Below are 72,089 nucleotides of genomic sequence, written 5' to 3'. Positions count from 1 at the left end.
GATGTATACAACGAATTTACTCTCACAGTTCATGTAATCCTTTATTTTAATGGCTTTTCCACTGTGTGGATGGACAAAGCTTTTCCCCAATATCATGTGTTAACAGTTTATACAGCCATGACATTTGTGTACACCGGGAGTTTTGGAGAGCCAATTCGTAGGGCTGGCATACTTGGATACCGGATCTGCCTGTGTCAATAGGTCACCTATGTTTCGGCCCCTGCGGTAACAGAATAATGGTGGTTTGGTGAAGGTTTTCCCAATTCTTTTGTCGTTTTCCAAGATGTGCCAGTGTTTCGTGATACTTCTACGAATAGTACATGATGAAGTACTAAAAGTGGTATTAATCCCAAAACGATCTGAAGTGCTGGTTTGGATGGTTGGTTTGAGGAGTTGATCACGGGAAAACCTTCTTGCCTTGGCTAAGGCCTCTTTGACCTCTTTGTGGTTATAACCTCTTGCAAGGAACCTGTGTGTCATACACTGTAGCGCTTCCTCACACTCGTCACTCCTACTGGTGATCCTCAAGACCCTAAGAAATTGAGAATACGGCAACCCCTTCTTCAGAGCATCAGGGTGGTGACTACTGGCCAGAAGTAGGGTATTTCTGTCCGTTGCTTTATGATGAATCTTCGTCAGCAGCCGGGTAGGTCCCTTGTAAACAACAGTGTCAAGAAAAACGATCTGCTCATTGCTGTAGTTGAGGGTAAATCTTATGTTTGACGGAATAGAATTCAGGTATTCCAAAAATTGCAACAGGTCTGCTTCAGAGCCATCCCATATCAGGAACAGATCGTCAATATATCTCATATATGTCCTGATATTATTAGCATATGGGGAATCATACAGGATATGGGTTTGTTCATATTGGGACATAAACAGATTGGCATACGATGGGGCCATGTTAGACCCCATCGCTGTGCCCATACATTGTAGAAAGAATTTTTTCTCGAATTTGAAAAAATTCTTATGGAGCACAATGTCTATAAGCAGAAGTAAAAATTCTATTGGCGGACCAGTATAGCCAATGAATTTGTCTAGATGATCCTTTACTGCTTCCATACCCTCAGCACGCCCAATATTCGTATAAAGGCTCGAAACGTCCAATGTGACCAGGAGGCAGTTAGTAAGGTCAAAATCCAAGGCATCCAATTTATTGATAAAGTCAGTGGTGTCTTTTATATAGCTTGGCGTACTGACCACAATCGGCTGTAGATGAAAGTCAATATACTGAGAGAGGGGGTGACATAGGGAGCCCATCGCCGCAATGATGGGTCTCCCTGGTGGAGAGGTCAAAGATTTATGCACTTTGGGTAAAATGTATATCACTGGAGTGATCGGGAATTCCTGTGTTAAGAATTTCCCTGTTTCCTCCGATATCCACCTATTGTTAATGCCAAGTTGTATAATGGTATCAATCTCTTTTTTATAAATGTGGGTGGGATCACCTTTCAGTGCTTTTTAATGCAAGCATACATTAAGTTTCCGCATTATTTCTGCTCTATATTGTTCATAGTCCATCACAACTATGCCCCCCCCTTTTGTCCGCTGACTTGATAATGATAGCTGTATTATCCTTAAGTGACTTGATTGCAAGGTGCTCCTCTTTGGTGAGGTTAAAATAGCTTCTTTTTTGATTTTTAACAGCATCCCTGGTATCCGCTTCCACCAGACTAATGAATGTCATGATGTTGGGATTATGAACCTGGGGGTCAAAAGAGCTCACCTGTTTGAAAGGTTGTGTTGTCCGATTTTCTTCATTAAGCGTAGAGTCGTCTCGCTGATATCTGCAGAAGAAGTCCTTCAAGCGAAGGCGTCTATTGAGCCTGTATAGATCTACCTCCCAGTCAAATGGGTCCAGTGTATGTGTTGGCACAAATGATAAGCCCTTTTCAAGGACACTCTTTTCCGATGGTGTTAACATGTAGGATGAGATGTTATACACTACGTCCTTCTGGACCCCTCTGTCCTTTGATTGCCTTGGAAGAAATCTTGTTGCTGCGGCCGCCGCCCCTGCGGGTCTTTCGCCAGCGTCTGGGTCGTGGGGTGGGGGTTTCTGATGTATTACACCCCCTTGTCCTAAAAAAGGATCCGTGCGAGCAGTATCTTGGTTGTCCGAGTGATCAGTATCACTAGTGTTATACGCACTCCCCGTGGTGCCTGCGCGTCTTCCCCTTGTGTTCTTCCGTCTTTGGCCTGGTCTCCCTGGAATTGTCTCACTGATGCCCAACAACCATTTATAGACGTGCCGTTCCTTATAGTCTGTGGTAACTTGTTTCAGTTTCTCACGTTTGTATGTGATGAGGCTTTCTCTATAGGCGTCGACTGCTACTTGTAGTTTGTCAGTCCAATTAACCTCTTTGTCAGCGGTCAGGGCACGATCATTTTTTGTTTTAATGGTGGCAATCTCAGCTCTAATGCGGTTCAATTCTTTAGTAGATTGTTCAATGACCAATATTATCAGATCCAATGAACATTTATTGAGAATACTGATCCAGCGTTTACAAAATTCTGGATCAGAACGTCCAATAGTTGGCTGATTCTTAATGCGGAACCCTCTTGGTAACAGTTTCTCACGGTGATAGTGAGAGAGGGTTGCACCATGAAGGAAAAAATCAACTTCCCTCTTGCTCAGTTTAAGCAAATCATTAAAAATATCAGAAACTTTTTCTGTGCCAAAAATTTCCTCTATCGAATCTGTATACCTGATCCTAGAAATATCAGTCTCACTATAACACAAAGTATCTGATATAGATGAAAACAGACCCCCCACATCTGGAAATTCTTCCATAACATTCAATCTCTATGATATCTATCTAGAAATATATTAAGCAGTAAGAACCACAATATAGTCACTGAGTCAGACTGCACCACAACTCAGTGAGCAAAACACAAATCAGGGTGCTCAGCTCATATATATATGTACAACAAAAAGCAGCAGCCAGCACTCCAAGCAACAAATGTAAAGTCAAGGTGCATGCTCCATAGAAATCAATATAGAAACCCTGTCTTCCCATAAGAAAAGGCACAAAAGCAGCAACACTCAGATAAAGCAAAAAGACATGTATTAGCAGTTACAAAACAGCACACTATAAACCCAACGTTTCGGTCCTAGGCAGGACCTTCCTCAGGGGGGTGCTACCAGACAATGACACCCAGAGAACATATATACCCCATAGTTCACCATGTGAGGACAATTAGAGGCAGCTAATTGTACAATCCTGGAGCTCCACGAGTGCAATCAGTGTATGAGGTAGTACGGCGGCCATCTTGGAAATCAGGAGACAGAGCAATGTATGCTATCTCACATGGGCAGATGAGTACAGGCTCCCCCGGTGGACAAAAAAAATCCTAGCGTCCAATGTTGCTAGGAAACGCATGTGTGGCGTCATAAAGTCCTGGGAAGTCAGCTCAAAGTAAAGTTGCGCATGTGCAAGGCTCTGTGACAGCACCAGAGTGTCACGCCGATCTGGTACCCCATTCAGTGTCAATTGCATCAGTGTGGCAGCTCCCTAAAGAAAATGACAGTGAAGGAACAAGTGAATCAACACATAAGGGGAATAAAAACAATTTCCAGAGTTGAGGGTGACTGTTTAGATGGCAAGGGGAGGGAGAGCAAGGGGAGGGAGGGATAACAAGGGAAAGGAGGAGGTAGAGCAAAAACATCCATAAGAATTTTTTCAAATTCGAGAAAAAATTCTTTCTACAATGTATGGGCACAGCGATGGGGTCTAACATGGCCCCATCGTATGCCAATCTGTTTATGTCCCAATATGAACAAACCCATATCCTGTATGATTCCCCATATGCTAATAATATCAGGACATATATGAGATATATTGACGATCTGTTCCTGATATGGGATGGCTCTGAAGCAGACCTGTTGCAATTTTTGGAATACCTGAATTCTATTCCGTCAAACATAAGATTTACCCTCAACTACAGCAATGAGCAGATCGTTTTTCTTGACACTGTTGTTTACAAGGGACCTACCCGGCTGCTGACGAAGATTCATCATAAAGCAACGGACAGAAATACCCTACTTCTGGCCAGTAGTCACCACCCTGATGCTCTGAAGAAGGGGTTGCCGTATTCTCAATTTCTTAGGGTCTTGAGGATCACCAGTAGGAGTGACGAGTGTGAGGAAGCGCTACAGTGTATGACACACAGGTTCCTTGCAAGAGGTTATAACCACAAAGAGGTCAAAGAGGCCTTAGCCAAGGCAAGAAGGTTTTCCCGTGATCAACTCCTCAAACCAACCATCCAAACCAGCACTTCAGATCGTTTTGGGATTAATACCACTTTTAGTACTTCATCATGTACTATTCGTAGAAGTATCACGAAACACTGGCACATCTTGGAAAACGACAAAAGAATTGGGAAAACCTTCACCAAACCACCATTATTCTGTTACCGCAGGGGCCGAAACATAGGTGACCTATTGACACAGGCAGATCCGGTATCCAAGTATGCCAGCCCTACGAATTGGCTCTCCAAAACTCCCGGTGTACACAAATGTCATGGCTGTATAAACTGTCAACACATGATATTGGGGAAAAGCTTTGTCCATCCACACAGTGGAAAAGCCATTAAAATAAAGGATTACATGAACTGTGAGAGTAAATTCGTTGTATACATCATCCGGTGTCCATGTGACCTGTATTATATTGGTAAAACCACACGTATGTTGAAGGAGTGTATGAGCTTGCACCGCTCCTCCATCAGGAAGGCATTACTTGACAGTACGAATAATGAGGATCTCAAACTGCAACCGGTAGCGAGACATTTTAAAGATCACAAGCATAGCTTGGCAACGCTACGATGCATGCCCATCATGCAAGCACATGCTGGCCCCCGTGGAGGAGACAGGGGCAAATTGCTGTTACAACTTGAAACTCGCATGATTTTTGAACTGAACACAATGGCTCCGCGAGGACTAAATGAAGATTTCAAATTAGGATGTTTTTTGTGATTGCATCTTTTGAATTATTGTTCTGTGTCCTTTTCTCTTCATTAATGCATAGATGCTCATAATTAGGTTTCCATTGCCGGGACTTTGCATTATTGTTCCCCAATGGTGCAGTACTGAATATTAATATTTAACCAGTATGCCATTTACAATTGCCTAATTTATATGCATGTTTTTGCTCTACCTCCTCCTTTCCCTTGTTATCCCTCCCTCCCCTTGCCCTCCCTCCCCTTGCCATCTAAACAGTCACCCTCAACTCTGGAAATTGTTTTTATTCCCCTTATGTGTTGATTCACTTGTTCCTTCACTGTCATTTTCTTTAGGGAGCTGCCACACTGATGCAATTGACACTGAATGGGGTACCAGATCGGCGTGACACTCTGGTGCTGTCACAGAGCCTTGCACATGCGCAACTTTACTTTGAGCTGACTTCCCAGGACTTTATGACGCCACACATGCGTTTCCTAGCAACATTGGACGCTAGGATTTTTTTGTCCACCGGGGGAGCCTGTACTCATCTGCCCATGTGAGATAGCATACATTGCTCTGTCTCCTGATTTCCAAGATGGCCGCCGTACTACCTCATACACTGATTGCACTCGTGGAGCTCCAGGATTGTACAATTAGCTGCCTCTAATTGTCCTCACATGGTGAACTATGGGGTATATATGTTCTCTGGGTGTCATTGTCTGGTAGCACCCCCCTGAGGAAGGTCCTGCCTAGGACCGAAACGTTGGGTTTATAGTGTGCTGTTTTGTAACTGCTAATACATGTCTTTTTGCTTTATCTGAGTGTTGCTGCTTTTGTGCCTTTTCTTATGGGAAGACAGGGTTTCTATATTGATTTCTATGGAGCATGCACCTTGACTTTACATTTGTTGCTTGGAGTGCTGGCTGCTGCTTTTTGTTATATATATATATATATATATATATATATATATATATATATATATATATATCTGCCACTGTTGTCAGCAAACAGGCCTTGTGTTAATGAGATATAAATGTTAGGCCACTTGTATCAGTATGATTGAGCCCCTAATTCACTCAGCTGTATTAAACTTTGAATATGATTATAACAAGGCCTACTTACACACATCAATGACTTTAGTTTTGCACTCTATATATAATATATATATATAATCTGAATGAAGAGTACAGGCCTTCATGGCTGCAAAGAGGCCTTGTTTGCTGTTAAATACAACTTCTACACATCTGACTCAATTAGGCCCCTGTAGACGGACGTTCACAGTGGTACACAATTTTGGAGACGTTTATAATGTGAAATTAAATAAGGCTTTATTGTGCTTTTTCCTTTTCATCAGGAAATTATCCAAACACAGGGGGGGAACAAAGCTTCCATTCATTTGGGAGTATTTCTAGTGAAATCCTTGCAATTAGTTCACATCTCCATTAGTTAAGCTTCTCCCACCCCAAACACATAACATGAAAATAAGCAGATATAAGCAGTCTCTTAATAATGAAAGTCTTATCTGTTTAGTTGCTGTAGAGTAAGCTTCTCTGCTCTCCTGGAACCGCACCCGTGCGTGCACAGAAAAATATCAGCATCCAGGTTTAGAAGTCTTATTTGGTGTCTTGCAATCAGCTCTGCTGTGTGGCTGGAAGAGCTCAAGACTGGTCAGCTCCAGAGGTCTGGGTTTCTTTTGGTCAGTCTCTCCTGGGTCTCAAGAACCTCCTCTCTGGCTCTCCAAAGGTCAGCTCTCAGTCAGAGCTAAAGAGAGTCACTTCCTGTCTCAAAGGCAGGCTTTTTGTAAACAATCTAATCAGGCAGGTGGTGTTTAGTAATTATCTACCACACTGCTAGATTAAAGGAACATTACTGAACAGGGATAAGTCCCCTGTTACATACCTCCCCTGTTTGTGGGAAGCTCGGGCTTACCACGGCCAAAGCCCATCCTTCCACTCTCATTCTAGATATCTCTGTGACTTGAATGAGAGTGGATGGAGGAAGAGAACCCTCTGTCCCGCTGGGATTGGAGCCCTTTCTCCAGTTTATTTTTGTCTCCTCCCAAAGATGCTTGAGATCAGCACTCCTCAGTTGCTCGAGGAGGACTTTTTCCACGTAAAGTCTTTTTATCGCGTGCGCGGTCTTGAGATTTCTGTTGCGTCGGGCACTCCTCCTTTTGTAGACAAAGTGTATGGCAACCATGGTAGAGCAGTTAGGACTAGCCCTTAGAGTTTTCTGCTCTTGAAGTGGTCTTTCTGCAGCTTCTCCACACCATGGAGTCGCCAGTTCAGCTTCTTCAGCTAAGAATTCTTCTGGCTTTGATTCTGCACTCCTACCTCTGTTTGTTGCCTGTTGGGCAGCTGTAGGTTTGCTAGTGCTTTCTTTGGTGGCTCAAACTTCATAATTTTGTTTTGAAATTGCGTGGAGTCCCCAACTCTCACTGTACCCTTGTCCTTACGGGCATTAGTTACTGTGGGATACTGGTGCTTGGGCAGAGCCAATACCTTTTTCCATATTGGAGGAATCTGTATCAGAGTCTCCTTCATATTCTGGAGCTCTGTAATTTTTGTCGTCAAGGTTGCCGCTGCTTCTGTTTTCTCCTTGGTGTACTGACTCAAGGGAATGGAACAGTCTCTCTGTCTCTCCAGCTCTGAGCCTTCTCACGCTCCCTCTCATACAGAGTCACCTGGTATTGAAGCTCCGCTTCCAACGATGCTCTGAAGACATGCAGCGTGGCCTTTAGCTCCTCATACTGCTCTGTGGGGACGTACTGGGTATTCATACGTTCCTGCAGCGCTTGTACCTCTTTAGCAGCCTGCAGTTTTTCTTCCTGTAGCGTTTGCTGCTTCTCCTCAGCATACTGAAGGTGTGTACGCAGACCTTGCAGTTGGTTCTGCAGCCGGTGCTCTGCGTCAAACTTTTCCTTGACTTCTTCTGTTAACTGAAAATTTTCTTCTTTCAGTTTTAAGTTTTCTCTTTTTAATCTTGAACTTTCTCCTTTTCCAGTCTCTGTATTCTTCAGGGCTTCTTTGCAGTCCTCCTTCCATTTATGCACATCTGCTTTGAGAATGACAATCTCCTGGCGTGAGACTTCTTCTCTAGGTTGAGGGTCTGAAGCTCCTTCTGAGAGACTTTGAGAACTGTACCAAGATTACCAATAGTTTCTTTAGCAATGTCCAGCTCCTCAGTGAGACTGTGTAGTTCCTTTCTGGAAACTTCCAGGTCTGTGCGGCAGCTGTTGGTCTCATGATGTGAGGCATCAAGCTCTATACGAAGAGTGTGAACCTCTTGCTGGAAGACTGTCATCTGCTTCAGTGCCTCCTCATACTTCCGCTTTAGCGTAGCCACCATTTTATCAGATTGGCTCTGCTTTTCATCCATGGCGGAGATAGTAGCCTTTGCAGTATCTAGCTCAGTCTTGAAATCCTCCAATTCGGTCTTGGCCGCAGAGTAAATTGCGAGCACAGTCTTCTGTAGCTCAGCATTATTTTTTCTCTCTCTTCCTAATTCTTCACAGAGCAGATCACAGTCATGCCTGGCAATTTTCAAGGCATTTTCAGGGCTGGTCAACGGATCGTCACTCACTGGTTCCGGCTCCGCTTCCCTGGGATGACTAGTTGAGGGTTCCTCACTGTTGGCACCGGACAGACACTTCTTTGGGGTACACAACTTCTGCCTTGGGCCCTCTGGATATTCGGTTAACCGTGGGATGAATTCTCAATTTTCTCTAGGCTGCAGGGCAACTCGGTCCCCCTTTTCCTCCACAGGATCTGCGGACGTGTCTGTTCCATCCACGGTAAGTGAAGAACTGCTTTTCTTTTTCTTTTTCCGCCTTTTTGATTTGGATGACACCGTCCCTTCAGGGATATTGGGGTCTCCATCTTCATTTGAAATTTTAGCAGTTTCATTATATACGCCAGGCTTTTCTTGCAGTTGCTTTAGCTGACAGAAATATTGTGTGATCTGCTGCTCCCGCTCTGTCTCCTGTTGATCATATTCGTCATCAAAGGGAGCGGTCTTTTCTGTTCGTGCCGAGTTCAGGCACCCCCATCATTCTTGGGGTGTTTTGTGGGTGTGACTCGGTTCGGGTTCCCCGTAAGAGATGTCTTCCTCTTTATTGGACTGGAAGGGCCACTCTTCCGTAGGGTAGGGTTCATTACAGGAATGCTGCATCTTGTCCTCCATTTTTAGGCTATCAGGTGTAATTTTCTTCCTGACCTCAGGCGGCGCTATTGCAGCTGTTGCCACTGTATTTGCTAGAACCCCCAATTGTGGAAGTCCTACAGATGGGCATATTTTGCTTGTAGAGGTCGTAGCTCTCACAGGCATCTCTGTAGACTTTTCTTTCTTGGATAATTTTTTTTTTTTCAATATCAGCAGTACTGTGCATGCATTTTCTTTTATCAGGTATACAAGATGTGCAGTTGCTAGGTAAAAAAAGTCTATTTGCTTTACACCATTTTCTTGCAGGGTGCAATCTCCCCGCTTCAGCAACAGAATTTGTTTTTCTGCCTGAGTTCTGTAATTTTCAGTCTCATCTTTGGGTATTATTGCATTCACACTTCACACTTTGGGTGTCTGTTTTTGCTCCCAAGATATATATAGGCAAACTTTTTTTTACTTGCAGAAAAAAAAATCTTTGCAGTGCACTATTTCTTTCATTCCCAGCAGGGTGACTCAACATTCAGCAATTGTTTTTTTTTAAATTCACCTGCTTCAGCACAGTCTTGTATCAATTTTCACACTTTTCTGCATATACTCCATTCACAGCTGGTAGTCCTATGCGCTGTGGCAACCTTTATCTGCAAAATCAGTACCACTCGTGGGTCACCATCTGTATTCACTGCTTCAGCGAAACTTTTGAAAACAACAAACACCTATCCCTTTCCAAGGGCTGACTCACTTCTTGAACCCTGACTATGGCTGAAAGGCAAAGACCCCTATTTCAATGACCATATTACACTTTGTGATAGGCAAAATAAGGTTTAGATACTTCAGCAATCTCTTCTGGGTTTTTGTAAGTTTCAGTGGTGTGTATCCCTTTAATTCCGATCTCTGCTGCATGAGGTTTTTTTTTTTTCAGACTGTTTGTAGGCAAAAAGCATAAAAAAAAATTTCACATAAAAATCTCCGGTCCTTTTTAACTACAAGGACGCCTCTTATCCCACCTCTGACACCAAATGTAGACGGACGTTCACAGAGGTTCACAATTTTGGAGACGTTTATAATGTGAAATTATAATAGGCTTTATTGTGCCTTTTCCTTTTCATCAGGAAATTATCCAAAGACAGGGGGGAACAGAGCTTCCATTCACTTGGGAGTATTTCTAGTGAAATCCTTGCAATTAGTTCACATCTCCATTAGTTAAGCTTCTCCCACCCCAAACACATAACATGAAAATAAGCAGATATAAGCAGTCTCTTAATAATGAAAGTCTTATCTGTTTAGTTGCTGTAGAGTAAGCTTCTCTGCTCTCCTGGAACCGCACCCGTGCGTGCACAGAAAAATATCAGCATCCAGGTTTAGAAGTCTTATTTGGTGTCTTGCAATCAGCTCTGCTGTGTGGCTGGAAGAGCTCAAGACTGGTCAGCTCCAGAGGTCTGGGTTTCTTTTGGTCAGTCTCTCCTGGGACTCAAGAACCTCCTCTCTGGCTCTCCAAAGGTCAGCTCTCAGTCAGAGCTAAAGAGAGTCACTTCCTGTCTCAAAGGCAGGCTTTTTGTAAACAATCTAATCAGGCAGGTGGTGTTTAGTAATTAACTACCACACTGCTAGATTAAAGGAACATTACTGAACAGGGATAAGTCCCCTGTTACATACCTCCCCTGTTTGTGGGAAGCTCGGGCTTACCACGGCCAAAGCCCATCCTTCCACTCTCATTCTAGATATCTCTGTGACTTGAATGAGAGTGGATGGAGGAAGAGAACCCTCTGTCCCGCTGGGATTGGAGCCCTTTCTCCAGTTTTTTTTTGTCTCCTCCCAAAGATGCTTGAGATCAGCACATTACTGAACAGGGATAAGTCCCCTGTAACAGCCCACAAACATACTCACCCAGTAATGTTATAAACTGTAATGAAGTGTTAAGACAATTAAAACAAGGCCTGTTTGCACACAAGGCTTTCAATGTAGCAAGATAGATAATATATATATATATTAACGGTAAATATTACTGTATGTTCATTTGCATGTCTTATATACACACACACACACAGACAGACATATATATATATATATATAAACATACCAAATATATATATATATATATATACACACACACAATATATAGTTAATTATATAGAGATATATATAAATATATATCAACATATATATTTATCTAATTATATATAAATTTATATAGATATGTATATCTATGTATATATCAAGAGAGACAAACAGAGACAGTCAAAGAGAGAGAGAAACAGAGAGAGAAAGAGAGAGAGAGAGAGTAAAACAGAAAAAGAGACAAAGAGAGAGATGTGTGTGTATGGTTAAATCTAGCTAAGTGTAACCAGAAATCTGTTCATTATAGCACTGTAGATGATTTCACACACATTGTTATTCTAATTAAAAGAGTCAAGTTGTTTTGCACATGTTGATTGCTTAAGCCAAAAGTAAAGTTTCGATTCCTGTGAAAAGAGTATCTTACACAAAGAATTTCAGCCAATTATTGTAACAAATTTCTTGTGGGAGAAAACCTAGGCGTATAACTGCTAGGTTGTATTATAACCTTGGTACAAACCGCGAAGATAACATGTAACTATTCACACATTCAACAGACATCCGTATGCGTTCAACTTAGACACTGTACACTTGAAGAGAGAAGAAATGGCAGAAGCTTCCACATTGCACAGCCATCCACGTAAATCATACAAATTTATGATTTATGAAGCAATCGAATCAACGCAAGAGAAAATGGCAACCGTGGGCAAAATCTATGACTTGATCCAAAAGAAATATCCATACTACCAAGAACCTGAAAACAACTAATTTTTTTAACTTCTGTGCGATTCACTTTATCTGCAAATGAATGTTTTGAGCGTGTCCATGATCGGCTAGATCAAAGATATGGATGCTGGCATGTTGCGCCATCATTTAAACTTACCATGGAACATGGAACATATCTTCTGTTAAATAGCATATTTTTGCCTAATACCAGTTACACTGAAGCCGCACCGACTGTCGAGTCTGCTGATATACCTGCACCCTCCATTCATCAAGACCAGATGCAAGATGGACATGATTACTATGATATGTATCCAAACTTATATGGGCAATACCAATGTGGATGTGAAAACAACCAACAACTGTACGTACCTCCGTACATCTTGTTTGAAGAAGCCACTGCAGATCCATATGATGCCCTCATGGAGATGTGTGTGATTCAGGATTCAACGATTGTCTCAACCATGGATGATACTGTTGTGCCTTCCTGGAACGAGCAGTTGCAGCCAAATCAGTTTTGACTTCTACAAGAATGGTATATACAAATTTCGTTATGCCTTTACTCAAATTATATATGTGTACATTAATAATATACACCATTTGTTAGCCAAATTAGTGTATACAGCTTAACATTGCAGACAGCCTTACATGTAGCGTGCACAAAGACATTATTTCCCATAACAATATACTACATGACGAACCATTAGTACACATTGGTGACGGAGTCCTAAATCATAGATGCTTATCGCTTTTAAAGTATCATTTCAACATGTTACACTAACTGTAACACATACACACACCTCATTGTTTAGCATTCAACATATAAAAACAAAGTATCGCCCACATATGATGTGGGAACGTGGTCATGTCTTAAGGCGTCCTTAAAAAGGTTACTGATGCAAGCCCCACTCCCAACCGACGTGCGCGCGTGAAACAGTATTGGCTGTGCTTGTAGCTTATTGTTACGGTCAGAGCCGTGTGTCATGCGTGCACGTCGGTGGGGCGGTGCGTGCACAGCGCTGGAGGCCAATGTTCATTCAGTGGGAGAGGTGTTTGCGTGCATTTCACAGTGCCTTAACATGACGTCACACGTATTTTGTTCGCTCATTGGCTGATTGTCCGTTTTTGCCGTGGGCACATGTCCGTTTACAAAGTTTAGATATGTACATGTGTTGAAGTGAATTTGTTTTGCTTCCATATCATAACTTTCAGCCATGATATGCGTAATGCTAGCAGTGCCATGGAGGGACATGAATTGAACGCACAGTGTACACATTGTTTTGCGCATGCGCTAAGACTTAATCCACACATTCGTGACGTGCGTGCGCAACAGACGTTGTGCGCGCACATTATTATGTATACAGGCACCGGAACAAACATATCAGTTGAAAAATGAGACAGTTCTGTATCTGTAGTTTTATCCTTGCAGTTTAAACATAGACGTAACTTATGCGTGAATATCCACAATCATATAGAGATGTGTTAAGCGTTGTCATGCTGAGACATAGATAAATGTGCCATCTTTGAACATCATGTGTTTGCTGTATTTCACAGATGTCGAGGATGAATACATGGGACCAATGTATGATTTCAGTTGGGCCAATCGTTATATTAGATGATTGTGAGACGACTAGCGAACAACTATTATAATAAATATGTAACAATGCTTTCAATGATTGTTGCGCAGATTAACAATCACTACATAATGTTATCCTATTGTGCAAATATTTACTATGCACTTAATTATCATAATGATGTTGCTAAGCACTGAAGTTAGAACTTCTATTGATATTTTTTCTTTTCTACTAACATTATATGTATTGCCATGTGATATATGCAACCAACATTATCACTCAGCAAACACATTAATCTACTATATATTATAATCTCACGTGTGACTTGTCAAAGAATATAAATACTACATAACAACTCGTCGACATTGTATCTGAACGTACACAATAACAATAGGGAGGTGATAGAAACTGTTTAGTCGTGTGAATGTTATATTATCACCTAAGTTGTAGTGGTAACCTAACATGCATGAGCTAATGAATGTTAGGTACAGATCATTAAACCATGAACATTTGTGTGTACATTTAATTCACACGAGTAACTATAGTTTAGTGTTATTAGTAAACGTTCAACACATACATAGCTAAGTGAGGCCGATGATAAAAGCAACATTATTATGTAGGTTTATATTATTTCTGTTAGAAATACATGCATCACACAAAAAATACAACACACACAGACACACACTATGTAGCTGAAATGTGTGGGTATGCAAATGTCCACTTCATTTATGTTCATATGTTGACAGTAGTTATAAAGGATCATGATCATTATGAATAACTAACGTGAATGAAATAAAACTTTGATTAACTACATTGTCATTGTGTTGAATGATTTAGGAACAGTTGAGAATACAAAGAACTATACTTTGGAATGGTGTTAACATTTTGACAAATGTTAGATGAACGTCAAATCAACACACATTTTTGACTTATACATACACATGTGACAATGTAGTAATCAACATGAAGATGAAGTGAGAGAAGTACTAATCACATACATTGCAATGTTAATGATGTTTAACACATTTGGGTCTTTTCATACAAACATGCATTGAGTGTTAACAGCGCTCATGTGCATGAATGTATGTTGTTAGGTTGCCAAAATTACATGTTATGTAATGTATGTAATGATTTGAAAACACAATGCACAATAACCTCCAAGTGTAGATAAATGCACGGACACAATACAGAAACGACATGTTTCAATTGTCACATCTTTTTCAATACGTTATGTCTATACATCCTGTAACTATACCTGTATCGAGGTTAGCACATCTTATGACATATGTGAATTCAAATACATACCATGAGCAGTCCTTGGAGTGATATACCTTGAAAAAGAAAACATGAATAAATATAAATCATTGTCATGACATGTTCATTAAGGTAAGCAACACACAGAAGTGACAATTTTGTATGTGATATGAAACAAAATCTACAATACGTCAAATATGATCTTAAATAGACAATAGTCTACACATCATTGTGACACACATGTCACACTCCTAAAGAAAAATTGTATGTAACCATACTGCACTAGCTATTGGCTATCGACATAGTAGGTTTATTGTATATGCATAACCAAAAAGAGCATGTTCTGAAAATCTAGATTTAGTACACATTATTTCCTGACGTACACACAACACCTTTTAGTGGTAAGAAGTATAATACAACCTGTTGATGAATGACATACCGGTGCCACATGCAATTGTCCACACAGCAGAGAAGAGAAAGGTGTGAGAACCATATTCATCTGTTTCCTAAGTGAATGGTATTTGGACACATGTATTTATCATTACAATGAATTAATACATCTATGTAGTACTATGAACATATATGTATTTGCTTACATGAGAAAAAGGTGTTTATGACATTCTGACGTGTCTCCACACCACTGGCTGTTTGCTCAGTGTTAGCTGGTAAATGTACGGGATGCTCCTCCTCCAAGGCCTGACGTATGTCGGTTTCTAAATTATTGCGGAGTGCCAGATTGTGCAAAATGCAACATGCAATTATAATATCTGACACTTTAGCAGGCTTATATTGAAGTGCCCCATCAGTTCTATCTAAACACCTAAATCGTGTCTTGAGAAGCCCAAATGTTCTCTCCATGATGGATCGTGTAGATATATGTGCCACGTTATACCTCTCCTCTGCTTCACATTGAGGGTTTGCCACCGGGGTCAACAGCCACGGCCTAATTCCTTATCCTGAGTCACCTATAATCCATCGTGCAAAAATATGATACAATTTGTGTTAACATTATTACATTCAACGTTCATAGAAAAACTAGAGTTGTTTGTTAACACATCATAATATGTACTCACCCACCAGCCAACCAGGTAAAAATAGCCTTCTTTGAAAGCATGGAAGACTGATGAGTTTCTCAGGATAGAGGAATCGTGACTGGAACCAGGGAATTTGGCTACCACATGCATAATCTTCATCGTGGCATCGCATACCACCTGTACATTCAGGGAATGGTAGTGCTTACGGTTGCGATAAGCATGCTCACTCTGACTAGGCGGGATCAAAGCAACATGGGTGCAATCTATTGCACCCATCACACATGGTATCCCGGCTAGGTATAAAAGCCATTCCTGACTTCCAGCCACTCTGTGTGCTCTGTAGGAAAATGAATATAATTCCTAGCGCGTCTATTCAGTGCACATAGAAACTGGGTAAAGGCCCGCGAGAATGTAGATTGCGAGACCCTGCACACTATGCCCACAGTTGTCTGGAATGACGCGGAAGCAAGATAATGTAATGAACACAGCATTTTAACAAGTCCAGGGACTGCACGACCTCTGGCTGTCACAAAATCTAAATCTCCCCGTATCTCTTCATAAAGAGCTAAGATTGCTGCTGAACTCAAACGATAGTGACTTATAATCTCCTCCTCACTCATCCCATCTAACATGGTTCTCTCCCTGTACAAACAAGGACGAGGTACAACTTGTCTCCTCTCTCTTCTCCTCTCATCTCCTTGCCCTCTCCCTCGACCTCTCCCTCTCCTCTCCGTGTCCCTGTCCCTGTCTCTATCCCTGTCTCTGTCCCTTCCTTGGCCTGTGACATCCTCTCCATCAGCAAGCCTCTCCTCCAATAGAATCTTCCTCCGTCTCATAAACATTTGCATCATTTTCAGGTCTGTAGCTGTCAATGCGCAGGTAATTGGCCTCCTTTGAATACCTATATAATGATGTCAGGTGACTTGTTGAAGTGCAAGGTGTTACATTAACATATCCAAGTTGTTAACTCCCAACGTGTATCCAGTACCAATTAAAAGGATTATTTATGTGTGTTCACCAGGCAATCATGATATTTGACACTGATGTAATGTTAAGCTTTGTACAAGAATTTATTTGCAAGTATTTATGGAATGTGTAATGCATGTACCACTTCTGAACGCAACACTCAGTCATCTCATTAGGATACAACCATGACATTGACGTTGAAAAAGTACGTTGCAACATGTCTAATTTGGCATGTTATTGTCACATGTTCACATGAACTAATTGTAATGTGCATATGCATAATTTAATGCCATCAGGATACTTGCTATTGATTATGTTTCAATCGTGTAAAAATGAGTAACTATTATAGATGTGTGTATAACGTAGCATGAAGTGATTCTAATGCATGGTGTACAATGTAAACATGCAATGTTATTATGTGTCCAATTGCGGACGTCATCAAAAGAGGGAGGTCACAAAGTACATGTAAATGAAAACAAACAGCTACATTTACATTTGATCATGCATTACACATTCAAAGCATTCTCTAATGTATACCAACATTAGTATACGCTGGATCTGTTAGATGTGTGAAATGTGTTACATCATATAATAAATTGAAGCACACTTAAGTAACATGTTTCATATTATGTGACCTGTTCCTTTAATAGTTTACTATAGGAGTTTCCCTTGACACATCATAACATAAAGACTAATGTGACACGCAAATCATCATAACATTGAAAAGTACAATGTTGTGCCAATAATAAACATAAGCGTTGACACGATGAAGTGATTGACATCGACACCGTAATGCCAAACACATTTTTATTATGAGCAATAGAACGTAAACACTCCTATAATGTTATAAGTCCCCGCTCCATTGACTCCATTGATGTAGAGATGAGCTATTTTTTCTAAGTGCCGTCCCGGCAACCTTGCCGATCCTTCTCCCCTAAAACTTGCCAACTTTAGTTGGCGGGACCAATTGCAGATGAAATCTCCATTTTTGAGTGCCGATCAGCACAGATAAGCTGATCGGGGCTACTAGAATACAGCCGATTTTAAAAAGTGCCGATAAGTGCCGATAAGTGGGTTATCGGCAGCCGCATGCCGATAAATTTTTATCGGGAAGAAAAAATGTCGATTTTGACCACTTATCAGCGCTTACTGAATCTCAAATCCAATTTTGGCGGTAAAATGCAGATAAAAGCCTTATCGGCGCTTACTGCATGAGGCCCTTAGATAGAAAAAAGGACACTCACGAAAATGATTTGTCCATCCACCATGGGCACTCAGAAACATTGTAGACAGTTTATAGTTGAATGATGAGTGCGTCAACATGGTCTCGCAAATGATCAGGAAAATGTATTATTTTATAGGATTAACGTTTTGGTCCTTTTCCAAGCTGGGTTTTAAAGTCAACATGTAATAGCACAATGGGATCTGTAGTACCACTACTTTTTTTATTTACAAAACTAACCATACCACCTCTTATATAAAGATCTACTTTCTTCTTAGGACATAATGACTATTGATACAGCAATGACATCACAGTGATCTCAATAATCTTTCCAATTGGTGTCAAGCGAACTTTGCCCTCTTTTTTACAAGGATTGTGCTCTACTCATTTTAAGCACAGTGCCACAACTTTTTAATGACGCCGTAATCTCTAGTAATAGGTATTTAAGCAATATAACACACTATTACCCTATTGGAGTTCAAGTTTGTAGTAAGTGACACTGAAATAGACTAGAAATGTATTTATTCATCAAAATAACGACGTTTCGGCTGCAAAATGCTGTCTTTCTCTAGGACATGGCCTTGTGTTTTCAGATATTGATCAAGTAGCATTTTATAGCAACATGGCCACATCTTTGAAAATGGCACCGATTTTCCGATGGCTAAATCCATTTCCATGATATGAAATCCGATGTGCCCACTCCGTCTCTCACTTTTGTTGTACTTTGGAGGATATCAGCTGGTGTTCCCAAGTGGAGCAGCGGTGACAACCTACAGATGTAGTAAGACTTCCCGTCCTCGGAGCCGCGGATGAACAAGCAAAAGACTGCGGCGCCCTGGACAGTGTCTGCCGCGATGGATTAATCCTTCAATGCTGTGACCGCGCGTCTTTTTTGTGGAGTGCAGCCTTAACCCCTTTTACAGTGTGACCGCGCGTGACAGCAGCACTGATGACAATAAGTCTTGCTATATCTGTATATGTAACTATAAGGTTAATGGGAGTCTCTGTACATTCTTCCTACTTACCAATTAGATTGTAAGCTCTACAGAGCAGGGACTCCTCTTCCGAAATGTTACTTTTATGTATGAAGCACTTATTCCCATGATCTATTATTTGTATTATTTATTATATAGCCTGGGTCCCCTGGTTTTCCCCGTTCCCCACTCACCTCTGCTATAGCAGGGGGGGGGGGGGGACTTGCAGGTGTCGGCAGCATCAGGCAGGCGACTCGATCGCCGGAGATTCCCAGGGTTATGGTCGCGCATGCGCAGTGCAGTTGCACATGCGCCGAGAGTAGCTGCAGGGTGAACAGGAGGGAGAAGGGCTCCACGGGGAACTACAGTTCCCAGCAGTCCCCAGGGCTGTTGATCACATGCCACGAGGCGGCAATCACGCAGCCTGGTTCCCCTGCTCAGGGGATTGATACATTTCAGTTGAAGCTGGGACACCAGTAGGGTAGGTTGTATATGTGCAGGTGTCTGTGGCACCTGCACTAGGCCAGAGACCCATGTTAGGCACCCCAGCTAGACTCCAACTACCCTCAGCTTGTGGTTGCTGCAGGGACAGGCCCATAGAGGCATCCTGGCCTCAGGTGATCTGGGACCAGACACCTGCAACCAAGAGACACTATACGGTGGTACACTCCCTGCGGGACCCACCCAACGCAGAGGCGGAGGTTTCGCGGTTTATCACTTTGGATCCGTGGATCCCATTTTCATCTGCGCACCCGGATGTGGACACCCCCAGCAGGTACCCAACGCATCACGTGCACCAACTCAACACTTTAGTGGGGCAGCGCTGTCTCACACATTTGGGTGGGTTGGCTCTTGGGGGATACTGGGATGGTCCGGTGCCCAGAGCACCTCAGCACATTGGGGTAAACCCCACAGGGGTATGGACAAGTGGGGTGTTGGGGAGGCACGGTGATGGGTTATGGCCCTGCGAGGTCTGTGACTGTGTATCTTATTCTTATTATTGGTTCTATGAGGTGTATAGTAAAACTGTTATGCTTTACACCTGTGTATTCTTTATTGTCCTGTAACGGGGTCATTCCACTCAGTAGAGTCCCATTACAGGTGGAGGCGCAACCGAACGATCACTCAGGTATACCCTAGGTTCCCAGCAATGGAGGCTCAGGTCTCCTGTGAGCCACAGGTATTGCACCGCACCACACACACTGTAGCTACACATCTCCCAGTGGGTGGGGGAAAGTGTGCTACAGTTATTTATATGATTGTCATGTGTATTACTACTGTGAAGCGCTTTGCACATTAATGGCGCTATATAAATAAAGACACACATACAGTACATACTAACACCTCCTTTTATTTTTTACAGGATGGGACCCAGGTTATGCACCTATTGTGGGACTGAATAGAGTAATCTCAGTGGCTATGTTCACATCAGCTCTGGTTCTTAATGCAATGTATTGTACCCCATCTGTGTGAGCAGTGCGGATGTATGTCTGGCTTACTGTACTCTGCACTTCAATAAAAACAAACAGGTCATTTTTGTATTGCTTATCTACTCATTACGTTTTCCTATTTAAACCCCACGAGGAAATTATGTGCTATGCTTTGACATTGCAGACCTGTCACAGATTACGAATCATGTTCAGGAATTCTTGTGCGCATAGAAATTGAACATGCAGCATTTGATAGCAATATTTATTATGTGTTGTCACTTCCAGCTTTGTAAAGATTCCACTGCTGAGCAAAGAAAGACCCAAAATAACATTCTTGGAGCTTCTCAACAGCTGCTAACCCCACTGTCTGAACCTAACTCCCACCTCACCGCCCCCAGAAAGAAACATAGAAAACACTACTGTAAGTAGTTCTCTGTTGGATATTAGACTGTGGGAAAGAGCGAGCAGATGTAAATGCTACAATACATAAAATCAACATAGACAAGTAGGCATGTGTCTCTGTGATGGATATACTGTACTGTACTTTATAGGGTTAGTCTCTCCTTGGACTAAAGTGAACTTATTGCAGAGGCATAAACACTAGAAGGTGGGAACCTGCACTCAAAAAGATCAAAAATTAACCTCAGAATATGAATAATAGTGAAAGTCTAAAGAATGACATTCCCTGTGGAACATGTGGAACACCAGAACAGGTATAACAGTCAGAGCTCAGAGACAAAGTGCATAAGTGGCATAATGAAATGTAACAATGAAACATGATAAGCAATACTTACCTCAGCTTTATGTCTCTGCTCTGATGAACGCTCCACAGAAAGTAGGACACAAACAGGAAAAGGGAGGGGCTGGTGAATAAATGGGTAACACTGGGGTAGGCAGACAAAGGCAGAAAAAGGGGGCAGGGGGTAAATGACAAAACTGAAAAAGACGGGGAAAATAAGGATAATACACGACACTTATAAAAAAAAAATTTTTTTAATTATTATTATTTATTTTTATTATAATTCATAAATTATCATCAACCAAAACCCATACAATATTAGGTTCACTTCAAGTAGTGATCCAACAGTTATTAATTTCCTTGATCTCACCTTGTACGTAGAAGATGGGGTGGTGCATACTAAAACATATTACAAAGAGGTTGACGCCAATACGTACCTATTGGCGTCTAGCCATCACCACCCCAAGTGGATTGACAATATCCCACAAGGTCAGGCATTACGAATAAAAAGGAACTGTTCCCAGAAGCATATTTATGACCAACAAATATGTGAATTAAAAGACAAATTTAGGGAGCGTGATTATAATCCGTTTAAGGTCAATAAAGCTATTGCAAGGGTTAATAATGTAGATAGAACTGCACTAGTTAGTATAGATAAGAAAAATAAAAAAGATAAAGAGGGAGAATTTATACCCTTTATCACTAGGTATAATAGTATGGCTCCTGAGATAATGAAAACTTTTAAAAAGCATTGGGGAATTGTCCAGCGAGATCCCATTTTAAAATCTGTACTACCATCTCACCCGCAAATTGTGTATAAGAAGGCTAGGAACCTAAAAGAATCTCTAGCACCTAGTTGTCCCTTAGGTGGACCCAAACAGGGTAACAGTACATGGTTGGGTGATTTGAAAAGATACTTTACATGCAGCAAGTGTATTGGGTGTAATTACAGCAAAAAAGGTGACAAGTTTCATTCTACAGTCACCAACAAAACTTATGTAATTAACACCTTCATTAGCTGTAGAAGTACGTATTGTGTCTACTTATTACAATGTCCCTGCGGTCTCCAATACGTGGGGAGAACAGGGAGACCCCTCAAACGTAGGCTAGCCGAGCACGTGTACAATATTAAAAGAGGGTTTGAGAATCACAGTGTCTCTAACCATTTTAAAATAGTTCACGGCCAAAACCCTGAAGGATTAACATGTAAAGGGATAGAGTGCCCTAAAATTAACTGGAGGGGAGGTGACAGACTTAGGAATTTGTCCAGAAGGGAAAGCTTCTGGATATATACACTAAGGACACTGACACCTAAAGGCTTAAATATAGAGTTTGATCTAGCCTCCTTCCTAAGGGATTAGAAATCACTCTTTATCCACTATGCATTTAATATCTTTATTAAATATCTGTTTCCATTATACAAGCCATTGAATCCCAGAGTTAATCTCTTTTGACTTGTAGTAATGTATAGCGTCTGTATTAATGAATGTTATTGTGTTTTAATACGGTTCTCTCATATGTATATGCAATGTAATTTGACACCAAGGGGTTAATTACTTCTTGGAGGTATAAATAGGGCTTATTGGCAGTAGCTCCTTATCCTTTGAAAAAGTGACGGCCCCACGTCACGAAACGCGTTAGGGGGGAGGAGTTCTAGAGGCACCGTCTGCAGAGGAGGTTCCCAGTTGTTTGAACGGCGCTCAGGCAGTGACGTCAGCGGGACCAGCGCCGGAACACACCAGGGAGGGCAGAGAGAGTCCTGGGCACTGAGTTGCTGCTGAGAGGAGCCATACAGCTGTACTTGATTTGTAACAAGCTAAAGGGACACCTTAGCAAGCTGCGGACGGCATCCTAGTATTGCACGTGTTACTGCATCCATATGTGAGTTTGCATTTGGCTGATTTTATATATTTTAATAAATTGTGTTGTACTTTCCACACTATCTTGCTGTATTCTCTCCTTATCATGCCTTCCGAATATCTACTTGGGAGAGGCTAAAGAAGAGGAGGATTGAGAAGATTCGCAATCACAGCAAGGAAGAGGTTAAAGCACAGATCCATGCAATATTTATCTTGTAAGTAGTCTCACTGTGGTCGTACTGTCCTGTATGTATCTGTCCAGATATACTGCGCAATTTGTGTTTTTTCTTTAACCCTTTATTAGGGGGGACTAACGAATCCAACTGCAATCGTCATTTTGGTAAAGGACTGCACTGTATGGACACTTTCTACTGTATTAAGCGCCAGGTATCCCATATGGTTTTTGCATACATACAGGAATCGAACCCAGGACCTTTCATATACTGGTACCATTGCTCTACCTCTACACCACAGGGACCGTGTGATGTCACAGACTCTAGAAACAAACAAAACATTGTTTTGAAGCCACGCTCAGCCGTGTTATAAGAGGATTCGCATTGTAGCAGATCGCGTTATAACGGGGTTGAGCTGTGTATATATATATATATATACAGCTAAACCCCGTTATAGCGCAACCCATTATAACGCGAATCCGCTTATAACGCGGTTTTCACGTGGCTCCCGTTTAAAAAAAATAATTTTTTGCACACTGCCACACTGCACACACTCTCACTGCACACACTCTCACTGCACACACTCTCACTGCACACACTCTCACTGCACACACTCTCACTGCACACTACACACACTCCCAGCACACACACTGCACACACTTCTCACTGCACACACTCCCAGCACTCACTGCACACTGCTCACAGCACACACTCTCACTGCACACTGCACACACTCTCACTGCACACTGCACACACTCTCACTGCACACTGCACACACTCTTACTGCACACTGCACACACTCTCACTGCACACTGCACACACTCTCACTGCACACTGCACACACTCTCACTGCACACACTCCCACTGCACACTGCACACTGCGCACACGCACACTGCACACTGCACACTGCACACACGCACACTGCACACTGCACACTGCACACACTCACTGCACACACTCTCACTGCACCCACTCTCACTGCACACACTCTCACTGCACACACTCTCACTGCACACACTCTCACTGCACACACTCTCACTGCACACTGCACACACTCCCAGCACACACACTGCACACACTGCTCACTGCACACACTGCTCACTGCACACACTCCCAGCACTCACTGCACACTGCTCACAGCACACACTCTCACTGCACACTGCACACACTCTCACTGCACACTGCACACACTCTCACTGCACACTGCACACACTCTCACTGCACACTGCACACACTCTCACTGCACACACTCCCACTGCACACTGCACACTGCGCACACGCACACTGCACACTGCACACTGCACACACGCACACTGCACACTGCACACTGCACACACTCACTGCACACACTCTCACTGCACCCACTCTCACTGCACACACTCTCACTGCACACACTCTCACTGCACACACTCTCACTGCACACACTCTCACTGCACACTCTCACTATACACTCTCACGGCACACTCTCACAGCACACTCCCACAGCACACTCTCACAGCACACTCAGCACACTCTCACAGCACACTGTTTTGGGCCTGCCGCTGCAACGCTGGGCTCAGGGAGAGCCCCCCCCCCTCTCCCTGCCTGTATCTCTGTTGCTGTGGGAGAGGATTGAAGGGAGCTGATCCCTGGACGAGGAACTCCGAAACAACTGACATCAAAGGCTGCGTGAGCTCTCCTCCCCCTCGCAGCTTCTCTGCACAGATCAACTGTTGCAGATGCTGGGTAAGTGCTGCTGTGGGGTGTGTGTGTGTGTGTGTGGGGTGGGTGCTGTGGTTTGGGAGGGGGGGTGCTGCTGTGGTTTGGTGCGACGCTGGTGCGACGCTGCCCCCCCCCCCCTCTCCCTGCCTGTATCTCTGCTGCTGTGGGGGAGAATTGAAGGGAGCTGATCCCTGGCCAGGAACTCAGAAACAGCTGACATCCCATGAGCTCTCCTCCCCCTCGCAGCTTCTCTGCACAGATCAACTGCTGCAGATGCTGGGTAAGGGTAAGTGCTGCTGGGACTGGGGGTGGGGGGGGTCCGGGGTCTGCCATTGCGATGCTGGGCTCTGGGAGAGTTATCTCAGTTCTCCCCCTTCGGCAACGCGGAGTCCCAGATCACGGCGGCCATTTTTTTTTTGTAATTTTTTTTGCAGTGGCCATTTTTTTTCCGCGACCCCGTTACTAACGCGGTGGTTTTGGGTGGACCCCGAGGACCGTGCTATAATGGGGTTTAGCTGTATATATATATATATATATATATATATATATATATATATATATATATACAGTGTTCGACAAACCTACACATTTGCTCGCCCCGGGCGAGTGGATTTAACCCCTGGGCGAGTATTGGCCCAAGCAGCACATGTTTGGTACTAGGTGGCGAGTAGATTTTTTTGTGTGGCGAGTAGATTTTTGGGTGATTTGTCAACATATATATGTATATTTGTCAATATATATATACAGTGGTTGACAAATCACCCAAAAATCTACTCGTCGAACCAAAAAATCTACTCGCCACCTAGTCCCGCCCCTAATCCCGCCCTGCTTGGTGTCGGCCATGAGGAGGTCGCCACGGGGTCAACTCCAGTCGCCACGAGCCTGTATTTTAATGGATTTGTCGAACACTGTATATATATATATATATATATATATTGAACAAAATAATCATAGTACCAGCAAAGGACACAAAAACGTAGTGATACTAAGGGCATCATGCAGTAAGCAGCGAAAAAATGCATTAGCCAGTTTAGCAATTAGCCATGTTTTTGGCGTGTTAAACTGGCTGTATGCTGTAAGGGGCGAATCCGTGGCGAATGAATTAGCCACCACCATTTGATAAAATGGCTAGTAACCGGTGGCGAGACGGCTGCCTGGCGAGAAGCTGCAGAGAAGCCGTCCCCTGCCGAGATGTGTTTGCAGCAGAGAGAGATCCGCTGCTCTCTCGGTGCAAACATCGGCACATTAAAAATTATTTTTAAAACCATTTTTATTCATAGTGTACATGTGCAGAGGGTCTCCGGAGCTGAACCGCATTGGTTTCAGGTCCGGGGATCCCCTGCTTCCCGAGATACAGGCCCCTTTATCAAGTGCCGGTATCCCTCTGCATTTAAAGGTCCCGATCACGTGACCGTGGAATGTAAACAAAGCAGAGGGATACCGGCACCCCATAAAGGGGCCTGTATCTCGGGAAGCAGGGGTTCCCCGGACCTAAAACCAAAGCGGTTCAGCTCCGGAAACCCTCTGCACATCTACACTATGAGTAAAACACACATATCAATAAAGACTCGTTCCTTACCTTTGCGGCTATGTGCTATGGTAGCGAAGCAGCATGAATATTTTTTTAATAATACTGTACAGTGAGCAGGGGGTCCCCCGAGCTGAACCGCGTTGCTTTGTGGACCAGGGACCCCCTGCTTCCCGAGTTACAGGCCCCGGTATGTGTTATCGGGTGGGCAGTGTCGCCGCCATGTTTATAGCGTCCTATACGCTACGTGCCCGCAATAAACATGGCGTCGACACTGTAACCAATGCCCCAAACCGGGGCCTTTAACTCGGGAAGCAGGGCACAATATTATTAAAATACATTAATGCTGCTTCATTACCATAGCGGATAGCAGCTAAGGCAATGAAGGGGTTAACGCATAATAGTATGTTTAGTGGGGACAAATGCCCCCAATAAACATTGCAATACACAACATACAATACAGTAATGGGCAACATTACTATTATCCACAAATGGATAATAGTGCAGTTGTCCATTTAAAATACATACAGAACAATAAATACATTAAATACATATAGCACTCACCCATGCTGTACTTTAGGTCATGGTGAGGCTTGCTTTAGTATATTGTAATTGTTGGTGTCCTATTTTGTATGATGGTAAATTGTTCTCTGTAACGGTTGCTATAGTTAATTGTGTAATTGGTATGGATGTTATTTTAATTGTTTTGGGATGTAATTCATGTATGTTAATTGATTGATGGTGACTTTATTGGATTACATTATATAGTTCTTTTGATGTAATGCTATTTTATTTGGAATATTGTATTGTTAACATGGATTTGCAGCGTCTACATGTAGCTTACATTTTATGCAGCATGTATACAATGTAAATGCAATGTTTTAAGTGGCATTTGAGGCTTTGGATTGGCATTTGATGCTTTAGATTGGATGATTACATTAGATTTGTTTTGGAAATTGCTTTTGATTTCATTGAGGATGTTATGGATCAGTGGTATTGGCATTGCCAGGATGGCTTAACCCCTTAATTACCTTTGCGGTTAGTACCCGATAAGGTGATTAAGGGGTTCATTGAGATGTGAATGGCATTGCAATGTATTGGCTATGTATTATTTTGGCAGCGGACCACAAGGATGATGCTGGCGACGGGGCCTTCTTATTGAAGAGGTTAGTAGAATTTTCTTTATTTTACTATGCTAGTTAATGTGTTTAATAATGGCCAAAAAATGTATTATCCCTATGTGGATAATAGTTATTTGGCACATTATTGTACTGTATGTGGTGGGGTGGGGGGAGGGGGTATTGGCCCCAAGGGTATGTGGTAGGACTCCCTTGTGGGTAGTGGGTGAGGGTGGTTAGGCCTCAGGGGGTGGGGGGGTAGTGGGGTAGGGAATGTGGGTGATGGTGGGTTAACCCCTTAATGACTGTAGCGGTTAATAACTGCTATGGTGATTAAGGGGATAGGGGACATAACATAGGATGTTTTAATTCTTGTGTCTGTTTTGCAGAAGCGGAGGGGGCATGGGCAGGATGAAGATGAGGATGGCCTTCATCGTGGCTGCCGGACATGGGTGAATGCTATATGTATTTAATGTATTTATTGTTCTGTATGTATTTTAAATGGACAACTGCACTATTATCCATTTGTGGATAATAGTAATGTTGCCATTACTGTATTGTATGTTAGGGGGGTATAGGTGTTGTTGGTGTAATATATATATATATATATTTCTTTATATATATATATATATATATATATATTTCTTTAGTTAGTGTGGGGCTGCTGTGTGTGTTTTCTTTTTATTGTGGGTAGCGGGGGTGGGTGAAGGGGGTATTAGCCCCAACGGTTGTTTGTTTAGGGCTTGCGGGTGGGTAGCGGGAGGTCTTAACCCCTTCATGACCATAGCAGTATTAACTGCTACGGTCGTGAAGGGGTTAAGCGTACCCGCAACCCCCCCCCCCGCAAGCCCTAAACAAACAACAAGGGCCAAATACCCCCTTCACCCACCCCCGCTACCCACAATAAACCTGGCACGGCTGTTTAACCCCTTCATTGCCTTAGCGGTTAGCCGCTAGGGTAATGAAGTGGCCTTTAAATGCATTTTTCCTGCCTCGAATGCATGCCGGGGGGCTCCGGTTCTGGTATTAATGGTATCAGCTCAGGAGACCTCCGGCATCAATCCCAGCCAGGAAAAAGGCCAGAAATTTTTCTAAGTGCCGATCCGCCACTCATCATCAGCCTCTCACCATCAACTTGCCAACTTTTTCTAGCGTGGCTGATTCGCCAGAAAAACGCCATTCTAGAGTGGCGAATAGCTCTGCTAAGCTACTCGCCACTACTAGAATACAGCGTGGCGGAAAATGTTTCAATTTTAGGCGGAAAGTGCCTTCTCGCCTCGCCACCGGCGGGGGAAAAAAACCCGCCAACCAAACTGGCGTTTTTTATTATTCTCGCCACTTTCTCACCCCTTACTGAATAGGGGTAGACATTTTTGGCGGGAAAGTGGCGAGAATTGCCTTTCAGCTGCTTACTGCATGAACCCCTAAGTGTCTATTCACCCATAACACAATACATAACCTGACTTTTGGTCAACCGAGAGACCTTTCCAATTGGCTGGATTCCACGGGAATTTAAAAGACTAAGACGACAACTAAAAGTGAGATGGGAGGATGAAATCAGAAAATTAGTTGGAGCAACGTATAGAAGAGAGACCTGGAATATCATTGAGGAGGCCTTCATCCAGCATTGGATCAACAAGAGCTGATGAAGATATATATATATATATATATATATATATATATCACTTTAATGTATAATCAACTATTTAAAATAATATGAAATTACTCAATAGTAATACCGGCCCTGTATGTTAATTAACAAGAAGGCAGCAAGTCCCCAAATACGATTACAAAACTCAGTAAGTAGATGCATCTACTCCTTCTAAATAACAGTTCTGAACAATTATTAGTAGATAACAGTAATATGTACAGTGCAGCAGTCTGTTGCCACAGCTCTCTATGAACATGTTGATGAGATGGTAATGTGGTCAAGCAAACACGGTGAGAAGAACAGAGGCCATACTCCCGCTTCGTAACAATAAAACAAATTGTAAATGCTTTTATATTGGAAGAAATCCCCTTTGAAACAGCATGGGAGCTATATGTATCAAACACCATTTTTTAGCTTGATCCATACACCCTGTAGGCTAACAGTTAAATTAATTACTTTACTATACTTATAGGATGATTTTATGTCAGCATTTTATCCATTAACAGGGTTTGGGGGAAAGGAGACAGTGGGCTTCAGGCTGCTGAATGGTGGCATTGAAAAACTGGTCCTCTTGGGTGACTTTGGTGGCACATGCCTGGTATCTCTCAGGCAATACAGTTTAGAAGTTTTGTTTGTTTATGAATATTTTATGGAGCCTTTGGTACAGTAGAGTTTGCAAGGCAATTGTTGTTTAAAAAATTGTATTCTGTTTCTTATTAAGTGCTGTGGCCATTTTAAGATCATTCAAACAATGTACATGTATAGCCAAGGATAGTCAGGAAGTGAATCCCAGAAATGCAGTGCTTCAGAGTTAATCCATTCCACAGTATTTGTACATCTCAATGTAAACTTTTAAAACGAATCCATGTAATAAAAGGTCCTTCAGGCGTATTATAAATGGTACGGTCAGAGTATGTTAGTGGTTTGTGTGAGCAATCCTGATTGAAAAGAGTATATATCAACTCATTTTCAAAGCATACTTTACTATAGTCAGTGTAATGTGGACAGGAAACGGAGAGCACAGAGGCAAGATCTATACGCCACAAGACATTCACATCTCCACTGACTCATATATCATCTGATCTAAGCTTAAAGAGTGAAAATATAAAACTCTCATGTGGAAAAAATAGTCACTATTTGTAAATCCACTTGTAAGAATTATTTACTCACGCAACCCAAATGATCCAAACTCCTTGAGCATGCTTCCCACGATGCACTGCAAGCAGAATGTCCATCTGAAAAGCTGTAGATTAGGGGTCACCGCTCCGTAGGATAAGAAGACATGGGCTTGAACACGGTGCTGGTTAAAAACTATTTATTGCCCAATCCAGGTTATGCACAGCAGAAAAAGCAAGGACTCTAACGCGTTTTGTGCAAAAAAAAGGGCTTTGTCAAAGATTAACTGCTGGGAGTAAAGTACAGGGTATTTAAACATGTCTCTACCGGAAGACACGTGGTATGTACTAAAAAAGTACAGGTTTTTGTGTACCACAAAAAAAGGAGAAAATGCGAAAAAAAGTGTCTGCAAAATTCAAGAAATCCCTGTGAAAGTTTACAGTAGTAGTAATCCATACAGAATTATTTCCTATCATTTTATAAATGGTCACGTTTCAGTTTGATTTAGTTTTCTTTGGGCAACTACTTCTATATATTGTATTTAATCTGGAAATATGGTCATTATACACTTTCATCATTGTGTATATCCCTATTTCCTGTCCCGCATTTTGTTGAACGTGTAACAATATTGTGTGTATGTGTATATATATATATATATATATACATACATATATACAGTGTTCGACAAACCTATTCCCCCAGTGTTCGACAAACCTATTCCCCCGCACGCCCTGGGCAAGTGGATTTGACCTCGTGGCGACCTCCTTATGGCTGCCCAAGCAGCGCACGTGTTTTTTTTACATTTTCCCTGCTCGCGCTGAAAAAAATTTTTTTAATCCAGCAGCCTGATTGGCTGACAGGACTTGGCGGGCTGCCAATATTTTTTTTTCCATCCAGGCTAAGGCCACACAGGCGCATCCTCTTCCTGCTGCTTGAAGAGGTTAGTACTCCATTGCATCCCCCCCTCCCAGTCCCCGCTTCCCCTCCCCCCAATCCCCGCTTACCCTCCCTGTCCCTGTGTCTGCCCGCGGGGTGGGTGATGGTAGCGGGAGTGTTCCCCCTTCCCCCCCCCCCAGTCCTTGCTCCTCCCCCCAGTCCTTGCTTCCCCCCAGGTTCCTGTGTCTACCCGCGAGGTGGGAGATGGTAGCGGGGGTGTTACCCCACCCAGGCCCCGCTTCCCCCCTGGTCCCCATGGCTGCCCGCGCGGGGCGGGAGATGGGCGCGGGGGAGGGAGCATGGTGCTGGTCGCGGCCTTTCCTCTCTTCCTTTCTACCCCCCCCTCGCGTCCCATGGGTTCCGCTGGCCGGCCGCACTCACTGCTGCTCCTGGCTTTTCCCCCTCCGCTCTCCTCCTCCTCCCTCCTAGGAGCATGTGTGCAGTCCTCGCTGCCTGTGAGCTGAGAGGGGAGGGGGGAATTCCCTAGTGCAGTGGATTTTAACCTGTATTACATGGTACCATAAAGTGCAACGAAAACAAATCTAGTAATGGTATCCATTTTACTTTGAGACACAATATTCCAATGTTGCCGAACAATTATTGAATGCAATTATCTTTAAAAGAAATTTCAAATAATAATTCATGTTATAAAAAGTAACATCATGTTATTTAAACTGAATATGAAATAGGAAGATCTCTCTCTCTCTCTCTCTCTCTCTCTCTCTCTCTCTCTCTCTCTCTCTCTCTCTCTCTCTCTCTCTCTCTCTCTCGATAAGTAGATTGTGGTTCTGAAGATGTAGAGGAAATTCTGTTTGATATTATAAAGCAGTGATTTCCAATAGGGGTGAGGGAACCCCTAGGGGTTTTTGAGGCGTCTCCATGGGGTTCTCCAAAGAAAATATATAATGGCGGATCCCAGGCAGTATAGTGAGTTCATGAGTCCACGTGGGGATGTGGGGACTGCACACTTAGGTGATAAAATATTAACTACAACACATTTAACTACATATTAACCCCTTAGTAGACCAAGAGGTCAGATAGTCATGAAAATGAACTAAACACATAAAACATAAAACTACTACTATTGTTCTAGTAGATTTACGTTGTGTTTAGTTCATTTGTGGTTGTTTTGTTTTGTTTGTCTTTTTGTGTTGTCTATGTCCTTCTGCTAACAGTACACACTATGATTGTTCCATGTGTTTCTTTTCACATGTTCAGAGACAAGTCTATGTGGGCATCTGAGAACAATCTGAAAATAAATAAATGGCAACAGCTAATTCTCAACTTTATTTGGTGGAACAAAAAACCTAGGGTGTCGAAGGAAATATTAAATAGATCCACAGAGGTTAGCTCTTCCATCGTTAGAAAAATATTATATAGCTGCTCGGTTAAGTCAGATGGTTGACTGGCACTGATTGAATGCGTTAGAATCTGTGTGAACATTGATACACACCTGTTCTCAATATCCACTAGATTGGTGTATGTGGCTACATAAAAAGCAAAGAAAATGGATTAAAGAATGCAATCCTATAGTGACACTTTAATTGAATATTTGGGATTCTTGGACCATAAATACTAGATTCTCTACGTTCCTATCTCTAATGACCTCTATATTTCAAAATTAAGATTTTCACTGGGTAAACAAGAAATAGGTTGAAAACCTTTGGAAGACGAATTAATTAGTCAGATTAAAAGATTTATTCCATAATGGAAAAATACAAACATTCAAAACGATAAAAGATAAATATCATGCTCCCAATACAGAGTCTTTGAAATGTAAGCAACTTAAAGAATTCTTACAGTTTCAGAGTAAAAGCCCTGGAACATATAGGGATCTTAAAACATACCAAGTAATTTTGTGAATCTGGCACTGTGAGAAAAAGGAATGGGTTCTGTGATTTATATCTTATTATCACAATCCTCTGCAGAAACTAAATTACAATATATGATTAAATGGCCCAACAAATTGAGGTCAATCTTGGAGATGGAGGACTGGTTACCCCTTGGTTACCTTAGCGGTAAGAAAAGCATTACTGTACATGACAATACTTTAATAGGCACTAAGGGAGTCAAGGGGGTTAGGTAGTGTATTGTTTTTGTGTATTAACCCCTTTGATGCCTGTGATATACCATGGTAATATTTTGATCATAGGCTTCTGATAATAAACTTAGGGTTAAATATCACACCCACTAAATTATTACCACAATGTTGATGTATTCTGTCTTAACACTGCTGTAATAAGACCCGTTATTTTGTTTTAACCATTTGTGGTATTAACGCACCTTTACCGGTGGCTGCTGCATCAGGACCTATATTTTAAGAAAGTGGTCTGCACTGATAGATAAATAAATGATCATTTTTTTTCTGCCCGAAATGCAACATATTTATTAAGTGTATTTCAACAGCTGTAGAATTTGGCAAAAAAATCTAGTATTCTGCGCTGAAAAAAAAGACTCAAAACACTTTGAGGGTGACGGAGAAACCCGATGCAGGAAACCGTCAAGAATAGTAACGTAAGCCGCACATTCCTTAATACATAGACATTGTGCCAAATATGTAAATATTATTCTGTCCTGACTCCATAAATCCTGCATCTCGTCGCAGGCAGATGCAGATATAACCAAAAATGAAGCAGCTAGGATTACTACATACAGTAGGCGCAGGTATTTTTCCATGTCAAAAGTGAATGAAGCCTTTGCGCTTACATTTGTGCTTTGATACAATGAGCCCAGTGACACCAAGTAGCAAAGAGCAAACCTGTTTTTTGGAGCAATGCTCCAGTTTGAGACACTTTACTCGATACAAATCCCCGCTTGTGCAGAGCATGTGTTAGACCAGGGGTGCACAAACTGGGGGGGCGCAAGATTGTGCATGGGGGGCGCGGCAGTTGCAGAGGCACCGTGCTCTTCCCCCAAGGCATTTAAATTAATGCCGGGGGATCACGTGAGCCCTCGTTAACTTCACTTACTTGGCATCGCCAGAGCCTGCGGCGTCATTTGACGCCAGAGAGCCGGAGAGAAGGTAAGGGAGAGGGGGCATGAGCAGTGAGGGAAGCAGGCAGGGGGGCGCAGCAGGGAAAGTTTGCGCACCCCTGTTTAGACCTCAGTGAACAAATGATACAAATAAATTAACTAAAGCAGAAGCAAAAAGTTAAGTATCATTTTATTCAACAAGGTTGTCTGCAAGAATGTGAGCCGCGGGGATTACATTTGTGCTCACAAAATATATAAATAAATGGGAAACTATGTAGGTGTAAACCTAGATAGGAAATATGTCTACAAAACAACTCTTATTATCTAAAAACCTTAGTAACTAATGTTGTAGCCAATGTAAAGTTCCCCTTAGGTAAGAATTACAGTGAGAAACCCGAATCAGCCATCCCTGCCCGCAGGGAAAAAGCTCTTACCTCCCCCGGGATCGCGAGTAAGTCTTTTTTTTCCACGTGCCTCCAGAGAAGGTGAGTCTGGATACATTTATACGTTCACAAATTTCTACCGCACTAGTAGTCTTGTAACAGAAAAAAAAATAGACACTTTTGGGGGGTCATTTATTGAAGTATCACGTTTGGAAAACCAGGACAAAACTAGCACACAAATATTGCACCAGATTTGTCAAAAAAAAGTAACTGCATGATATAGGGAAGTGAATCTTTTGCTATATAACATTCCGATAGAAATAGGCACACACACACACAGACACACACACAGACACACACACAGACACACACACAGACACACACACAGACACACACACACAGAGCTCAATAGAGAGTGAATACTGTAGAAGGAGAAAAAGAAGCGCATCGCTCAAATTAATCACATACTTGCAGTACAATGACATTGTAACCTTCAAGCTTTCTTCCCCCTCTACTCATACTCCACACCCCAACATACCAGCCCCACATTAACACACCAGATGCAATAACTACACAACACTGAGCTGGAGGTAAAAAGGCTGCCGTTTTTATTAAACCATAAATATATATTCAACATTTTCCAAACCAGCTTTTACCCTGCCAGGGTAACCAACCTGTTACCGTGGCCATATCAAACCAGCCAGGTACCGGTCAGCACTCTGGCTCTTCCCACATTTAACAAGCCCAGCTGAAGAAGCTCCCTATACCCACTGCCCAGCGGATACAGCTCCCACTGCCCAATCGCCAATCATAGGCCCCACATTGTAACTCCACCCACTCTGACAGGGTTTTATCCCACCTAAGGCCTCGTTCAGGGTGGCAGAGACAGGAGGTGGAGGGCGCGCGTCCGCGTGTGCGCGCGTCAGTCTGCTCGGCGATGTGTGCACATCATCCCCAGCAGACCTTTGCTAGTGCTGAGGAGGCGGGGCTACAGACCTCAGTTTAGGGATGGGTGTTGCTCTGTCCAAATCATTTTCAAGAATGATTTGATTGGCTAATGAAGTACCAGTGACGGTGCTGCAGCTTGAAAAAACAACTTGAGTTGTTTATGCAAACTGTAGCAAGCATCAACTCCGTACTTCAGCGACAGGGTAGCTTCTACCCTGACAACCGCTATTGACTTTAAATACTTTGTTTCAAACGTGCGCGCGATGTCTCGAAGCAGGCACCCTGAACGAGGCCTTATGAACCCAACATTGCCGCAGCTGTGACAAACATAATGACAATACTAAAAGCACTATACATACCATTTTTTTTTTTAAATCTTCTAATGTTCCCAAGGGATGTTGGGCGAGAGATTTTCCCCAGCCTGAGTGACTGAGTTCCTGGGCAACTTCCTCCCTCCTTTATGGCAACCACAGCCCCCTCCTCTCCCTCTCTCCTCTGCTAGCTACCCACCCCACCCAGCCTCTCCCTTCATAAAGTTAACCCACTCCTGCCCCCTGATGGCCTGGTGATTATAGCCCCAATGAAGGGAAAGAGCAGAAAAGAGGGGGGGCTATGGCAACCCTGCAGGGAGAAGTGGGAAGGGGGCAACTCGGTACTCTGGTCATGCCGCCCTTCCCCTATGTGTATGTCAGGGCAACATTTCAGGGCCACTGGCCCCTTCCTCAGGCATTACATTTAGCGCCCTTTGCAAAGTTCCATTTTTTCAGGGTGATAAGTGCTTAAGTATTTTTGCCCCAGTTTTGCAGCCGGGAAACTGATAAATAACCCCTTGTGGTGCCTTCTGGCTTGAGCACTGGGGAAAGAAAACTGCACTATAATTATCAGGATAAGTGTATCCTACGGGATCTTTATCTTACATAATTCTGATGCTTTTTATTTATTTTTTTCCCTAGTTGGTAACAGGGAAACTTTGATACAAGTCTGTTTATCAAAATCTCCGGAGGGCAAAACAGGAGCAAAAAAACAGCATTCAATTCATTAAAGAAACACAAGGGTTCTTCAAAGATTAAATTATAGTGTAGCGAGCTTTCCAAGACTCGCAAGTCTCTTTTTCAAGTGAACTCACTACCATCTTATTTACGCATGTAGCCCTCTTTCCCCCTAGGGTAAGGAGTCTACGGGTGCTGACTGTGGCGAAAATGGGGGTAATCAGCGCATTAATAAAGGCAGTGTGCTCAGCTGGGTACCCCTATTTCGTATTGGGGATGAAGGGGTTAATTTTATATGCTGTTCCCATGTACCATTCTCCCCTCTATGCATTGTTGTCCCCTTTTTGCAGGCTTGTCCCTACCTGCAGTGCTGAATAACAGGGGCCGTTCCATTAAGACTGCTAATTTAGGAACGGAGTGAGCCAGCACCCTGATTTTTGGTGTGCAGACTCAGTGTAACCCCCCAAGCACACACATATTAAAAATATAACTTTGTCATAAGGGAAACATATATTTTTGATGAAGTTCCTTTCTGTTGCAGTTTTAAAATGTACAGGCAGGATGCTATTGTTTCTGCCTGCCTTTGTAATGCATTAAGGAACAAATGTTATGCATACAAGAACCAAATGTGTTGACACCTATGAGCTGGGTCACTTGCCTATGCAAGCTTCAAAGCTAGCCTGCTGAGCCCACGCCTGTAAGTCTCTCTGGAAGTTGCATATCAAAAGACCCAGAGTAAGGGGGATGTGAATTGGCCAGATGGATGCTAAATAGGAAGTCCTGGTGACTATCTGTGTTAACTCACACCCTTAGTTTCCCCCTTCCAGCCTGAGAGGGGCCAGGTAGAGAGGGGAGTGCACATATGCTAAGGAACAGGGTGGCATTGTCGCACATGCTTTGTGTGAACAGGAAATCCCTAGTGCCCACTCTCCAAACTGTGGGCAAATAGGTGATTGGGGAATGATTACTTTCCCACGAGGGGGATTGGGTGGGTATGTTGCCAATAGGCTTCCAAACCCTATATACATCCCACCCAGACTATTCCCCATTGTGTTTCATTTTTCATTCTACCACGTGAGCAGAGAAGAGCAGCAGAACATTCCTGGAACGCAAAGAGTCTTATTACATCGGAACCAAGGACAAAACTCAGCGTTAGGACACTGTGAGTGCTGGGGGTTATTTGATTAACCCCAATGGACCAGAAAAGACTTTGCACATTCACAGAAGGATTGGGGCTGGCAATTTGTGCCCTTGCAAAAGGACTACATTTTAAAAGACAATATTCTGGTGCTTTGCAACTTTCTGGACATTATCCCCTGTTCCTATACCCGTAAGTGTAATTATTAAGTGTATTCTGCAGTTGTCGTGTGTTTGCCTATCAAGGGAATAAGGGCCTCATGCACTAAGCGCCGAAAAAATGCTTTCGGCAAGTGTTTCCGATGATTTTGGCGATTTGCCCTCGCAGTATTCAGTAAGGGCCGAATCCATGCCGATCCCTGCCGAATCTCTGTGAAAGCAAAACACAGAGAGCCTGGCTCCCGATAGCCTGGCGATAGGCCGTTTCTGCCGATATGTGTTTGCAGTAGAGAGAGACCCGCCGCTCTCTCTGCGCAAACATCGGCAAAATCAAAACATATCAAAACAACTTTTACTGATAGTGTACATGTGCAGGGGGTCTCAGGAGCTGAACCACATTGGTTTCAGGTCCGGGGACCCCCTGCTTCCCGAGATACAGGCCCCTTTATGAAGTGCCGGTATCCCTCTGCATTTAAAGGCCCCAATCACGTGACCGCGGAATGTAAACAAAGCAGAGGGATACCGGCACCCCCTAAAGGGGCCTGTATCTCGGGAAGCAGACGGTCCCCGGACCTAAAACCAAAGCGATTCAGCTCCGAAGACCCTCTGCACATCTACACTATGAATAAAACACCCATATCAAAATACAATCATTCCTTACCTTTGCGGCTATGTGCTATGGTAACGAAGCAGTATGAATGTATTTTTAATAATAGTGTACTGTGAGCAGGAGGTCCCCTGAGCTGAACCGCATTGATTTGTGGACCTGGGAGCCCCTGCTTCCTGAGTTACAGGCCCCGGTATGTGTCATCGTGTGGCAGTGTCGCTGCCATCTTTATAGCATCCCATTCGCGCCGTGCCGCTATAAATATGGCGGCGACACTGTAACCGATGCCCCAAACCGGGGCCTGTAACTCGGGAAGCAGGGGGTCTCTGAGCCACAAATCAATGCGGTTCAGCTCAGGAGCCCCCTTGCTTCCGCACAATATTATTAAAATACATAAATGCTGCTTCATTACCATAGCGAATAGCCGCTAAGGCAATGAAGGGGTTAAGGCAGAATAGCATGTTTATTGGGGACATTTGCCCCCCAATAAACATTGCAATAAACAACATACACCCCCTGTGTATTTAAAATACATAAACACCAATCAATACATTAAATACATATAGCACTCACCCATTTCCGGCTGCCACGATGAAGGCCATCCTCATCTTCATCCTGGCCATGCCCCCTCCGCTGCTGCAAAACATACACAAGAATCAAAACATCCAATGTAATGTCCCCTAACCCCTTAATCACCATAGCGGTTAATATTCGCTACAGTCATTAAAGGGTTAACCCACTCTCACCCACCACTCGGGAGGCCTACAAACCCTCCCACACTAAGCCCCACCCCGTGTGGCCTAACCACCCTCACCCACTACCCACAATGGAGGCCTACCCACATACCCTTGGGGCCAATACCCCCTCCTCCCACCCCCAGTACCCACAATAAAAACAATACACAGCCCCACATTAAACATCATTCTATTTATTAAATACATTACTCACCCCCTGTGCCCCCCCCCATAAATACATGATTTATCCTTTTACATACAGGGTTCATACCCCAGCCCCACGCGAGTCCCCGGCGGGCTGGCGGGTCACCTGACAGACCTACAGGGTACCAGCAACATGTTTCACACAGGTTCTGGAGGCCTGTTGGTGGGTCCTGCCAAGCGCCATGGCCCCCAGGTGGTCTCCTTGGGTCACCGTGGGCCACAATTGGTCCCCACGGTAGGCCCGTGGATGTCTGGGAGCCCCGGGTCAGACCCACAGGTGTCTGCGGGGCCTCGGGTGGTTCTCACGGGAGTCTGGGGAACTCACGAGTGCTCACTATGGGTCCGCGGTGCCCCCACGGATGTGGGACCACCGGTTCTTCCCCGCAGGTGTCACCCGTGGAACCACCAGCCTGATACCCGTGAGATACCCGATGAGACCGCAGGTGGTCTCCAGAGGTCTCACGTAGAACCAAGGAACAAACCCTGAATGTAAAATAAATAAACCTGGCCTATACATTCAATACATACACCAACACCTACAGTACAATAATGTGCCAAATAACTATTATCCAGATAGGGATAATAGATTATTTGCCCATTATTAAACACATTAACTAGCATATTAAAATAAATAAAGTACTACTGACCTCATCAATAAGAAGCCCCCATCGCCAGCAACATCCTTGTCTTTCGTTGCCCACAAAATACATAGCCAATACATAGCCAATACATTGCAATTACATTCAGATATCAATGAACCCCTTAAACACCTTATCGGATAATAACCGCAAAGGTAATTAAGGGGTTAAGCCACACTGGCCCGATACCCACCCTTCACCCATTCATTTGTACAGTGGCTTCATCATGCAACTATATATATATATATATATATATATATATATATATATATATATATATAAATATATATATAATATATATATATATATATATATATATATATATATATATATATATATATATATATATATACATACAGAGAGAGAGAGAGAGAGATACACACACACATGATGAACCAATATACAAACAAATGTAGAAGGGTTATTAAAAACATGCTGTACTACAAATACCACTTCTCCATACAGACACACTACAATAAAATCATTTTCCTTTAATAATCCAATCTGATCTTCCAATCAAAAACCTCAAATGCCAATTAAAAGTCTCAAATGCCACTCAAAACATTGCATTTACATTCTATACATCATGCTTACAATCTATGCACAATGTACATTCTGCAAATGAATGTTAACAATAACATATTCCAAAAAAAATACCAATACATCCAAACAAGTATACTATTTAAACCAATCCAGTAACCATAAATCAATTAGCATTCATTAATTAAATCCCTAAACAGTTTACATTCCATCCCTAACAATTAAACAATTAACTAATTAAATCGTTGAACAGAACAAGTTATCCTCTGACAAAATATAAGTACCAAAAATGATACAATATACAAAAGCAAGCCTCACCCTGACCTAAAGTACACCATACAATAGCAAAGATTACATCTATCTAATTTTAAAATACATGACACACACATTTATGCATAGCAGCATAGCCAAAATAATTTAAAACACAGCAAATCAAGCTTTTAAAACAACATCATTTCTTACCCTGTATGTATATATCGATCTAGACATACATACATACATACATACAGTGGCAAGAAATTATATACCAAAAATAAATAAATACACATGTAAAAAAGCTTTAAAAAAAAACAAGTTAAATCAAATACATTTCTTTAGTTCACTTACCATTACTTGACCCACTCACCGACTCCCGTTGAACAGCTTACTCTCGAACCAATCCACCACGCACAGGAACCCATAAAATAAAAAACCATAAAATAATAAACATTCAAATAAAAATCCAAAACAATCCACGGGTCTTCTATTTGTAATCCATCTTCATCTGTATTCTTCTTTCTTCTATCTGCGGCTCTCTTCCGGGGTCTTCTTGTCTTGTTCGGCTTGTTGTCTCCTGGCCTTCTTCTTCTGTAGGAGGTCCTTCCTCCTCGGTGTCTGCCTTCAAAATGAGACGACATAGGCTTTTAAAGGCCTATGACGTCACATTTTCGTCATGGTTCCCACGGCCCTGATTGGGCCGTGAAAACCATGTGTTTTGGCCGAGAAAAAAAAATTGCTTACGTCACTTATGGCTTTGCTTCAATTGCCTTTAAGATGAAGTCATTAAAAGAAACATGGCCGGCCTCACATGGTACGGTAGCCAATCAGAGCGTGGGAAGTCTATCCCTACTCTGATTGGCTCTAGTACCATGTGACAGGCTTTCAATGACGTCACATCCGTTCTCCCCCAAGCCTCTGTCACATGGTATACTAGAGCCAATCAGAGTATATTTATTTATTTATTTAGATATATTTATTTATTTATTTAGATATATTTATTTATTTATTTAGATATATTTATTTATTTATTTAGATATATTTATTTATTTAGTGTTGGGCTATTGTGTGTGTTTTTTTTTATTGTGGGTAGCGGGGGTGGGTGAAGGGGGTATTAGCCCCAACGGTGGTTGTTTAGGGCTTGCGGGTGGGTAGCGGGAGGGCTTAAGCCCTTCATGATCGTAGCGGTATTAACCGCTACGATCGTGAAGGGGTTAAGTGCACCCGCAACCCCCCCGCAATTCTAAACAAGCAACAAGGGCCAAATACCTCCTTCACCCACCCCCGCTACCCACAATAAGCCTAGCACGGTGGGTTAGCCCCTTCATTGCCTTAGCGGTTAGCCGCTAAGGTAATGAAGTGGGCTTTAAATGCATTTTTCCTGCTTAGGATGCATGCCAGGGGGCTCCGGTTCTGATATCAGCTCCGGAGACCCCCGGCATCAATCACAGACAGGAAAAAGGCCTGATTTTTTCTAAGTGTCGACTTTGCCGATGCTTCTCCTCCACCAACTTGCCAACTTTAGTTGGCGGGACGGATTGGCGTTAAATTCTCAATTCTGGAGTGCCGATCAGCAACGAAAAGCTGATCGGGGCTACTAGAATACATCCAATTTCAAAAAGTGCCGAAAAGTGGCTTATCGCCACCCGGCTGCCGATAAGTTTTTATCGGCAACCAAAATTGCCGATTTTTCCCACTTATCGGCGCTTACTGAATCGGGAAGCCAATTTTGGCGAAAAAAAGGCGAAAAACGGCTTTTCGGCACTTACTGCATAGAGTCCTAAATCTCAGTTTATTTTGCTCAACTTGTTTTGCTCAATTGGGGTCCACAAAATATAAATGTGTTATTAAGTGCGTCCACCGTGACAAGCATTTAAAACTGGTGGCAGTTGCCACCAGTTTTTTAAAAGCTTGTCACGATGACACCAACTTTTATCAACACATTTATATTTCTGGGTACTTGATTGAACAGAACAAGTTGCAAAATAAATTGTGATTTATTTCCTTAATAGACAAACACACAACATCTGCAGAATACACTTAAAACAACTAGAATGCAACGACCGTGTAAAGCTCTAAGAGCGAAGGTAATGGATGCCAAGCAGGGCAAAGTCAATAATAAATAAATAATAAACGGAGTTGACACCGGGATGTCAAGTGACGGGTTAAAGGACTGTAATGTTGAAAACTCGGTAAAGGGTAGAGCGAGGGAGGGCTATAATGATGGGGAACACGAGGTACTTACTCAGTCCCTAGCCCTGGCCAGATCTTGCCCGGTGTGGAGTCCACACGACTCACTGGAGATCACCGCTCTGCTCTCCCTCCTTCCAGCTCCAGTCCTGACGCTGCAAACGCAGAAGCGTCTCCCTCTGCATCAGCGGCTGCATCCGCTTCCGGTGGTGAACGCTGATCCTCACACATGACAGCAGAGAAGGGGAAGGATCGGTGGTCCATCCGCTCCAAGGAAAAAAGGTAAGAACTCACCAGCATGGAGATTAAAAATTTTACTTTATTAGGCTACTAAAAAACAAAAAACAGACTGCACGAATAGACTCTCCCACGCGTTTCACGCCTGCTATGGCGCTTTTTCAAGGAGTACACTTAAAACAACACTCACGGGAATCAGGGAATGAAAGAAATTGTCCTTTGAAACAAAAGAAATTGTCCTCTGCTTGCAAGCGCAAGAAATGCAGCCTTGGTTTTAAAAGTCCTGTGGTTATGTGGTTATTAACCCCTTCACTCCTGGACTGGTTGCTGCTGTACTGGAACAAAGTCTTGCATCTTTACATCATGGATTAAAATTCAGGAATCACACTGGGAATAATTGGGAAGCTACATTTATAGACTGCCCAAAGCTATCTTTAACATGTGGATCCAATCCCCTCGTGAGAACAAAAAAAACCATGAATAGCCAAGTGACCCACAGTTCCTAAGACCGGTCAAAAGGGCTGTCCGGTGGGCAGGGCGCATGGGTCAGGTTGACGCCCATGCCACTTAGCATTCCTGGGCTACACCCATTTCTTGGGGCCACTGTGTCTGGTCTCTGACTCCAAGGTGTCACTAGCCTGACATCTGCTGTGCATCAGTATGCCAGTATTGTATACATTATGGGTCTCTGGGTCTTGTCATAATTGACACTCTTTTAGACAGGGGGACTCTAAATCTGTGGGAGCCTTTTGAGGCTCTATCATAAAAATAATTACAACCCTTTGAGGCTTGGTCATAAAAATACTGAAGCTCATTCACAGCTGGAGGTCCAAGTAATTCCTGCTTGGACTTACAAAAAAAATACATCCTGCCTTACATTTAAGATCTGCTATCATGTGTTGATTAGAGGGTATGGCAAGCAATGCATCTTGTCTTTTACCCTTGCAAACAGGGAATGGCCTGCAAATGGGGAATAAAAATGGTGGGGATAGGGCAACAACAGTAATGCATGGCAAATCAGGTATTAACCCTTTCCTCCCCGTCACACTGACTTTACCTGTTGGCTCGCAGAGATCCCAAACCTCCGCCATTGGGAGCCCGTGGTGATACAGCAATACAACTTGGTACAGCGCCTCCACCTGGGAGGGATCCCAACGTAGTGGGCGTAGCCCCTCACAGGAACTACAACACTGATATACACACACAGTACACCCAAAATGCCCAGATTACTCTCCTATATGGTATAATCACAATTTATAACAAATCTGCCCTTCCCCAGGATTAACACGGTTACTGGAACGTTGAACTATACATACGGCACACGTGTCTTAAAATGATGCCCAGGAGATTTAATTTTAAAAAATAATTGTGATCTACTGCAACCTACTCATTTCAAAATGGTATGTAATCCACCGGCCACATTACTTTGGTGAAAAACTGTACCCTTGTTGAGGCTCAACACAGTAACAAAAAGCATTTAAAAAAAACACATACACACAAAACTGTAGGTAGCCACAGGAAACTGTCAGGGTGTGTTGTACAAGTCCTGGCAATGAAGGTGGGAGTTTCCTTTGTGCTTGTGTATCCAAACAATTTAGTGAAGAAGCTGCAAACGTAAAAACACGTGATCTACCAGCATGAAAGAGATGCTCGCTTATCAGGAAATACAGCCAGCAACAACTTTGAAACTCAGATAATTTTTTAGACTCACACACACACACAAAAAAGGTTGAAATGCATGTTTGTTTTCTTTTACTTTCTCTCCGAGTTGTCTTAGCTGTGAAGTTTGCAGATCTTCATTTCAGAAATAGGAGGTATCGGATTGCTCTGTAAATACTCAATTAAGGTTTCAGTGTGATTATAATATAAAATTAAATGTTAAATAAAATACTCCACCGGATAGCATGATTTCCTGCTTGGCATCATTTCAGTGTAGTTAAAAGGATGCCAACAGGTTTAGTTCAGCTCATATATGACGTAGTGCAGAGAGCTAAACTTCAGCTTGTTGAGTTATTTTGCATTTTGCACAGTTATCTAATCTTATTTGATTTTCAAACTGCATTTTGTATATATTCTAATCCGTATAACCATGTCATGTTTCCCAATATTTCTTACAACACTTCTGTTTTATTTCCCATATTTTTGTCTTTCTGAAATTGTAAACAAACTTTGGGCCCTCCTTGGAGCACTGGTGGTTCCTGAAGGTCCTAATTGTCATTTTTTTAGGTGTGGATTGTCCAAGATGTCATTGGACTAGTACCAGAAAAATCAGTAACTATGACAGACATCTCCTCCCTTTCCTGAATAGACTACTAGTTACAGCTGCTAACTTTACAAGAGAAAGATTTGCATCAGGGAGCTCTGAAATGAGGCATATTTTGTAAAACGCTGATGAATAACCTTAAAAGCACATTGGTTTACTTGTATTTATTCATTTATATTCCTGAAACGGTTTAAGAAGAAACTCAAATTTGGCTTTCTTGACTACAATAATAGTATCTGTTTTTTTACAAAAAGCCTCAATATCTTGATAAAATATGTTTTTCTTCTTCGAGGTTCTATACTTCTCTTCCCCACCCTCTTTATATATATGTTAACCATAAACTTTCACTATAACTCAATCCTTACCCTCTGCTTAGGATTCTAATGCAGTCCAACACAATGCAGTCCAACACGTCTATAGATTTATTTTCCTTCAATTACTGTTCTCTTCCTCTGGAGCTCCCGGCCCATCACCATTCTCTACACTGCCTATTTCCCATTTTAATTAAAACTCCACATTTCCAATAAGGCATTTCAATAGTCAGATAAATACGAATAACAACGATTGCCAACTGGACCCAAGTTCGCGATACAAGTTGATTCTGTTCTGTTTGTTTCTCAAAGCATTCTGGGATTTGGATTTGTGTTTAGAAAACGGAACCATAAAATCTGGACTGAACCTTTCAGCCTGTTTCAACCTGGATCCAGCTGGCAACCTTACCAATGACTACACCACCCTATAACTGCTGTCCCCTCTGTGGCCCCTCTTTGGACCACTGGTGGTTCGGTACCTGACGATCTTAATTGTGATCACTAATCTGATGCCAAACTCCAAATACAGTGAGTGTATTTTGTACAACAGCTAGCATATCAGTTTTAAAATCTGCTTTACATACTATTCTGCATTATCAGAAAGTAAGAGGAGGCTGGCTACATCCGTATCTTACAAATAAATATGCAGAAATCTGTATATGGAAGGATGGTGGCCCTTTGAATAACTATTAACATGGAAGTGATATGTAATAAGAAAAAGTTTGAGAAAATCTTCTGGAAGATTTATTAGCAGATTCTGCATACCTAATAGACTTAAAAGTGTACAATTCATAGAACTGATTTGACACCAACAATTAAGAACAAACAGAATTGATGTTAACAAATGTAGCCAAGTATTCTTTTTGGCTACTAATCTACCCTCCCTAACACATAAGCCCTTGCATCAGTGCAGGCAGTGTTAGGTCCAATCCAGGGTTTTCCCCTGCAGTAAGCAGCTCTATTGAGTGACGGGGAAGCCTGTGTTCTGCACAATCCTGGGCTCAGATCTTGGACCCTCCCCCGGGTTAATTAAGGGGCTGCATCACCAAATTTAGTCAGTGTTCCTCTGACAGAGACTGTCCCAGGAAGCGTGTGCGCAGGACTCTGACCACCTTCCATCCCCTCCCTTAGGGGAGTGGGAGTGGGGACTATACCTCCTTCTCCACAAGAGAGTAGAGAAAGAGCTATGATAGACTCTCGAGCCCTTGCCTGGGGTTTGATTCCAGGGACCATCCGGAGGCGGGAACAAACAGAATCAATTATATGCTGCATTCTTTGAGTGAGAAGAATAAAGTTTTCCTGTTTTATAATATACTCCTGCCTGAGACTGCAATCAATCAGGGGGAGTATCAGAGGGTTCTCCTGCAGGGATTGTCTCCAGCACTCCTGGAGACTGCAAGAGATGGAAGCGCCGCGACAGTGAGAGAGAACCAGCTATCACCCCAAAAGCCTGTCCCGTCTTCCCCACAAACAATGGCGGAATCTCAAAGCTTCTGTGAACCAGCAGGTAACCAGCACATGGCACCATGTAATAGCGTAATCTCCCAGAGGGTGGGGGAAAACCTGTTACACAAATAAAAACGGAGATTAGTATTCTTTCACTCCTAAAACATGCTACTAAAGCACATTCTTTCATTCACTCATTCAGACCTATGTTACTCCTCAACAAGACACTGGCTGCCTGCGTTGCTAGGCAACTGTATTGGAGTGTTCTGTGCCAGGAAAACAGGCCCCACAGCCACTCTGCTTTTATATTCTTTTTGTACTGTAGGTGACAAACATCATTGTGTACAACCTCTCAAAGTACCTCATCTTAATGCAGTTGTTGACAACTAATCCAATGTTTTGGGAACACAGAAGAGGATAAAATGATGTGATCCAAGTCCTTAGTGGCGCCTCATATATCTAACACCTTCCCTACCAACATAATGGACAGCAATATATTGTGGAGCAAACACTCGGGTTATATAGCTGTAACCAGGTCCGCCTCTTACCTCCAGGCTGGGTGAGGGGGACGGCTGTGTGGTTGCTGCATGGAGATTGTGAGCTGAGGGCGCGCATGCACAGAGAAGGCCAGCTTTCCCCTGCAGGCCCCAGTTAGTCCCCGGCTCACATTAGGCAGCTGTATAGGGAAGCCCATAGATACGAACCCTTTTTCCTGTGTTGTGTAGTATCAGGGACACAGTGTCTACGCCACGCGGGGACGCATAACTTGTGTTCTGGGATCAGACCAACTACGTTCACAGACTATCTATGGTGGGATGCTCCTGCTGAAGACCACCCCACGTGGAGGCGAAAGGCGTCGTTGCAGCAGACTGCCCGTTGACTATTGTTCAGCTACACCCGGGGGCTGGAGTGCCCCGGGAAGGTATCCGCATAAGTGCACCAACATTCACGTGAGCAGTGCTGTCTCACACTTGGGGGTGGGAAAGGCCATTGGGGTCTGGACACTGTGACAGTGGTGCCCCTGCACCAAAGTACTGTGGGGATATTCCACGGGTTGGTACACATATATGTCTATTGCTGTTCCTATTGATGTCATTGTTTATTACCTCCCAGTAAATACTGTTTCCCATACTCTGTGTGTGTATTATTTGGCATATTGTCTTGGGAGGGGTTATACTACTATGTGAGGATCCTTCTCAGGTGGAGGCACTGTTTAGTAGATATACATACACCCCAGGCTCCCCAGTGGCTGAGGATCAGGCCTCCTGTTTGCCACACAGTTATAGCAGCACACATAGTTGCCTTGACAAAGGGGGAAAGGGAGCTACATATGTAACAGTGTTTCCCCCACCCCTTGAGAGATTCCTCTGTTACCTGGTGTATGGTGCATGCTACCTGTTGGTTCACAAGAAGCTGAGATGTCCGCCGATGGTTGTGAGGAATGCAGGACAGGCTTCTGGGGAATATACCCAACATTTACTCCATGGTACACAGCGCCTCCATCTGCTGTAGGCTCCAAACTTATGAAGGTAATCTCCCACAGTAGAATAGACTCCTCTTCCCCCAGAAAGATTACACACTAGGCAGGTGGTATATGTAACAGGAACCGATTTATTCTTCTGCTCAGCACAGTCTCTAAGCAATTCTGCCCAATGCAGTCATAGCTCTGGTCTCTCAAAGTTCAGATGGTCCCTAGACCTTCACTACGGGTCAAGGGCCCCAGCAGCAGTTCTATGCTCACAATATGAGGCTCCGTAACAGACTATAGCTTGTGGCCCATTACATGTCCTGATATCTGTCCATTTGTTTGGGGGGTAAGTGTCTTAGCGCTCACCAGAGTTGCAGACTTCTTGACACACCTGACGAAGGATTTAACGATCCGAAACGCATTGTGTGCAGAGACCTGGACCAGAAATTGCATGTGTGTCTGCTCAAGGACACCGTAGCCGGCGCCTGCACTGAGGGTGATCAGTCCTGTAGACTGGACACGGCGAACAGGAGTATACTGCACCGGAGAGCGGGAGGCTGATGTCGTGGTCCTGGAGCAGTTTTTATATGTGAGTCAATTGTTATATTACTCTTATTTCTAAATAAATGCATTTTTATTGATCCATGTGGCGCTGTCTCCCAATATATGCGCCCTGAGTGGACTATCCCTGTTCTCAGGCTCCACACCTGCTACAATACAGACAGAAAGAACCTACCACACGCATACCACTAGTGGCCACATACAACCCTACCCTAGAGGGTATATGAAAAATCATCAAAGATCTGCAACCCATGCTGGCAGAGGATGCAACATTAAAAGAAATCTTTCCTAAACCTCCCATTCTTGCATTCCGGCAACCACCAAACCTCAAACAGAAATTAGTCAGCAGAATACTTCACAACGAACTTAAAGACACTGATAATGGCACAAAACCGTGCAACAACAAACGCTGCAAACTCTGCAAACATATATGCCAAGATCCCACAGCCAGTCACAACCATGGAACACTCAATGTTAAAGGATCATACAGCTGCACATCCAGGAATATAGTGTATATGATTCAGTGCAACAAATGTGACCAAGGTTGCTACAATGGGGAAACCAGACAAAAACTACAAGGCAGAATGAATATGCACAGACACTCCATACTCCATCACAAAGAAGGAAGATATTGCTCACCTGTGGGACATCATTTCTCACAGCCAGATCATTCCATAAATGATTTAAAAATCAAAATCCTCAATGGAATGTTTAAACGCACCCAAGAACAGAAAACATTTGAACTCAGAATGATAAGACTCTTTGACACAAAACCAAAGGACTTAATGTGGACATGGGTTTTCTCACACCCTATCAAAATTGTTTGTAATTATCCTGCTTACCTCTATTCTTATCCACACTTTCTCTCCCCCCCCCCTCCCAGAGCATGCCTCCCCCTCCCCATCCACACCTTTCCTTGTCACCCTCCCCTGGCTTCAAACACTTTTAACACCTTACCTTATCTACAGTACATATCTGGGTTTTTTTTCTCTCTACACTGTTTTAGCCATAGATAACTGTGTATATCTGTATTGCCTGACCTGAAGAAGAGAGGAGAACTCTCGAAAGCTTGTCCTATGACATAAATTGTTAGTCCAAATAAAAAAGGTATCACCTAATACTGAAGAACTCATTTATTCTGCACTATATATATATATACACACACACATATATATATATATATATATATATATATATATATATATATATATATATATATATACATATATATATATATATATATATATATATATATATATATATACATATATATATATATATGTAGCACCCTACTAGAAATCTCTAGTCAGTATAAGTCCCTGAAGGCAGTGTATGGGTTAATCCCTTGCAGGGCCTGCATTATTGCCATTTAGTATTTAATATGTTTCTCTTTAAAGGTTAGAGTTAGCCGCCTTATTTCTAGAAACTGTCAGTTAGGTGACATGATATGGTGTGATGGTGTTGCAACATTCGAATCTGCCCAGTTACTGGGGTAGATATTTGACCACACCCCCTGAGTTTAAAAGGCGGGGATCCACTATTTTGTAGTCAGACCCAATTTTACCATCGAGTGAAGCACATTAATATCCATTTGCATTATGCTAACTAACATGTATCCATGTTTCTGGTTGTAATTGTAATACTCACTCATTCATTTCTACACAGTATATTACACATAACACACTTTATTTAAATGTTTAATTTAAATAGACCTGCATTGACCATTAGGGGCAGGCCTTCTTATGTGAGTAACACTCCTACACTGTATTCACCCAGCACCCCTTCCTTCACTGTATCATGTTATCATTATTTTCATTAGGTTGGATACTATGTGGGATACGTCACGATATTATTTGGACCCCATCATCACCCCTACACCTATATAAGTTACTAGGTATTATTCGTAATCACTTACCTGCATTGACCATTATGGGCAGGTAGCTATATTTATGTTCACACATTCCTACACGAGCAATATTCAGCTTATGGGGTACAATAAGGAAAAGACACCAATAAAACACATGCAATCCAGATTTATTTAGTTTATTATTTTAGGATCATTATTACAATCATAACAACATTTGATTAATAGCAACACAGCGGCACTCTGGTTATATTTAATATATACTTACCCATTTTTCCATATATCCACGTCTTGTGTTTGACCACATTGGCAACATATTGGCATCCAAGAGGTTAATATGTTATGTACACCCCTTTTGGTTCGTCCCACCTCCTTAGTGGATACGAACTGATTGGCTCTTATCCCGCCTATTGCAGCATAGGGATAGAACCTTTTTACTTTGTCTGAGAGTATAAAACCACCATCGGGGACATCTGACTCTTATCCCTCCTCCCCCTGATGAAGCGTGGTGGACACGTGAAACGTGCGTCGGGACGTAGGGCATCACAGCGGTGACGTCACTCGAGTGGCGACTTTCTGCTACTGGAATCACGAGCAGGCTTGTATCGATCTAAGCAGCACACATGGCGGCTTAGCGTCTCGTTGATACCTAGGAGATTTTGGTTTAAGACAGGTCATACGTGTACTTACTATTACAAATGTCATAGGCTGTATTAATTTCCAGCACTAACCAACATCAATCGGTACAAGCGGTGGGTGTTACATGCTATCTAGGATTCATTTTTGGCTACAATAGAGGACAATCATATACTACCACTGTGATACATTGTGTTACACTGCAGCGGTTTTGGTGATTATTTGTATACAACATTGCGTACTTACCAATGCTATAGATGTGATACACTGCGATGTTATAGTTGCGATACACTGCTATACACGGCATCACTACCCTTTGGGAAGGCCAATTGGGCATAACACGCAGATATAGGTATCAATACACTGTGGTGTTTCATGTGTTAAACATTTTTGTCCTATCATCTACCGATTCCACATAGGAATGATTTATATCATAATCAATGCTAATATGCTCCTAGATATGTAACTGTTGTATAATTACAAAGACTATATTCAGATACACCATTACCCCAACAGGTCTGCTTCTTGATTGGAATATACCATTTATGTCTATAGCCTGATGGTTAGAGATATTATCACCAGTTGTGATTTTGGAAGTCATGATATGTTTATATACGGTATTACACCTACCTAATTTGACCTATACATATCAGCCACAATAGTATAGGGATTTTTAACAATGTATATGTGTTTTTAAATATCTATGTAGAATTAATAAAAGTGTATTATTTTTTATATCCTCGGTGATTCTGGGAACTTGTCAGACTTGCAGTATTTCACTGCAGGACCAATTGTGTCCACTAAAAATGATATGTATGACATTTGAGTGCTATATATAAGGGGATTCTTTCTGATCAATCCTTTGATCAACACTGGTACTATTGTATTAAATACCCTTGTAGCACCTGTCATTTACTCCTGTGCATATATCAACAATGGTGATTGCGGTCACGCATTCACGTATCCAATTATCTACAGTACATATCTGTTTTTTTTTCTCTCTACACTGTTTTAGCCATAGATAACTGTGTATATCTGTATTGCTGACCTGAAGAAGAGAGGAGAACTCTCGAAAGCTTGTCCTACTGTATGACATAAATTGTTAGTCCAAATCAAAAAGGTATCACCTAATACTGAAGAACTCATTTATTCTGCACTATATATATATATATACACACATATATATATATACACATATATATATATATATACATATATATATACATATATATATATATATATATATATATATTGTGACAAACGGCTTACTCCGGGGCTCCGTCGTTTGTCCGGGACTGTTTAGAACACGGTCTTTTAGGGTAGGTTAAATGATGAGGCGTCACGTACTGTTCCTTTAAACAGGCAATGCCTGGTTTATTCAGTCCCAGGCACTGAGACTGCCACAGTGCATACAACAGAAAACAGATCAAAACAAAAGCTGCTCACCTGAGCGATAACTTAACTTAGATATCCCTGACTCAGGGTTGGAAGTGGCTTTTCCACTTCCAACATCAAAACACGGTACTTTTGCAGTCTTACACAAATGAACAGAAAGATTGAACCTGTTTGGGGAAGAGGCTTCTCCCCTCTGTAGTTCAGCAGCCTTCCAGCCTCCTGGCTCTTGTGGGGAGACCAGAGCAAACAGGAAATCAGTCTTTCATACCTGATTCCTAATTAGCATGACAGGTGACAGAAATCAGGCAGCAGACAAACTCTGGTCTGGATCTCTCATCCCTCAGTTCCAGTGCTTGCCAAACTGTGGGATGGAGTGTATGTATTATAAGGCTGCACTCCCAGGCCAAACAGGATAGAAACTGTCTAGTATCCTGGGAGCCCTATATACGGAATTTATTACCATCCCCTGGTTTCTGTCACATATCCTCCCCCCCAGCTCAGACCTCGAGGGATGAGCGACCATGGATATTAGGGAGTGCATCCTTGACAACCCGTCAGCATTGCCATGTTTGTGCCCTGACCTGTGTTCCACAGAAAATTTAAAGGGTTGTAGGCTTAGGAACCACCTGGTCACTCTAGCATTCTTTTCCCTGTTTTGACACATCCAGGTAAGGGGTGCATGATCTGTGACCAACCGGAATTTTCTCCCCAACAGGTAGTATTTGAGCGTCTCTACAGCCCACTTTATTGCGAGACACTCTTTCTCTACTATGGAGTAATTTTTCTCCTGGGGATTTAGTTTCCTACTTAAATAAAGGATAGGGTGCTCCTCACCTTGAGACTCCTGGGAGAGTACCGCCCCCAGCCCTACCTCAGATGCGTCGGTTTGGACTACGAACTCTTTGGAGAAGTCAGGTGTGACCAACACTGGTTGGGCACAGAGAGCTTCTTTCAGGCTTCTAAAGGCCTGTTCGGTTTCGGGGGACCACTTTACCATTAGCGGTCCTCTTGCTTTTGTGAGGTCAGTTAGTGGGGTTGCCTTAGTTGCAAAATTGGGAATAAACCTTCTATAGTACCCAATTAACCCCAAAAAGGTCCTTACTTGTTTTTTTGTAACTGGCCTTGGCCAATTTTGTATCGCCTCCACTTTGAGTGTTTGGGGTTTGAGTAAACCTCTGCCAATAGAATATCCCAGATACTTGGCCTCCTCCAGACCAATAGTGCATTTAGCGGGGTTAGCAGTTAGTCCAGCAGACCGGACTGCGTCAAGCACAGCTTGGACCTTTGGAAGGTGGGATTGCCAATCTTCACTATGGATTACCACATCATCCAGGTAGGTGGCAGCATACCGAGCATGTGGTTTTAAAATTTTATCCATCATTCTTTGGAATGTGGCGGGAGCTCCATGTAAGCCAAAAGGCAACACCTTATACTGAAAGAGGCCGTCTGGGGTTGAGAAGGCTGTCTTTTCTTTTGCCCTTTCTGTGAGGGGAACCTGCCAGTACCCTTTTGTTAGGTCTAGGGTTGTGAGATATCGGGCTTTGCCCAGTCTCTCTACAAGTTCATCTACCCTGGGCATAGGATAAGTATCAAATTTTGACACCGCGTTTAGTTTCCGGTAGTCATTACAAAACCTTGTTGTACCATCTGGCTTTGGGACTAAGACTATAGGGCTGTTCCACCCACTTTGGGATTCCTCAATTACACCTAGTTTTAGCATTTTTTTAACCTCTAAACTTATAGCCTTTCTTTTGGCCTCTGGGATTCGGTACGGTTTAAGGTTAACTCGGACCCCCGGTTCAGAGACTAGGTCATGTTCAATTACGCTAGTTCTACCTGGCCGTATAGAGAAGATTTCTTTGTTTCTTTTCACTAAATTCTGAACCTCTCGTTTCTGATGAACAGACAGGGTTTCAGCTATGCTAACCTCTGGGTCAGTTTCTTGATTCTCTGACGGACCTGGGGGTACTAGGGTTAACAAGACTTCTCTATCTTTCCAGGGCTTGAGTAGGTTTATATAGTAAATTTGCTCAGGTTTCCTCCTACCTGGCTGTCTTACCTTATAATTTACTTCTCCCACTCTTTCCAAGACCTCATATGGCCCATGCCATTTAGCAAGGAATTTACTCTCCACGGTGGGAACCAGAACTAGTACCCTATCACCTGGAGAAAAAATTCTGACCCTAGCACCCTTATTATATGTATTCCTCTGTGCTTCTTGAGCTTTCTCCATGTGTTCCCTCACTATGGGTAGGACTGCAGCAATGCGGTCCTGCATCTGGGCAACATGCTCTATTACACTTCTGTAAGGGGTAACCTCGTGTTCCCAAGTCTCTTTGGCTATATCCAGTAAGCCCCTTGGGTGTCGGCCATACAATAGTTCAAACGGGGAGAAGCCAGTGGATGATTGGGGAACTTCCCTAATGGCAAATAACAGGTACGGTAACAAACAATCCCAGTTTTTCCCATCTTTATCAACCGCCCGCCGTAACATGCTCTTTAAGGTTTTATTGAACCTTTCCACTAAACCATCTGTTTGTGGATGATAGACTGAGGTTCTGAGATGCTTGATTTTTAGGAGTTTACATAGCTCTTTCGTTACTTGGGACATAAATGGTGTTCCCTGGTCAGATAGAATCTCTTTAGGAATCCCGACCCGGGAAAACAGAACTACTAACTCTTTTGCTATGTTTTTAGCTGAGGTGCTAAAAGTAGTAGGGGAACTGCCTCCGGATATCGGGTGGCATAATCTAATATTACCAATATATGCTGATGTCCCCTAGCAGACTTTATTAGGGGTCCTACTAGATCCATAGCAATCCGGTCAAATGGTACCTCTATTATGGGAAGGGGTACCAATGGGCTGCGGTACGCCTTGAACGGGGCGGTGATCTGACATTCTGGGCATGAGGAACAATAATTCGTAATTTCTGCCAGAACCCCAGGCCAATAGAAGCTTCGGAGAACCTTTTCTTTTGTCTTTTCCACCCCTAGGTGTCCCCCCAATGGATGACTATGTGCGAGGTGTAATACTACGTTACGGAATGTCCGTGGTACCAACAATTGTTTAGTTGTAACTGATTTCCTTTTATCAACCCGATATACTAGGTCGTTCTCTACCTCGAAGTAGGGGTAAGCAAGTGACCTATCTGGTTGGCCAGGAGTACTATTCTGGTCCCGTATATTTCCCCTTGCTACCGCTAATGTGGGGTCCTCCCACTGGGCCTTCTTAAAACTCCCAGGACTGACCTCTATGTCAGCGAGGGTCTTATCCGGTTCTGGGGTGGTAAGTGTCTGCTCAACATCTTGATTTGGGGTATTCCCTACCAAAGTAGTGATGGGGAAGGGAATTTTACAGCACTCCTCCTTTTCCCCCTTCCTATTTGGGCCCTCGTCAACCTCCATTTCTGAAAAAGGGAAAGGATTTGTTTCTTCTAATACTTCATTATGGTCCGCTATTGAACTCTGGGCGCTATTCTGAGCGGGGGACCACATTTTTAGAAAATGGGGAAAGTCGGTCCCTATTAACACATCATGTGCCAGTTTGGGTACAATACCCACCTTGAAATCTAAAGAACCAAACTCTGTTTCAAAAAAAACATCAACAGTGGAATATTCATGATTATCCCCATGTATACAACAAATTGCCACTCTTTGTGAACTGTTTCCCTGTTTCTTCTTAATGGGCAAGAGGTATTCGGACACTAGTGTGACCATGCTCCCAGAGTCAAGAAGTGCCCGAACCCTCTTACCATTAACCTTTACAAATGCCCACAGATGGTTATTCAAGGGGTCCTCTGGGCTAGGGCCCATACATTGGGACAACAGCGAATAAGGTTCCACGCTGTTGCATTGCATGGGCTCATCATTTAGTGGGCAGATTTTTGCTGTGTGGCCCCTCTCATGACAATTTACACATTTAGGTACATAGTCTGTGTCCCACTTAGAGCCTTTTCCCGGCTCCCCATGTTGGCTATTGCCCTTAGTGTGCGAACCACTGTTGCTGGTGCTGCGTGAAGGTGGTCGCCGCTCTTCAGCGCCCCTTAACCCCGGTACCCTTTTACCGTCTCTGGAAGAGTCCTGGAACCTCGGGTAGTGGGGTTGCTCCACGACTGTGGGTTGCGGGTGCTCTTCTGCTGCATTGTACCTTTCTACGAGGGCCACAAGCTCATCCGCATTGTGGGGGTCACTCCGACTGACCCAACGGCGTAAGGCAGAGGGAAGTTTCCTCAAGAACTGGTCCATGACCAACCGTTCCACGATGTGGCTGGCTGAGTTGATCTCGGGTTGTAGCCACTTCCGGGCGCGGTGGATGAGGTCATACATCTGGCTTCGGGTGGCTTTATCCATCGTGAAGGACCATGCGTGAAACCTTTGGGCGCGAACAGCCGTGGTTACGCCGAGGCGGGCGAGGATCTCGAACTTCAATTTTGCATAGACGTTAGCTTCGGCTGGCTCTAGATCAAAGTAAGCCTTCTGGGGTTCGCCGCTTAGGAAGGGTGCGATTAGACCAGCCCACTCAGCTTCTGGCCATCCCTCTCTCTGTGCCGTGCGTTCAAACGTGAGAAGATAGGCTTCCACATCATCCGAGGGTCCCATCTTCTGAAGGTAGTGGCTTGCCCTGGTCATTTTCGGTACTGGGGCTGCCGCTGCCAGTGGAAGGTTACTGATAGTCCCCCTCAGGATCTCGAGTTCCTGCTGTAAGCCCTGAGCGAACCGCTGTTGCTCCTCTCTCAGCAAGCGGTTTGTCTCTTGCTGGTTTGCATTCGCGTTTTGCAGGGCTTCATTCGTCTGTTGCTGGTTTGCATTCGCCTGTTGCTGGTTGGCATTCGCCTGTTGCTGGTTGGCATTAATCTCTTGCTGGGCTATTAGCAGCTGTTGATGGGCTGCATTCGTCTGCTGCTGGTTTGCATTAGTTTCTTGCTGGGCTATTAACAGCTGTTGCTGGGTTTCATTCGCGTCTTTCTGGGCAGCGACATTGCGTACCAGCGCACCCACCACGTCTTCCATCTTGTTTGCAGAGGATGAAAAAACTTTTTTTTTTTTTTTTTTTTTTCAAAGTTCTTCAACCCGCAGACCCCCTAGTGTTCTGCCCGCATTCTCCACCATATGTGACAAACGGCTTACTCCGGGGCTCCGTCGTTTGTCCGGGACTGTTTAGAACACGGTCTTTTAGGGTAGGTTAAATGATGAGGCGTCACGTACTGTTCCTTTAAACAGGCTATGCCTGGTTTATTCAGTCCCAGGCACTGAGACTGCCACAGTGCATACAACAGAAAACAGATCAAAACAAAAGCTGCTCACCTGAGCGATAACTTAACTTAGATATCCCTGACTCAGGGTTGGAAGTGGCTTTTCCACTTCCAACATCAAAACACGGTACTTTTGCAGTCTTACACAAATGAACAGAAAGATTGAACCTGTTTGGGGAAGAGGCTTCTCCCCTCTGTAGTTCAGCAGCCTTCCAGCCTCCTGGCTCTTGTGGGGAGACCAGAGCAAACAGGAAATCAGTCTTTCATACCTGATTCCTAATTAGCATGACAGGTGACAGAAATCAGGCAGCAGACAAACTCTGGTCTGGATCTCTCATCCCTCAGTTCCAGCGCTTGCCAAACTGTGGGATGGAGTGTATGTATTATAAGGCTGCACTCCCAGGCCAAACAGGATAGAAACTGTCTAGTATCCTGGGAGCCCTATATACGGAATTTATTACCATCCCCTGGTTTCTGTCACAATATGTAGCACCCTACTAGAAATCTCTAGTCAGTATAAGTCCCTGAAGGCAGTGTATGGGTTAATCCCTTGCAGGGCCTGCATTATTGCCATTTAGTATTTAATATGTTTCTCTTTAAAGGTTAGAGTTAGCCGCCTTATTTCTAGAAACTGTCAGTTGGGTGACATGATATGGTGTGATGGTGTTGCAACATTCTAATCTGCCCAGTTACTGGGGTAGATATTTGACCACACCCCCTGAGTTTAAAAGGCGGGGATCCACCATTTTGTAGTCAGACCCCATTTTACCATCGAGTGAAGCACTTTAATATCCAGGGTGACTGAGGGAGGTCTCCCAGCTATCTTGACTGGCTATTAGGACACCTGTATCGAGTTTAGCAGAGGACCCATATCCCAGTATTAGGGGCTTCCAAGAAACAGCAAGCAAGCAATTACACTGACTGAGTGAGTAGTCTCCATCACAGGACTTGGAAGAGGCCTGGGTAAGTTGGTAACGATTCCTGAGTAAAGGATAGTGGGATTGTGTTGAGCAAGGCAAAAGGCTCTTTATAGAGATGAACACCTATGTGACTCATAGTGCGAGGAGCTGGAAGAACCTTTTCTGAATATGCTAAACCTGTCCTATTCACAAGAGTTGTGTGTCTTCATGAATGTATGAATGCATATGGAGAAGTGTTCCAAGTCAATAAACCCAGTTAAAAAGTTACTGGCGCCCTGTACTATTATTCCAACCTACTCCTTATACAAGCCTGCACGAATCCAGCTACCCTGAGTTGCACCTGATGAAACCTGTCCTGTTAATGCAACCAGATAAACTGCTGAGCACTTAGACCCTATATTCAGGTCCCAAACCTGTTTAAAGTTACAGAGATTGCTTAATACCTCTCCTTTTCACTGTACCCCTTGTCCCTCTGGCTGGAGGGGATAGGGGTGTTACATTAAGGCGCTCGAATGTGTGGTTTAAGAAGTTACATATTTTTGTGCCTGGGTTGAGGAGTTAAAGATTTTGTGCTTGGGTTGAGGAGTTAAAGATTTTGTGCCTGGGGTTCGTGTTTGAAACTTTTGGGGCCCCACGAAACTGTTGTGCAACATCCAAAGTTATTGTAAAGATTGTAAATATTGCAATCTGCATGTATCAGCATATACTGGACTGTGAGTTAGATTTCTGTTATGCTGATTGCGGTTCTAAAAGAAACCGCCATGAAAGCAAAATTTTCCCGCCAAAATCGGAAGGTCCACATGCAAGTTTTGTGCAACAGTTTTGCAAAGCCGTTGCTTTTGGCGCAAAAGCCTTGCCGTGCCTTTTCTGGACTGCCTTGACCTATTAGTTTCACTGAGGTGAGGAGCTAACGAGTTCATTGCTGTCACGTGGGGGATCGCGGACGCAGCGACTGCACCCAACAGTGAGGAAATAATCATTACTGAGCAAATCAGAGCTGTGACCAGTACTGGCTGTCGAATATCGCTATCTGCTATAATGGCTCCAATATCTGCTCAACGATATGAATTACCAGGAGGAATCCTGATTCTGAAATAAATGGAGCAGAGTTCTTGCAATTAATATGCCCTCTGTGTGAAATGCCTGGAGGAGAAATGTTACCCACAGCGCGCTGTGATAGGTGCAATGCCCTATACCTCCAGTCTGCCGCGGATCCTGATGCGACCACTGCCGCTGCTTCAAATGCAGAGGAGGTCAAAAAGTTGGCTATCTTGTTCCAAGAACTGGACAAAGCTATGTGCCAAGCACCTGCAGATGAGGTAAAGAGCTTTATGGACAAAATTTACCAGGCCCACAAGACTGGGACCTCGGAGGGTCCAGTGGCCTGTAAACCCGTACCAAACTTCTCCACGGATGTGAGGGAGGATATAGTTGCTGTCTCTGCCGAGAACAGTGAGCTGGATATGGAGCCAAAAAGAATTCGGGACTCACCTGATATGGTCCTGAAGGAAGAGTCTGAGAAGATAATTCCGCCTCTGTGAAACTTGTCTCCGGTCTTGGATCACTACTTTTGGGCTAAGATGCTAGATTGCTTTGATGTTCCCTGATGAGCCATGCTCGTTTGTGGATAACCCAGCGCAAGATCAGACGATTGACCCAGTAATTGGTGCTGATGAGGATTCCTATGACAATGAGGATTCCGATTTCGATGAGGATTTATTCAATGTCAAGATGCTTATATTTGCCTTGGACGAGGAGGATTATCCTGTATCCGGCGAGAAAAGTTTGTACGTCGTCGACGCTGGAGAGGATGCCCAGCTGCCACTGTCGCCTACGCCCCTACGGAACCTGTGAGATGCTATGGTACCTGGTGTTCCTGAATCTCCAAGTGAGGACGCTGCTGTCGCCCCGTCTTCTCCGGTTATGGAGTGCAGCGCAGTGCAGAGGAGGATGCAGTACAACCACCGTCGTCTCAGCTGTCCGAGGTTCCTGCTGCTCACTTCCGCCACTAGTCTAAGTTCTTTCAAAACTAAAGCTGCCTCACATTTTAATTTGGTCTGTAACTGCTATATACGCCTATAATATACTGTATATTATCTTTAACTGTGCATACAATGTGTTTAATGTACTGTATAACCGTTTTCACTTATTGTAGCTATGTATTTGTAACCATGTATTTGTCATTATAACTCTGTGCCCAGGACATACTTGAAAATGAGAGGTAATTCTCAATGTATTACTTCCTGGTAAAACATTTTATAAATAAATAATCAAGAGAAGCAGACCCCATTTTACCATCAAGAGAAGCACATTAATATCCAGGGTCACTGAGGGAGGTCTCTCAGCTATCCTGGATGGCCATTAGACACCTTGTATTGAGTTTAGCATAGGGACACTATCCCAGTGTTAGGGGCTCCCAAGAAACTGGAACCAAGGCCATTACACTGACTGAGTGAGTAGTCTCCATCACAGGACTTGGAAGAGGCCTGGGTAAGCTGCAATGATTCCTGACTAAATGATAGTGGGATTGTGTTGAGCAGGGCAAACGGCTCTTTATAGAGATGAGCCAGTATGTGACTCGTACTGCGAGGAGCTGGAAGAACCTTTTCTGAATATGCTACTATTTACACAGTGATCCAAGAGGGATCATAAAAGATTACCCATATCTGCACTCAGCCAAAAAATTCCTAGTACAATAAAGCAGACAGATAGTCTTCAAATAATGTTGGTTTAAATTGGTGTTAATATATCATAAATCTGTCTGATATGACTCAGAACCAAAAACGATGTGGTCACAACATAATGTCTAAAAACATTAAAAAAAAAAAAACATTATAGACCATGGTTGTTATTAACCAAATAGACTCACTAAGTGCAACATATACACAGGCAGTGTCAATTGTTAAAAATTCCCGGTGGTGGGATACTGGACCAAGATATGTTGAAACAATGTCAGTATTCAGATAGATACTGTATAGAGAAATCATCTGTTTTGTAACAATATCCCCTGAGAATAATTGTCACAAACCGCTTGGTTTGTGTCAAGGTAAGCAAATAAATAATCTTATGAATCCAAATGATGTCAGTATGGATGTCTCAAACCTGTCCTATTCACAAGAGTTGTGCCTCTTCATGAATGTATGAATGCATATGGAGAAGTGTTCCAGGTGAATAAACCCAGTTGAAAAGTTCCTGGTGCCTGTACAATTATTCCATCATACTCCTTATACAAGCCTGCTCAGATCCGCTGTGTCTACCCTGAGATGAAAACCTGTCCTGATGATGCAACCAGGTAAACCACTGAGCACTTACACCCTTTATTCAGGTGCCAAACCTGTGTAAAGTGTCAGAGACTGATAATACCCATCTCCTTTTCACTGTACACCCTGTCCCTCTGGCCGGGGAAGGGGGGGGGGAGGAAGGGGGAGGTGTTAGGGGTGTTACATATATATATATATATATATATATATATATATATATATATATATTATCCAACTGGTGCTCAGTGACTTGCATTAAAAAGTTGTGCATGCAGTAAAGCACAAAATTCCTAAATAAGAGTAATTTAATGATTTTATATTGCATATTAATGTAGTCATTTGCACTTTGTTTTGAAAAGGTTTATGCATTAAGAAGAGATTTCAGTTTTAGCTGAGAAACGATGTTGCTCTCTTATGCATTTCCAGTTCGGCCGAATTAATGAAAAAAATGAAAGAATTACAGCTCATCTCTAGGCATTCCTGCCCTTACTCAGCAATAGTGCTGAAGGTAAGCCCCTGAGACAAGCCACATTACTGGAAGAGTGAACACAACTGCTACTTTGGGGCCTATTCACTAAACTACGATAAGTTCAGTGCCGAGTGATTCTGCATGTTCTATTGCACTATAAAAACTATGTGTCAAAACAGTATTCACTAAGAAAAATCACACTAGTTCGGTAAAAAAATGCAAAAAATGCAACACCGCACTAATTAGTTTTTTTTTTCAAAGACTTATCGCACTGAAACGATTTACTTAAACTGCAGCCTGGAAGAGCACACAGATAGAGCTGCATTTCTGTGCACAGCTCTTGCAGGCGATCGCGCAGTTATAATGTCAATTTTAATAACAGAGTATTGCAGCAGGGGGTCTCCTGAGCTGTACAGCATTAATTTCAGCCTCGGGGACCCCCTGCTTCCCGAGTTACAGGCCCCGGTATGGGGTGCCGGTATCTCCTGTGTGTTTATATCTGCCGGTCACGTGACGCGGGACATTTAAACAATGAAGGTAATGAAGGGGTTAACTCATACTGCCACCCTACCGGAAGGCCTAAACGCCCACCCATGGGCAACTACAAGCTTCACCCACCCCCTGTACCAACAACAAAGCAGTGCTATTTAACCCTTTTATTACCTTAGTGGTTAGCCACTAAGGTAATCAAACTTGCTGTAATTTAATTTTTATTGCATAAGATTGAATCTGGGGATCTCCGGAGCTGAAATAAATATGCGGGTCAGCTCCGGAGGCACCCGGGGACCCCTGGAGACCCCCGGTATGAATCCTATGAAGTAAAAATAAAAGAAACTCCTTGTTATGCATATCACAAATCTGATCTCGCCACATTTTATCTGGCGAGAAAAGATTGCAAGTTGTTATAGTACGATATGCATATCGGAGTTTAGAGAATAGCAGTTTCTGGAAAAAATGCAAGTTTGGGCATTTTTTCAGCTTCTTATAGCCAAAGTGTTATAGCTCGGCAAAAAGCCTTTTAGTTTGCCCTGTTATCAGAGCTTTGTGAATAGCTACACATGCAATATCGCACTAAAAGGGCATTTATAGTGCATTATAGTGCACTTATCGAAATTTAATGAATAGGCCAGTTGTGTCTGAAATGTTGCTATTTCTTATTCACAGAGCGGCGAATGATTGGAATTTTTAAAGACATGGAATACAGAATTCTGATATTTCCCAAATAAAAACTTGTGACTACATTTGCATTTCTATAATAGGTCTGTAACCCTGTATTTTCCTATTATTTCTTAGCATACACTGCTTCCAATGTAGTTAAGGATTCTGGGTAATCCGTTTTAACATGGATCCCGATAAGCTTATGTCTGCCGTGTTACACAGATATTTCCCCCAAAAATGCATAACTACAGTTTCTGTTAAGTGAACATTGGGTTAATTCTCTCTTTCTCTTTTTTCTTTTCACAAACATAAAGAAAACACCTTTTTTCGATAAACAGTAGAAAATAATACGAAAAGAAATGAAACACTGAAATATATAAATCCGCAAAAATATATATAAATACCAGAAACACGAATCTCAGGAAACAGAAAATAAAGGAAGAGACATTTTAGTCCGTAATTCGGTACCAAAGTCTACTGGCTGAAAAACTGGGTCTATAATGATGTTAAAAAAACAGCACCAGATTTATCAATATAAACAATCATATTGAGAGCAGTGGGGTTTTGTTTCCTTTGGTAAATTTGGTGCTACTTTTCGTGCCATTTCTGACTCAAGTTGCTGTTGGGAGACTTTGATAAAAAGGCCCCAATGTCTTGAAGTGATAGAACCCAGTTCAAGATCAAAGTGGCAAAGTCTTGCAAACATAAGTTAGTCAATTGATCTACCTGTGTGTCTGTGACTATAAAAGGCATTGGGAATTATGGTGCTGGTAAAATACCATGTAAATCACTGCATAACCTGTGTGTACAATTACATTTTGACCACTAGAGGACACAGCCTTTAACATTGCAGGTTGCTGGTCAGCAGGTTGCAGTCCAGTCTGCTCACTTTACCTTTATGTATGTATGTATGTATATATTATGTATGTATGTATGTATGTGTGTATGTATGTATGTATATCTTTATTTATATAGCGCCAACATTGTACTCAGCACTTTATAAAGAGACAATACCGTACAGGGAAATATAATAATAATAATAATAATACTATAAGTGCAACAAAGTCAGATAATAAGAAAGCACATATACTTTTATGCAATCATTACCATACAGGGCTCTATCAAGAGGTACGTGTGCACTGATGCAGTTGTGTCCAAAAATGTGCATTTTTTTCTGTCTGAAATGCAACATTTATGAAGTTATTTCTACAGTTTTAGAATTTGGTGCATGCTACACTAACAAAAGACTGACGCCACATTTACGGTGATGGAGAAAACCAACGCAGGAAACCATTAGAAGTATCGTAAGCCGCACATTCCTTAATACATAGCCCTGTGACCATTTGCAAATATTACTCTGCCCTAACTCCTCCCACTTGCTGCATCGATCCCTCATCTCGTCGCAGACAGACACAGATGTCCCTGAATAAGGCACCAGCAACATTAAAACTTAGTCGCTGTTTGTCGCAGGGTTGCAACAAAATAACGACTTGGCACCGGAATTTGTAATTTGATACATAGAGCCCAGATTAGTTGTCCAAGGTTTCGGTACAAAAGTAAATTCTCAAGGCCTTATAGATTACATTTGTATGCGCATCTGACTATGCTTATTCTAATAGTTCATTGTCCAAAAGAGGATGGCAGTAGAGATGGCCATTTTTTTTTGGATCCGCCTCGGATTGGCAGGTTCCTTTGGTCTGCGGATTTCTGTGAATCAGTCTCAAAAAGGGCGATTTATCTTTTCCGGATTTTCTTTTTTAGCACCGATATTCCAATCTGCGGATCAGTAATCCGCGCGTGTGTATTGCTGAAACCACGAATTGGATTATTAAAATCCACGAGCGGATTGTAGCCAATGGCAGTTTTGATTAATTCGCATGGATTGAAACTGGAACAATCCATCAACGGATATTTCACTGAGGAACAGATTTTGAATGGAAAGCTCGTGAAATTCAACAAAATGGATTTTGACAATTTCGCCCATCTCATCTCCCATGGCATATTAGTCCTAAAAAAGAATAACTTTATTTGTTAATATCAATGTTTCAGTGTAGCCACACAGTTTTACACATTTACCTAAAAGTAGCTGATAACACTGCCTCCTTAAATATAGCCAGATAGCCACAGCACTAAGCAGCATTGTACTAAAACGTGTTCCAGAAAATACCTTACAGTATGGTGATTTTGTCAAATATTGCAGCAGAGAGCTGCTTAGCCCCTATCATTTTTGAATGCCTCTTTAGCACCAGTACGAAACATGTACAGTAGAAGTAGTGTATAAATGCATGACATTTATTTATGTATGTATGTATATATGTATGAATATCTTTATTTATATATATATATATATATATATATATATATATATATATATATATATATATATATATATATAGGGATTCCGGTTTTCTGTGTTTATTTTTTCACAAAATCGGTGTTTATTTATTTTTTAGTGTTTTTATTTTATTAAAAAACGTGTTTTTATCAGTGGAAGCAATGAAAACAAATTGACACGCATTTCAATTTGGTGTTTACTGGTGCACTTTTTTTGTTTGTTTAAATACTCCCCTGTGATGCCTTTGTTTCCTACCTGTGGACGGCCACAGGGCTGGAATTTAACAGGAAAGGATGTGTTGGTAAAACCTAAAAACGTAATCCCTATTTATATAGTGTTATCTATGTACACAGCGCTTCACAGCAGTAATACACATGATTTTATATATATATATATATATATATATAATATATATATATATATGCAAATACAACTGTATGCTCATCTGCATGTCTTAGGCAGGTCTGCAACCCCACCTTTCCCCATTATCACCCAGCATACAGCACTTCCACTGCAGCAAGGGATTCTGGGAAATGACATGCAAATGAGCACACAGTGTCACTTTTTGCCTCAATAACCATTTTTAACATGGTTCCCTATATATATAATAGGGGACTGCGCTTGGGTGTGAAATGATAACAAATAATAGAGTAATTAAAAAACAAATAAACAACCTAGTTGGATATATCAATAGGATGAACTCTTACTGGTATTAAAACAAAATGAATAATAAATAAAAAATATATAAAACGGTGCTGTGGAAACCTATACAAAAATTGAAATTAAATAAAAACTACATGCATTGTCCTTATGAGTCCATGGAGATAGTCCAATGTATAAGAGATAAAGCACTAGTCAGGATTCAGGCAGCCTTCTTGCAGGGGCACAACGACCTTCCCTCTCCACCTACATAGAAAAAAAGAAAGAAAAAAGCGCCCGATCCTAGTGCATTACTGTGCAAAAGGTGTATTTAATATTCCAAAAAGCTCACACATAGAACTCACAAACAACAAAGTAAAAACAGCAGTTTATAAGATAATACTCATGCTCCAAGTGTACAGCGAGAGTCCGCTCCTCTGCTCCACTGCTCTACAGCTCTGCAACTCCACCAGGTCCGCTCTGACCCTCGTCAGTCACGGTCCAGCAGGAACTCACGACGACGGGCTCTACACGAACTCTTCCACCGGGAACACACCAGCAGATGACCCTTGTGACGTCGCACGCTTGTAGTAGGAATATGCGGCAGGTCACGAGCAACAGTAGGATTTCCACAGCACACCTAGCCCCACGCGTATCTTCAGACAAGCTGATTTCATCAAGGGATGGGGTGTATCTGCGATGAACCCCAAGAGGTTTCTGCGTCCCTCCGTCAGCTGCGCCTGCAAATCCGTGATGCAAGTATCACGTGATGCTGATCCGGGTAACACTGTGTACATACAGGAGATAGGACAATGTCTCTAGTGTTACCCGGATCAGCATCACGTGATACTTGCATCACGGATTTGCAGGCGCAGCTGACGGAGGGACGCGGAAACCTCTTGGGGTTCATCGCGGATACACTCATCTGGTGAGACCGTTCCCTTACCCCCCTCTGCCTTTACCCCTTGGACGCAATATACAGAAAAATCTAACAGCCTGCCACTGCTATCACACATTCATTCTTGATCTACATCAGAGTCACTCCACTCCCCATTTGTTGCTCTATTTACAACCAATACCGTGCAATTGAGTGCTTCATTATTCACAAGTGCTACTCCCTCACAATAGATCTATTGGACATTTTTTTGGACACAGCTTTTGGACATTTATTTTTCCTCCATTTATTCAATCCATTTGTATTGACCCATTGTTATTTATGCTTTATCTGTATTTGTATATCTGTTTGTCCAGCGACCAAGCTTTTTTTGCCTTTATTAAATTTCCCTTATTTTTAACAGCTATATAGGATTGCGCTTTTTTCTTTTCTTTATATATATATATATATATATATATATATATATATAGAAGGAGCGGCTCAGTGAGAAGTCATCGACTGCCACTGACTCTGACTCTTGTCCTCCTAATTTCTCTTTGGATGGTTCCGGTTGTGCTCTGCCATTTCTCTCTCCCTTTGCACTGACTCTGAAGCAGGGGAACCTTGTTCAATTCCCGGTGCCAGCTCCTTATGACCTCGGGCAACCCTCAGGCACCAAAAAAAAAAAGTACATAGTTTGTAAGCTCCACAGGGCAGGGACTGTGTCTGCAAAATGTCTCTGTAAAGCACTATGTAAAACTAGCAGTGCTATACAAGAACAAACGATGTTATTATTAATGTTATTATTAATATATAATGGGAATAAGAGCTTCAGACATAAAAGTAACAATAGGAAAAGGAAGCCCTGCCCTGAAGAGCTTACAATCTAAGTGGGAAGTGGGAAGAACTTACAAGGATAGTAGAAGGGTGTGATGGTAAGTGCGTCTGCAAGGATTCCAAGGTCAGTGCATGTGAGAGGTGCAGCATCCGCCAATGGATACAATATCATTACTCAACTCCATGCATTGCTGGAAAATTACAAATATGTCATTTTGTCTGTCACTGGAAACACTTTGTGCAGTAACAGCCATTTCAAAATTGTTTGTGATTGCCAATGAAATAAAACATAAAACACCCAGTAGCTTTTGTTCGCGAAGGTTGTCACATTGTGAGCTTACGATCTCTGTTCTGCGTTATTTGGTACTGGAGTGGGGGTTTATTTTTAGGATTTCATTTTTCCGGGACTGCCAAGTCATAGTTGTAGATTACTGAGAGCCTATCACTACTAAAACTCTGAACTGATTAAAGGGTTAAAATTAACGATAGATATTCTAGGGGGAGATGGAGAACAGCCTACAGAGATAACTGATAACGTTTCGACCAAACACACCACAAGGTGTTATAAAACAGGGAACGTCAGGAATACTTGCCTGACCTGTTGACCTCAGAGATCTGTACTTGACATTAAATAGCACACAATGTCCCAAGGTAATTTGTTATACGGTTATATGTTTGACCTACTTGCAAACCCAGGGGAGCAATGTGAAAGCCAGCTTGTTCATTTAAACCAAGAGAGTCAACAAGATTAGTGTAATAGGCAATTTTGTCAAACGAGGGACCCCAGGGCCTTTTTTTATTTTAGCCAAAAATAAAATCTCCACGGCCAATTGAGAGGATGGGGAAAAAATCAGAAAAATAAGGGTATTTGAAAGAGATTAAACCAAAATAAAAACAGCAGATGTAAATCCCAACAATGTACTTAGCTCCTGCATTGTTATAAAGGGTTCCATTACCCACCATGCAGCACCGGCTCTTCTGACCATGGAGCGGATAAAGCAGTAATACTGTAAATAATAATAGATTATTTCTTATTTTATATGGTGACAATGAAGGAGTGTCCAGGTGTAGGACTTTAGTGGCCAGAACCAGAAAAACTCCAGTTATGACAATCTAACATGTATGTATGCTTTCCGTTTTTGGTAGTTTTCTACTTCTCTTGAACTATTCCATCGCCTGTTGCTCTTCAAGAAGTGCTTCCGAGATCTCACTAGGAGGAGAGAGTAGGAGAGAGAGAAGGGAAAAAGTATCATCCGAATCATTATTTTTGGGAGTAAAAGTGAATGGCATGTACATGTTACAGTACTGTCAGAGCTTAAAACACCTGTACCGCTAATGTGACACATCCTATTATAAGTGTTATGTTGTGTATCTCCACCAACTCCTCTTCTTTCTTCATATGCACGTTTTCACACGCCATGCGTTGTGTTGCAATACAAACATATATTCAGCTATGTAGTGCTAGATAATACTTACTGCATTTTAAGTTTTCCAACTCCTAATGCCATGTTTTAATGAGTTTTAATGTACCGAGCATTCTTTGGTTGCTACTGCAGGCTCCAGCAAACCCCTCATTTTGAGCCCTACCCACTCCCCAGCAGTGCAAAAGCTTTTGCAATCAAATGTTACAGTTATTAAAATAAAATAAATACGTAAATGCAACCAGGAATGATCTTTTAATGCGAGTTTGAATGTCACTCCACTAAAAAGACTGATACTAATGTAGCCCTTTTTGTGAACCGGCTGACCCACCCAATCCCACATTGGCCCCTCGTGGTCTAACCGGTCCCTTTCCCTGCAACACACCTGCTCTAAAGGACTACGGGTACTGCATAACCTGTGTGGCTCCAGGAGATCTGAGCCTCCGCTAGCTGGGAGCCTGGGGAAAAACCCTTACCCTTACTTGGTGCAGCGCCTCCACTTACCCAGGATCCCCCGTGAGGAAAGATAGCCCTGAGTAAGAAATACAATAACACTTATAGATAAACAATACTAACTCTTTACTTAACACACATATAACACATTACATAACATAACCATAACCAGATGCTCTACCCGCATCACATCAACCCAATGTCTGGTATCCCCACCCAGTGTCCTGTGATCACCCCACACCCAATGTCTCGTACTCCTACGAAAGGTCGTGGGTGACTGCGCAGTCACTATTAAGCTAGGGCCCAGTTGGTGCACTTAGAATATGGAAGATACCTTCCGAGCACTCCGATGCTCGGGACCGCAACACACTTTCTTCTAAAAGGGTCAGACGTCCGTCTGATCCTATTCCAGGTACTCTGCCGGTGGACCCCAACGAGGGTCCCACCGCTCCACGGGACTGCAACCGGATCACGGCAACACCAACCGCGTGGGAACAGCAACCGCCTTCCTATCAATACCTACTACTAGAGTGACAGCAACCCTAACCTAGGGCCTGTCCCTGAAGAACCCGCAACCTGAGATGGCTTGGGGAAAACTCCTAGGGCCTGTGGACAATAACCGCCCCCCTTCCCCTAGCTACCCAGTCTCAACTGTATCTGCTAATCCTAGCAGCCTAACGCACCTGCAGCCAACACTCAGCTTACACTGTCAGCCTGCAGGGATTCACACCGTTCACACACACTGCACGCACTGCGCACAGCACATGCAGCGACACACACCCAGACAGCTGCAATCACACACAGCCACCTGGATCCCGCAGCAATCCCACTGCTAGCACACCGTGCCTCTTTGACAGTGCCCACAGCACTATCCGCTGTGGCACTGCCAAACTAGCACCTTCCACACTCCAAGGGTCACCTCCCTAGCTAAGGCGTCCCTCCTCAGTCTAAGGCGTCCCTCTTCAGTTACCCCCTACCCTTACCCGGGAATTGGGGCCTGCCTGGGGATCTAGGGAGAACCCTTACCTGATGCAGGAGCCACGAGCTCCCTGCACCCTTCCTACTCCTTCCTCTGCTTCTTCCTAACTGACTGTTGCAAAGCCCGGGAAATGTATCTCTTTTCCCGGGCTGAGCTTTCTTCAGCCCTATTGGCCACTAGGGAGCACCTGACCTCTGCCTCCCTAAGCCTCCTGGGAATTGTAGTTCCCAGGGGCTGCCTAATGCATTGGGGCCGCGTGCGCGCTTCCCTCGCGCATGCGCGAACCCCTAATGGCCGCCTCAACCTCTCTATTCCCTGTCCTGCCCTCGCGCGATCTCTCTGGGGCCTTCCCTGCACTTTGTACCTACTGCGCATGCGCGAGCTAACGCGCAATGGCGGCGCA

Source organism: Ascaphus truei, chromosome 4, assembly GCF_040206685.1.
Source record: "Ascaphus truei isolate aAscTru1 chromosome 4, aAscTru1.hap1, whole genome shotgun sequence".
Lineage (NCBI taxonomy): Eukaryota > Metazoa > Chordata > Amphibia > Anura > Ascaphidae > Ascaphus > Ascaphus truei.
Note: the sequence above shows the minus strand (reverse complement) of the source record.